Here is a 70,349-nt window from a genome sequence, read left to right on the forward strand (position 1 = left end):
ATCAATACCTATATTGCCCAGTCTCCGTATGTAACATACAGCATGTGCAAAGCAAACTCCAGTCTTGACACATCGGCTGTCAACCCACTTGAGAAAATATTGAAAACCCACTTCACGGGCAACACCACCAGCCCTTCAGATAAGAGGGGAGGAAAAGGCCATTTACGTGGCTTTATCTAGCTCGAGAGCCCTGGCTAAGCTATGGGATGAGGCCTGCTCGGTAGAATTGCTTCCACTGTCTGTGAGTCCTCGCTGGAAGGAACATTAGATGGCGCAAGGCAGCCCTGCCTTTGCCTAAGGTGATCACTTTAATTCTCCAGGGTTTTCTGCTTATGGGCGAGGAGGCTTTCCAGGGAAGCATGTGACCTGAGGCGTCAGCAAGCGGTCTGCAAAAGCCAGCCTAGCGCATGGCGGGCAAGTCTGGCCTCTGCTTTAGGGAGCAGCCTGCTTTGTCTCGCTCCCTCTTTTGGGTTCGTATATTAGGAGCTCTAGATTCCAAGAAATAAAAGTCCTGGGATGTTGCAAGCTTCCAGAAAGAGGGGGAGATTTTTTTTTTTAAATCTAATTTCTCTGTATGCCATGAACACAGCACAATCCCAGCAAGATGGATTGGATGGGACCCTAACAGTTCTTTGTATCTGCAGAACCTATCTACCCAGCTTTATGAACACACTATCCACCCAGCTAGCCTGGAATCCCCCTTCCCCCACTGGCCAATGGGTGGGGTTTGGGCTGGGAGGAGGGGTCAGACTGAGGGTTCGTATTTCAGGATCAGTGACACCAAAACCTCAAATTAGTGACCTGAAATGTTGGCAATGAAGGATTTCTTTTAAATGATGGAAACTCTCCTGTCTCAACTGTTCAGCTGAAGGTTGCAGCCCCATGCGAACCAGAACTGGCACTGCCAGGGGTGGGCCTGGCAGTGGAGATTCAAATCCAACCCTGCCTCCTGCTCCCAAATGAATTTTGATTTTGGGGCGGGGGGAGAGGCGGACCAGTTCTGGAAATATAACCCACACCACACCTGGCCAATTGTGCAAAGCTACAACAGGCTTATGCGGGGGTGGTTTCCTCTTGTCTGCAGCTGAATGGGAGAGGAGAGGAGTAAGCCATGGGTCTGCATGGGGGAGGCTCCCTGACAATCCCTCCCCCCTCCAAAAAACTGTTCTATATTTCTCCCACCCACGCCCCAAAACTATCCAAGTTCACCCCCAGGCTCCTTTCCAGCAGTTACTCCCCGCTCCCTCAGCTTCTCCATTGCTCCTGACTCCCCCAAGCCTTTGCACTACTTCTGAGGGCTGCAGGAAATACAGTTCTGTCTTGTGGTGTAAATGAATTATTACTCAAAGTTCTGTATTAATATACCTGCTAAGGAATCTATTTGTCAAAACACATTCCCTGAATCTTCTCTGTGTCTGTCTTGTTACAGACAGACTTATTGGTGGGTATTTTGAAATAAACTACCAAAATAATTGAGACTGGTGTGAGTATATTGTGTTATTTTGTCAAATAAAATAGGAGGAATTTTTAAATCGGGTAAGCAGAATTTTTTAACTTTTTGGTGCAGAATTCCCCTGGGAGTAGAGACTGTAAAAAACATAAGCAGATCACAAGGGCAGGCAGCATTATCCACATTTATATCAATGGGGAAACTGAGGCAGGGAGCAATTGATAGACTTTAATGTGACATACCCAGGAACACAAGTGTGCCTACAGCAGAGCCGGGATTAGAACCCACTTCTCCTCCTGATTCCCAGTTCCATAGCCTGTCCACTGGATGGTGCTACTTCCCTGTACTATCCACAGGCCATGGATTGGCCCCCTCTATGTCTCCATACAGCACCGAGCACACCATCAGTTCTTATTAAGTGAAACCCTCCTGAAGCCTGGGGCACAATTTGGAATCACACTGGGCTCCCACAGGGGGAACTTGCACTCTTCTTACCCCCATGTTGGAGACCCAGCAACTGTGGTCACCCTACTAGCGTACCAAGAAACAGCCAATGTCACGTTTCAGTGGTACACGTAACAGCAGCAGCTACGGTGCCGTCAGACACCAGTGCGCCCCACTGTCCATTCAATTGAAGAGCACCTGGCAGCTAATCCCCAGCCTGAAGCCATCTGAGAGAGTGTGTGATGGGCTGGGATGGTGCTGAGGAAAGTGATTGAGTGATGCTATTTCCTTACCTGTGTGGACAGATTAGGACTCAGCAGACAGGATGTGCGCTGCTGGGTAGATACTGTGTTAGTTTCCCCTGGGTCTCAAGCCCCTCCTGCATCACTCTGACTACTCCTGCTCTGCAACCTACAGAATCTGCCAAGGCACCGCAGTCAGAACCTGAAGCAGCCCCTATATGCTATCCCTTGCCCCATGGCGTGTTTTGCCATTCTCTCAATTCTAGTTTGCAGAGCCTTCTGGGACCCTGCAGCCCAGCCAACATCCCCTAAGACCAGCTCTTTCAGTCCTGGGCTCTCCACACACACTACCCTGCAGCTGCCCCTCCACCCCAGCCCACAGCCCCCTGCTACTCCAGCCCACTACTGCTTCCCCACAGACATGATCAACTGTGCAGAGCGGAGCACGTGAGTGTTTGCAGGTGAGTTTGTAACGTGCACAGGGAAACAGGCAGAGACACCACCACTGCTCAAGCTAATTTTAGGGAAGGGAGAATTAAATTCAGGAACTCACTAAGGAATAACTTCCCCTTCTAAGAAGCCAGTTCCTCCCCCCCTTGCACACCCAGCCCTCAGGATTTTACTTAAGGGGCTGTGGGTGCTCATGCTCCCCCTTTTAAAGCCTTCCTGGAGCATGCTCAGTGAGAATAAAGGTGGGTGGGGCTGGGTTTAGCAGGGGCAGGGCTGGTTCAGCTGAATGAAGGGGGCAGCTTTGAAGGTGGGGGTTGTTTCCTGTTATTGTCCTGCCTATAAATGCACTGATTGGGAGGGGGACAGGTTAAAGTGGGAAGTTTTGTTTTGTTTTTTGTAAAGGGGAGGTCAGGTGGGTTAGTTGCATTTGCTGGCCTGAGGCTCAAGGCTTTGTGGGAGTAGAAGGACTATAAAATCCCTTATCTACTCCCTAGAGAATGGAGGTCCTGGCAGCTAGGGTTAGGCTGACTGGGGGTGTCCCTGCAATGCTGGAGAAAATTGCTGCAATAAGCAGAAGTGCCCCCCCCCCCCGACTCTCTAGATCTGACTTTTGAAAATCACAGTTGGGGGGTGATCTTGGGATTTGAGTCTCTGCTATTTTGCACTGCAAAGCACATGCCCATCTCAGCTGTGATTACTACACAGGGCTCACTTTACTGAGGGTGTCGGAGACAGACAGGCCCTGAGTTTCTCTCTAGCCCTGGAGAACCTGCCTGTGCTGCTTAGATCCCCTGTGGGGCACTCCCTTGGGCCTCCTGGGCGCTGAAGGCCTGATACATGCTCGTCTCTAGGAGCTGAATGGGGGAATTAGCAAAGGGGCTCATTGCAAACAGATGGTCTAGCAAAGAAACCCCCAGCAACCCAGACCCCACCAGCTCACCTTCCCCAATGCAGGATCCCGGCCCTCGGCATCTCAGGAGACCAACTTAGCTGTTCTTCATTAAAACAGCCCAGCCAAACCCGAAGACCCTCATCTGTTTTGCTGTGACTAATATTGGGAATCTGGCCGGTTTTATTAAACTCCGCTCTTCACCACCTCTTTCTGCTTTAAGTTTAATAATAAATTGCATGTCACATTATGGCTGTGTTTATTAAAACGCCTCTGTGCTGCTCGGCAGCACCGTGCCTGAATTATTTAAAGCAGGTGCCCTGACAGGGGCCTGCTTGCTTCAAAAACAAGAGGGTCTGGGGGGGTTCTCCCCCTCCACCATTTTATTGATATGATGGAATAAGTGCAGGGAGGAGGCAGAGCTGAAGTAAGTTATTTTTGAACTACAGGGGTTATGTCATACCAGTGGAATGATCAGGGGCAGTGACTGTCAGGAAGTATGGTTCAGTGGTTAGAGCACTATGCTAGGACTTGGGAGACCCAGATGCAAGTCCCTACTCCTTACACTCCTCTCTGTGTCATTTATCTCCCTGGAAGATTGAGGGGAGGGAGGGGGGAACATTTTGAGGGATTCCCCCCCCCCCTTCTTAAAATATAGGCAGCACCTCTTGAGACATGATCCCTAGCCAGCAAAGGTGGTCTGGGTCTTAGAGCATGAGTGTTCTGCTTGGGAGATCTGGGATTATGTCCTGGTGAGTCTCTCTGTGCCTCAGTTTCCTATCTCTAACTCAGAGTTCATGGCACTGCCCTATCTCACCAGGGTGTGCGAGGATCAATCTGCTGAAGATTGCGAGGTGCTCAGACAAGTCCCACAGATAGGGCCATGTCATATGAGTGCTAGACACATGGAGGATAAGGGGTTGCAGTTCTTGAGCACCTTCTACCTGAGGACCCCAAATTATTTTACACTCGTGTGTGAATTTAACCACATATACCCCCTGCAAAGCAGAAAAGTGTTATTAGCCCCATTTTGCAGATGGGTACATTGAGGCACAGAGAGACTATCCCCTCAGGCATTCCGCACTTACTCAGGAAAGTAGCCCTATTTAAATCCATGGGGCTACTCGTCTAAGGAAAGGCTGGAGGGCTGGCCCATACATGTCTTGCCCAAGGTTTCACAAGAAGTGGGCAGCAGAGGCAGGAATAGAACTTGTGGCGTATGCAGCTGTAATGATTTTGTTTGCTGGGCAGCACTCCTCTAAGTTCCTCAGGGGCCTGCTGGGCAGCTGCCCTGTTGTGAAGCAGAGGCAATGAAGTATGATCCGGAGGAGCTGCACACATGTGTCTACCTGTCTGTGTGTGTGTGTGTCTCTCTCTCTGATTTTTATTTTTGCTCTATCTTGTCTCATTGCCTGTCCCTTGATCTAAAAAGTTGCTCACGCTGAAAGCACCTGGTTTGTGTGGGGAGGGGTCTCTTCAGCCTTAGCCAAGGGGCCCTCCCTCCTCTGGTGGGGTGCCTGGCTGCCTGAGCCTGCCCTTGTACATTTCACTCCATTGCAATTGATGAGCAACTTGCAGAAGGGTCCACGTTAGCATCAAATCAGCATCGAAAATTTGCTCTGTTCCTCCAAACTCTCTGGGAACTGGAGAGCCAAGGAAAGCCTCAGAGTTTGTGTTTCAGGGCTGGAGAGCTGAGGAACCTTCCTTGGAAGATTTCTTTTTCTCTCTGTTTCCGTTCTGGCTTGGAATAACATGTGCAGGGCCTTTCTTGTGATGTTTGGGGGCTTCTGGCCGGGAATGGGGGTGTGGATCTAGCCAAGGGGCCTATCCACCCCACATAGGGTGACCAGACAGCAAGTATGAAAAATCAGGACAGAGGGTGGGGGGTAATAGGATCCTAAATAAGAAGAAGCCCCCAAAATTGAGACAGTCCCTATAAAATGGGGACATCTGGTCACCCTAACCCCGCACAGGTTATCCCTCATGGGGTAGGGTGCTCCGTCACGCTCCATCTATGGAGTTTCTTCCTCAACCTTCTGTACCATAGAAACCTTCAGCCAGACTGCCCCTGTGCGGCCAAGCATGGCAGGGGCACACACCACGTGGGGGAATGTTCCAGGAATGCATCCAGGTGACTCTCCCCTGCCACATCTGGGTGGAGTGCCGCTGCTGTGCTGCTAAAACAAAGCCCCTCCGCCCCGAGGCCAGGTGCAGCACGCCCACCCAGGTACCAGGTCCCACAAGAGCCATCAACCCAGCTGCGCGCTGCCCCTCGAGTGCAGGCCCAGTGGGAGTTAAGGGTCCCCCAGCCCGTTGAGGATAATCCTGAGTGGCAATTCACCCTCTCCGTGAAATAGGCGCTGCAGCCCCGGGGGGTGCAAGAGCTCCTGATGAGAATGCAAAGGCTGCTGCAGCTGCCCGGGCAGTCACGGCCCTGTCTGTGTCCCATGCATTGCCTTGTAAAGGGCTGGGAGAGACCCGGAGAGCAAGGGGGGTGCTCTCTAGACACCCCCTTGCTATGAAGTTTCACTGTGCTGTGGGGACTTGGCCAGTAGGTGGTGCTATTTAACGGCCAATCACATCCCAGCAGCAGGCGATAACTGAAGGGCGGTTTTAGGCCTGTTGTAATGGCTGCAATAGAAATTCGCCTCCCCTCCTTGACTCCTCATGCAAATACCCTGGGTGGGAGAACACGTGGGGTCTCCTTAGCAGGGGAGCCATCCCCCAGGCGTGTCCGTGTAGGAGACGGGTCGTGCCATGGCCTTCAGACAGCGGCACAAATTCCAAAATGTTGGAAAACTGAAGTTGGAGCAAAATTGGTGGCATTGTGAAGGATCCCTGCTGGGGACCGAAGTCCGTGTGAATCCACAGACAGAGCTTCCCCCACAGGGCTGGAATAGCATCCATCCCGCCCCAGACGCATCTTGCAAAACTCGCAGCCACTGTGTTCTGGGCATCAGGATACCAGTGTCCCCTCCTGCTTCTCCCCCTTCTTCCTGCCTCCAGCCAGGTCAGAACCGAGCTGTGGAGCAGAGAAGATGGTGGGAGAACAGGCCTGTGAGTTCTGCAAGGCAGGATCACCCTTCTACAGTATCATGCCCAGTGCTGTTCGATTTCACATGACTCCGGTAACGCTCGCCGGCCTGGCACTTTCCTGGGGAGAACGAATGCCCCCTACGCTCGTAGCTCTCAGAGTTCAGGAGATTATCCTGATGTACGGCCTGCATTGCTCTTTGCTTCATTTCATGCCCTCTCTCCAATGTACCACAGACAACAATCCTCTCCATCCCTCGGGCGTCACGCCCTCCACGCAGGGCAGTCCTTCACATTGAGGTGGAGGTAAGCGAGGTCTTGAGAATCCATCCTCCTAGGGGAGCTGCTTTACACACGGCCTTTGGTCAATCCAACATGGGAAGCGACTGCTTCCACAGCAGGGATACCTGCTCGGTCAGTTACAGATATTTCTTACATCATAGGATTTGTTCCAGAATTGTAATAGGTAGCGATGGAAAAGGCCGGGTAGGTGAGATCTCTCCTCCTTTAGATACCACCTCAAGAACCATCCATCTATGACCTACCATCCTCCCAGTACCTACATTCCATGGCAACTGTAGCATCCCGGGTGGAACAGTAGGACTCATGACTAGGGGATGTTTTGATGAGGCTGCTGGACACAGAGAAACCAGGGAGCTCTCACAGATTTCTTGCTCCCAGAGGGACTAACCTGTGCATCCCAGCGTCCCCACGCATCTCTCCAAGTCACGGCCTTGTCTCTGCAGCCGAGGATGGAACTGCTGACTGCTCCAGTGTCAGCTGCCCGGCCGCTTGTGCTGTGTTGCAAGGCAGCATGCCTCACGTGGGCCATGGCTACAGATCACCCCAGGTAGTGCTGCGAGCTGAGCGAATGTCGAGCTGTTAGGGGTCACTCCAGGGGTCGCTTTGTTCAAGCCCTTGAACAGAAGCCAGGAATTTGCAGAAGCGTCCAGCACCATTCTCACGGGCCTTTCTGTGCCCAAAAAGACCTTAGCAGGGTGAGAAGTGCTGCTCTCACCCAGAGGTGGCTGCATTTCAGTGGCGGGGTAAGTGATCCTAACATATTTCAGTTCCAGGCCTAATTCTACGGTCACCCTGGTTTTACATGGTTTAACTCAGTTAATTTCAGCAGAGTCATTCCTGATGGACACCAGTGTGTGAGAGAGGAAAACTGGGTCCATGGGCTATAAAGTGCTTTGGGATCCTTGAGGTTGGAATGTCTGATGTAAATTAGAGAACATGGATTTCCTTGCCTGATGCTTTTGGTGTGTTCAACCAGGGGGAGTAAATCCTCTTTCCCCACCTCCCTGGGGGCACTCATACAGGTCCAAGGTAACATAAAGAAAGAGCCTAACAAACCTTCATGCTTCAGGGCATAAACCAACTTCTCATCATGGGGTCAGGAAGGAACTATTCAGGAGGGTAGATTATCCCCCGTCTAGCCTATTGCGAGGTTTCTGGCATTTCCTTCAAATCCAACTGGGCAATGCATTCGTTCCTCAGCAGCCCAGGTGGCCCCAAGCCCTACAATCCCTCCTAGCTGTTGAAGTTGTAGCCTGAAGGAAACCAGAAACAGTTCTTGGGTTGCTGGGCTGGAGTGTTCTCTGTGACTCTCACAGTGCCCTTTGGTTAGGGGTATCATTTGGCAGGTGCTGGCATTTCAATCACAGCAATGACCCCCTGCCCCAATCGATAGCCTTTCCATCCTCAGGAGAAGACAGGCAGCAGCAGCCAGAAAGGCGGCTCTTGACTCCCAGCCCCAGAGCCCATCCGTATGTCTGGCCAGTGGCTTGCCCATCAATGACACTGTCCTGTTAGAGCGAGTGGCTGACGAAGCCCAGATCAGGCACAGCCATTACACAGTGCACTCCCCTTCCCACTGAGGCTGCAAGGTCAGGCTCTAACCCCTGGTGGGTTTGCAACCCCTGCCTATCACAGGCTAAGTGATGCCTCGGAAGTGGTTGTCCTGCTCTGCGTCTCATCAGACGCTTCTTGACTAGGATTGTTCATCTGTCTTTCCTGCTGTTGCTCGCCTCCTGGTTAATTACTAGATGTCTGCAAATATGGGGTGCCTTGGATCTGAGTCCCGTATTATCTGAGGATGGGTGAGAGGAGGTTACTTGAGTTTCTGGATTTGGCTCATTGCTACGTGTTTATTCAGCATACGACTTCCCCTCCTGCTGTCTCTGATACACTCTGATGGTTGGTTCCCCGCATGCTGCTGTTGAAGTCACACCTCGGGAGGCTTGTTAGTGGCTTAACCTCCTCCCTCCCCCTGATTTTTCCTGTCTCCTGGGTGAATTCTCCAGCACCACGAGGTTCAGTTGGCCCAGACGAGCCTCCATCCAGAGACCCACTCGGGAAGTTACTTTTGTTCCTGTGAACATTTTTGATGGAAGTGACAATGTTTTTCTTTTGCTTTTTATCAAAAATTGTCTTCCAAAGCTTTTGGGTTTCCCTTGAAAATTCGCAAACCAAAAAGCCTTTGGGGGGTGGGCCCTAAAAGTTGGGATATTTGGTCACTTTGGGGTTTTCAGTGAAAGCCGCCGAAATGTCATAGAAAACCAACATCTCCAGTGGAAATTTTCATTGTGACCAAAAAGCCACTTTTCGGGGCGAAAACATTTTGAATGCAAAACTTGGGCCCGCTCTGACAGCTTTGGTTCCCTCTCACCCCACGAGGCTTAAACCCATGTCTTGCGGGAACCTTGTCACTGGGGTAGTCACGCTCTTCAGGCAAAGAGAGATGCAACCTAGAAATGGGTCTTCCCAAAACCCTGGCATGATCTAGATCCACATAGGCCTATCTCAGACCCCGTTAATCAGCCCCAGGAAGACAGAGGACTTCGCTCTCTGCCATCTGTCTATGATCAAGGCAAATATGATTGAATCCGACTGGGGAAATTTTCCTGCTCTGAAGAACTGGCTGGCAGAGTGCTAATGGGGAGTTAGATTGATTTTCCCCCCAGGCTGCTCCCAGCCTGACCCTTGTCCATTGCATCATCACAACATCTGGATATAGCTGTTGCTTTGGCTGCAGGCTGCTGGGCTGGCAAGCTGGGTGCTTGGCTTTCACTTGCCGTCATGGATGACCCCCCAGCCAGCCTGGATCTGTTCAGGGCTTTTAGGCCCCAGGGAAGGAAGTTTTGAAGAGGTGACTGTTCTACCTAGAGAGGTGCTGGGCCAGAGCCAGAGAATTCCGGGCACCTTTGGAAATTGTCACTCAGTTGAGACGTGACGGGAAGGTCCAGTGGCAGGAAACACATCTAGGCCTCCCAGAGGTGCAGAATGAGAAGTGTCCGCCCCTGGCTCCCTGTGTAACTTACATTGGCCACTTGGTGACAGATGAGTGTTCTAGATCTGCCCAGGTGGCGTGCCCCTGCTGCACTGGCCAGGGACCCAGGTGTGCAACGGCATCTCAGCGGGCAGTAGCAGTACCACAGGCATGGGGAGGGCCAGCAGCAGGAGAGTTAACAGGAACGTCTGGACAGGATCCCAGGCGAGTGCTGAACAACCATTTTTTAAAGTTACAACAAATAACTTTAATTAAGTCCCGTGGCAGTGACTGATTCTGGGCACCGGCCCCTGGATCTGGGGCATGGTGTCACGGAGTCACCGGGCGATGCTCTGGAACTGCTCCCCACCAAGCCAGTCAGGACTTTGGGGAGCCTCCTCTCCCTTGGAGCTGACTTGTTCAGGGCAAGAAGCTCACACAGCTTCACCTCCTGGGTCTCTCCTTGGAGCATTCAGCATCCTCTGCCCCTCCGTGCGCTTCCCACAGCAAGTCCACCCCAGCGGGGTCCTGGGGAAGCCACCGGGTTCTGCACCCCCACTTTGCAGTCAGACGTGACTCTCAGCCAGCCAGTAAAACAGAAGTTTATTCGATGACAGGAACAGGGTCTAAAACAGAGCTTGTAGATACAGCGAACCGGACCCCTCGGCTGGGTCCATTCTGGGGGGGCAGTGAACCAGACCCCCAGGTCTGCCCTCCACCCTTGACCCCAGCCAGCTCCAGACTAACAACCCCTCTCAGCCCCTCCTCTCTCCTCAGCCCCTTTCCTGGGCCAGGAGGTCACCTGATCCCTTTGTCTCCAACACCTTCAGCTGGCACCTTTGCAGAGGAGGGGCCCAGGCCATCAGTTGCTAGGAGACAGAGGGTCAGGCATTTAGGTGCACTGGCCCTTTGCTCTGCCAGATACTTAAGAACTGCCATGGGGACACTGAGGCACCAACACAGTATTCAGAGAAAACATTAAGAACTTTCCCAGTTCGTCACATCTCTCCCCCCTTCCAGACCGAACTGAGCGAGGTCACTTCAGCCAGTGACCTGGGGAAGTTCGAACCCACCAAGGTTCCCATGGATGCCCCAGCATCTCTCCCATCCCTTGGTGTGAGTTACACCAGGACAGTCCAGTCTTACGCCCTCCCTTAGGTCGGGTGTGCTTGATGGCACTTGCAGACCGCATGTGGGAAGGTTTATGCAGCCCACACCCTTTGCCACCCCAGTACCCCTGGGCTTCAAGCTGGGATTGGGTCTTTTCCCAGCACTCTGGTCTGTGATTCAGGCTCCCTTGGTTAAGAGCCCCCATCTTGGCCTTTGCCAGCTCTGAGCTTGGGCAGCCGCTTCCCACTTTGTGGCCCAGACACAACACCTCTGCCGTCCCCCCTTGCACTTTCCAGCTTTTACCATCAGTCCCACCTCCTTGAGGCAGGCCAGCCCTCTCTTCACCTGGGACACCTGTTCCTCCCAGGTCTGGCTAAAGATGCACATGTTATCAGTGTCTGCCAGGGCCAAGTTCTCCATCCCTCTCAGCTTGTCTAGAATCTCCCCAGGCCTAGGCATGGGGTCGGCATCGGACACTGTGATGGCTTTAAGCTTCTGATAGCCCCCATAAAACCAGATCATCCTGTCTCGCTTGGGGATCAGCCCCACGGGTGAGGCCCATGGGCTGTAAAATGGCCGGATCCCATCTAAAGCCAGCATGTCCCTGACCTCTCTCTCCAGGTTCTGGGCTGCTTTCCCAGTGACTCTGAATGGGGAACACCTGATGGGGAGATTGTCTCCCACCTCAGGGAAGAGATTCCCCCGGGGGTCTTCCCCCTTCTTCATCCAATCCTCCCTCTTCAGGTTCAGGGGTCCCCTCACTCTCCTCCCATCCAGCAGCTCGAAAGGGAAGAACCCTGTGGATTCCTGGGGCACCACCAGCTGCCTCCCGATTCCCCCCAGTTCTACTTCCCCTTGGGGAGCCCATTTCTGGTACAGGAATCCCTTCTCCTGCAGGACTCTGTCCCTGCAGCCTTCCCCAAGGGGGTTTGCAGCGCTGTGGCCAGCAAGTTCCTTCAGCTTCTCCAAGGAGGGATCCCTCTGCAGCTCAGTCTGGGATTCAGCGGCTGGGGCAGGGAGTGGGACCTGCTCCCTCTCACTGGCTGGACCTGGGGTCACAGCCCCCCTGAGCCCTGTCCCTGGTAGCTCCCTTCCTGCTGTGGAATCACTTCCCAGCAGCACGTCTGGACCAGGCAAACCTGTTTGGCAGCTGACCTGCCCTGCCCGGGTGTCCCCCCACTCAGCTGGGATCTCAGCTCCCCCCGTGCTCAGCGCTGCCCTTGCTGTCCCAGTGGGGCCAGGCAGCGAGCTCTCTGCTCTGGTCCCAGCATCAGAGCCAGTGTGAGCCCCCTCTCCGGTGTGCAGGGGGGCAGGGAGCATCTCTCCCTCCCACTCATCCCCGGGGTGCTGGTTACAGGTAGGCAGGTATCCTGAGCCCAGCAGCCCCTCCCCCCTGCCAGCCAGGTCATTTGCATTTTCACTGACCATTTCCATCCTAGCCAATTGGTTCCCTGGATTTGAATTCAAACCCTCGGCCGTTACAGGAGCGGGGCCTGGATCCTGTCCCAAGGGGAGACAGTCACCCCCCAACAGGGCCTCCCAGCCGATATCCTGGAGAACCCCAACTACCAACCAGCCCAACCACTCCTGAGTCTGCACAGGGATCCGGGCCATAGGCAGGGTGAGGGGCTTCACCCCGGGGAACTTCACCCAGGTCCCACAGCCCCTCAGCATCTGCGACTGCACCACCACAGTTCCCTCTGTCCCAGGATCTCGCCACCCCAGGTGTGTTTCCCCACTGACCCCTGGGCAGCCCCCTATGTCTCTCCGCTCCACTATCGCCAGTCCATGCTGCTGCTGCTTCTCCTGCAGCTTTTCCTCAGGCTCTTGCTCTCTCTCACGGTCCTGCTCCCATCCCATCCGTCTCCGATCCCCTGATGGGGAACCCAATCGCGAAGACTCTCGTCTGATTGGGGACCAGACTCCCGGGGATGCTTGGCTGATGCTCCAGCTGCTCTCAGATCCTCTTTTAGCCCCATCAGGGCCAGGAATCTGCTCCTCAGAGCGGTGCTTCTCCTCCAACTGCATGATTAACTGTGCCTTGGTGAATTTCCCCATGTGTAACCCTCTCTTTGTGCACAAGATCACAATATCCTTCTCAAGGAGATGGTGATAGGCCATCACTTCACCGTTCCCAAGTGGCTCTGGACTCACAGGCCTGCGTGCTCTTGGCTCCCCCATGGTTTCCAGGAAGAACCCCTGGTGTGCCAGACCTTCTCGTGATCACCACCTCTTTGCCAGGGTCGGGCTGCAGACTCCTCCGCCCCTGGGACTGCTCCTGCAATCCCCAGGGGAACCCTGTTACTGCAAAAATCCTTCTCTCTCCCAGGGTCGAGCGGCAAGCTCCTCCGCCCCTGAGACTGCTCGCTGCAGTCCTCAGGGGGACCCCGTTACTCCAACAGTGCTTCTCGCTGGTCACACACTCCCAGAGGTTAACCACCCCCTGAAACCGTCCCACTCTGAGCCTTCAGCACGCCTGGTCCTCATTATCCCTCCTCTGTTTTACTGCTCCCCAGTCACTTACTGCAAGCAGCGCCATTCTTGGGGTGCAGTACATCCCACCGCTGCCACCAGTTGTTATGGAGTCACCGGGCGATGCTCTGGAACTGCTCCCCACCAAGCCAGTCAGGACTTTGGGGAGCCTCCTCTCCCTTGGAGCTGACTTGTTCAGGGCAAGAAGCTCACACAGCTTCACCTCCTGGGTCTCTCCTTGGAGCATTCAGCATCCTCTGCCCCTCCGTGCGCTTCCCACAGCGAGTCCACCCCAGCGGGGTCCTGGGGAAGCCACCGGGTTCTGCACCCCCACTTTGCAGTCAGACGTGACTCTCAGCCAGCCAGTAAAACAGAGGTTTATTCGATGACAGGAACAGAGCTTGTAGATACAGCGAACCAGACCCCTCGGCTGGGTCCATTCTGGGGGGCAGTGAGCCAGACCCCCAGGTCTGCCCTCCACCCTTGACCCCAGCCAGCTCCAGACTAACAATCCCTCTCAGCCCCTCCTCTCTCCTCAGCCCCTTTCCCGGGCCAGGAGGTCACCTGATCCCTTTGTCTCCAACACCTTCAGCTGGCACCTTTGCAGGGGAGGGGCCCAGGCCATCAGTTGCTAGGAGACAGAGTGCCAGGCATTTAGGTGCACTGGCCCTTTGCTCTGCCAGATACTTAAGAACTGCCATGGGGACACTGAGGCACCAACACAGTATTCAGAGAAAACATTAAGAACTTTCCCAGTTCGTCACACACGGGGCAGGTTATTGGCTCTTTTAATGTTGAAGTGAATTTCGTGCTGGTGAAAGGGGCTGGCGTTGGCGCCTAAGGACAGGGACTGCGACCTGCTCTGTGCACTGCATGCCACCATCCCCCTGCACAAATCATGCACCTGAGTTCTCTTCCCACCAGGGATCGCTTCTGGGCATGACGGAGGAATTCACCTCACCTCACCCTCCGAACCTCCAGCTCCTGGCTAACACCGGGCCAGTCCGGCTGTAGTTACACGGACATTACACTGGATCAGGATCCATCCACTCGCCAGCCTTTCCTGAGACCCAGCTGCCCCGTTTGTGACGGCAGGGCCAACCCTTGGTCATTAGCGATCTGAGCTGGATTTGAGTGAAAAATTGTGAGTGGAAAAAATTCCACCTCCCCTCCCCTGCCCTCTTAAGTGCACAGCTGGCCGGCAGCGCCTGTGACTCACAGGGCATATGTCAGTTGTTTCCTCAGCACCTAACAAGCAATAAATAAATAATTGCAGGAGGAATGTTTATCTCCTAGACTCAGCTGGCGTGTTCCTCCTGCACGTTTCCTCTGCTTGGTACGTTGTGTCTGGTGTCTCAGGCCTGTTTAGAAACCGATCGCTTCCCGAGAACTGGTGACTTGAGAACAATCCTTCCAGGAGGATCAAAGACACCCGGCAGCTCCTTTCAGGAGACAATGACAATTCTCCCTTGTTTTGATTGACCCTCGTTCGGTAACGGATTATGTTTCTACTGCCTTTGACTCACAACCCCAGTTAGGGACCCACCAATGCCACAGTTTTGGCTGACGGGCCTGTCTGCAAAGGATACAAAGTGCTCGGGTTCCTTCATTGCTTTTTAATGCCCTCTGCAAAGGACCTGGGCCGGAGACGGCAATGGAGCAATAAGGAAGATTAAAGAGCCATGTTTTCTCCACTGCTCCCCAGGAACAGGCTGGCGCGGCGAACGGTAACTGCTGCACACCGTGTGTTTGGGGACGGCGGAAGGAGAAGAGCTAGTGTGACGGGAAGGGTTGTAATCACAAACCGTTATAATACAGGCCTCCCAATGCCTTTCCATTTAGCGGCTCTTCGCCTCGGTAGTATCTGAGCCCCACGCACTCACTAATAGATTTATCCTCACAGCTAGGATGTATTATCGCCACCTTACAGACAGGAAGCTGAGCCACAAGGACGACTCGGGGGATGTCTACCCTGCTCCCCAAGCCCACACTCTGACTCGGGTCTGAGCCCAGGCCCCCGTTCCGTCCACACACACGTCAGTCTGACTCGGGTCACTCGGAGCCTGGGCCCTTGGGCCCTTCTGGGGGGGTGGGTCAGAGCCTGAGTCCCGCTGTGACGTGAGTCCAAACCCTGTCAGTTTGCAGTGTGGATGCAGCTCAGGCCTCAGCCCCAGGTCAGGTCTTTGTATGCAGCATGGCTGTGTTCGCCCAGGTGTGGGACCCAGGTCCAGCAATTGTAAACCAGGGTTAACAATGCAGTGTGGACACTCGAACACGGGCTTGGAAACACTGAATCCCCCAGACCCAGGCGTGGTGTGCACTGCAGACCTAGCCTGCGTGACTTACCCAAGGTCACCCTGGACATCCACAGCACAGGCAAAAACTGAACCTAGCTCTCTCAGATCCTGCTCCAGTGCCCCCCCGCCAGCCCATCCCACAGGAGCTGGGACATTGCTCAGCCCGACACTGGTTCCCAATGAAGACTTGGCCAAGGCACGGCAAGCCTCTTCTCCTGTGCGAGAGAGACCAGCCGTGTGTGACAGGGCTGGCGGAGGAAGATACACGTGTCCCAGGAAGTTGGATAGCTACAGAGGCTGATGGTTCCTGTCACATGAGTGGGACCTGGGTGGTCAGACCTAGTGGCTGGAGCAGGCGTCAGCTCCTGGGGGTCAGAGCCGGAATCCGAGGACAAAGAGTGAGGCAAGTCAGGAGCGAGACTGGAAACAAGCAGGAGCACCAAAAAAACAAAACAAAACAAATCAGAGATATACCAATCTCCTAGGACTGGAAAGGACCTTGAAAGGTCTGTGAGTCCAGCCCCCTGCCTTCACTAGCAGGGCCAATTTTTGCCCTAGATCCTTAAGTGGCCCCCTCAAGGATTGAGTTCACAACCCTGGGTTTAACAGGCCAATGCTCAAACCACTGAGCTATCCCTAACTGCAGCCAGGCAGGTGGGGTAGTCAGTCTGGCTGCCTGTTGCAGGCCAGCTGCACTTATTAGATTGCCCACTGTCCAGAGCCTGGCTCTGCTGCAGGCCTTGGTCCCCTGACGGCTCCAAGGCTCTCCCTCCTCCCTAGCAGCTGGGAAGGGCTGGGGGTGCCCCAATATACTCTGAGTGTCTGGCAGTTCCTAGTCAATATGGCAACCTCCTGGTCGTGGTAGAATGTGATGGTCCATCGGATCCAGCCTCCAGGCCCTCGTTCCTCCTTTGTAAGTAATGAGCAGAGCTGGGTGGGAAATGATCCTTTCCCCCATGGGAGGCAGTGAGGGGACAGCTCTGACAAGGTGGTCTGGGGTTTGCAAAAATCCCCAGCTCTGAAATTTTTACCTCAAATCTGCCAACGCCTGGTAGGGTTCATTGACCATTTGGGATGAAAATGGAATATTGTTCTTTAAGCACCATTTTCCATCCAAAAAAACCAACCCATCCCTTCCGGCGGGAAATGTTCAGCCAGCTTGAATAATCGAGTGTGAGCCTTAGAGCAGCTGTACAGAATGTCAGTGGAGACACAGGAACCTGCATCACAATCCACGGTGCATCTAGCACCACCTCTGGAAATAGTAACACACCCACGCACCCACCCTGCTCTTATATTAGTGCTTGGCATCCATAGCTCTCAGAGCTGGTCAGTGTCACTACCCCCATTTTATGGTGGGGGAAACTGAGGCACAGAGCAGTGAAATGCTGCACAGGAATCCTATGCCAGAACAGGGAATTAAACCCAGATGTCCCAAGTCAGAGCCCTAACCACTGAACCATCCTCCCACTCCTCTCTCCCTGCTCCTTCAGCCCTGCCTCCCCTTCACCACAAGGCCCGGCCTTGAGCTGTTGCCATCAGCCATGGATCAAACTGTTTTAATCTGGGTTTCTGTTCCAGTTCCGGCCCACCGTGCTGGCTCCCTCCTCCCCTTCCTCCCCCACCCGTCAATTAATCATACCCGTTATTCCTGACGGCTTGGAGAGAGGCCTGGGAATCGGGGGGAGGGAGGGAGGCTTTTGGAGCCATCCCTCTAATGAAAGGCGCCTCCGCACGGCCCATTCCGCAATGTAATGCTGGGGGAGAGGCCCAGCCCGCTCCAGCTGGCTCCTTCTCGGGGAGTCACAGGCTCGGCAGACGGCTTCACGAGCCAGTCACTTCCCCTCGTCCCAGCCGCTTCACTTCAGAGTAGGTCAGCCCGCTCCGGCACCTGCTCAAGTCCAGGGAAAGTCTCCCCAGGGTTTCAGGGAATGTCCGATCAGGCGCTGGGTTTCCTTCGACCTCCAGCAGGTCGAGTCGCAGAGGGAAGGTGGTGCTGGGCCTCTCAGCCAAAGTAGAGCTGATGGCCACCTTCTCGGCCAACTCACCAGGGACCAAACCCGAGCTAAAAGCATGAGCTAAAGAGCCAAGGCTCGTCAGCTGGGGTTGGAACAGCCTGCGGATCAGGCACGGGGGGGGCGGGGGGGCCTGTAACACACACCCCCCAGTGGGAACATTGCATGGCCCACCAGCAGGAATGTCTCCTCCCTAGGTCATCACACGGCGCCTGCCTGGGACCGTAACATCCGAGCTGGGGTCAGGATACAGGGTGTGTTTCCAGGGCATGAGACTGGCATAGCTGGGGCGGGCTGTGGCAGCACAGAGGGGTGAGGCAAAGTTCTGGGGGGAGCCCAGGGCTGGAATAGCTGGGGGGCTGCGGGCTGGGATGGAGGAGCCGGGGGGCTGTAGGTTGGGATCGAGGGGCATTGGCAAACTCTGGTGTGCGGGAGTCCAGAGCTGGCGTAGCGGGCGGGGGGGTTGGGATGGGGGGCCCGGCAGGGCTAGATGTGCAAAGACAATCTTGCAGAGCACCTGTGCACACCGACCCTTGCTTCCAGCCCTCGCCTTCCCTCAGATTGAATCACATGAGGTTGCTAGGCAGGGGCCAGAGGGGGAGTGGGGGATTAACTCACAGGGGCTGTGGCGTTGTTCAGCGTCCAGCCGTCATGCAGAACTGCAGCCACTGTTGACTTTGGCCCCCCCCAGCCAGGATGAGGAGAGAGGCCCAGGGCTGGCCCAGCCGCTCTGACTGCAGGAATTTTGTTCCCCTGCCAGCTGCACACAAAACCCTTTTATTTGCCTGGGCGGGTTTGACTCCGGAATTGTCATCTGCTTCGGCTTGAAAAACCTCCCAAGGTGCTAGAGAAAAGCAAAGCTCCAACCAGCACCAACAGCCGAGTCGCTTTCCCGGGGGAGACTGTGGAGCCAGCCCCTGCGGCGGACCAGGACTGTGGGCCCAGTCCTGACTAGCGTCAATTCGGAGTAACTCCACGGAGCTCTGGAGTGGCTCCAGGTTTACACCACTGTGGCTGGACTCCGGATCTGGCCCAGAGCTTTCACTCTGGTCGTCCTCAGGCAAGTGCCCTGTCCCTGAGAGCTTGGCTGGAGGACACTGGGACAGAATTTGGCCGGGCAAAAGATTCTGCTGTTTGGAAACTTGAGGCCTCACACCCCTGCTGCTTGTCTTCTGCCGTGACAGCCGCAGCCCAGCTCCCCACACCTTGCCCGACGGCGCTAGTCAGAGGGAGGGGCAAATTTTCATAAGTGCAAGGGGCTGGGGCATTACTAAGTCTCGCGGTTTGATGGTAAGTCTCATGATGTGGGGAGGGGGGTTTTGCTTAAAGCCCAGCTCCCGGAATCATGTGATCTTGTGAGAATCTCTATTTTGATTTAACCCCCAAAAACCACAGGTTTCTAACCTTGCTGGTAGCAGAAAAAAGGTGGAAGATGTGACCCGGGTATGACCCTGAGTGCTCGGAAGGCAAAGGAAAGGACCCCTAACTGTTAGGAAAATCTCCTGATTTGGGGGCTGATCTCCTGATTTTTGTGTGTGTGGCCTGACTCGTGATTTGTGAACGCTTGGGGCTGGCCATGCACAGAGCGGCTCCTCACTGCCATTGCAAGTCAGTGGGTGCTGGGTGGACAGCTGGCCATCGTGTCCCCTTTGCCCGCTCAGTCCTTGCTCAGGCAGCATGTCCATTCACAATTTATTGGGAGCGATGTGTCAGCGCAGGAGCTCAGGACTGGGGTGAACAGAAATAGGCGGGTTTGGATGTCGATGGACATTGAACTCCTGAAGTGACCAGCCCAGCATAGACCAGTTTGTCTCTAGCCCTCAGACACCCCTGGCCAGTGACCTCTCTGGGGAGGGGAGAAGATCCTCCAGAGAGCAGCCCCACCCCATCCTGTCCCGGACCCTGAGCCCTACCTTATGTGGAACGAGCCGAAGCACCCACGTTCCCTTAGGCGTGTAAATGCAATAAACACATGCTGGGTTGTGCTCCTGTGTCACACTGGTACCATGTGCAGCCAGCAGGCTGCCGTGCAGGACTCTCTCGTACTACGGGAATTGTATCCCTCTGCTCCAGCAGTGTTGCCCAGTGGGCATGTTGCATTGTGGTCCAGTGGCCACGCAGTGTCGCGATTGGCTATAGTATCTCTACCAGGACGAGAAGGGGGGCCCAGTTCTATAAAGGACGGGGTGGAGGGCTGCACTGGCCATTCTACACGGGAACCTCTGACCACTGAGGCTAGGGACGGCCCTGGTGCAGTGGATTGGCCCTCCCTGCCCCACCATCCCGAAGCCACAGTGTGGCTGGAAGAGAGGAAAATCCATCCATGCACAAGAGGAGCCGAGAAAAGGTTTAATAAACTGGAGTGAGAGTCTCACCCGGAGTCAGGAGAGAGGAACCTTTCTGCGGTTGGGTGCTAACCCCGGAGGCTGATCAAAGTGCTCCGAGAGGCCGTTCCAGCTGCAGGCACCAGCATGGCCCCAGGCCTGGCTGTCACCGTGCTGCAGCGGGGGGCTACAGAGCTGGTAACATGCAGGCTGCTGGGAATGGGGCATGGTCGTCCTCACATGTTAGTGACAAGCCCTCTGTGTCGCTCTGCAGGGGCTGGATTCTGAATCCCATTTCCAACCCCCTAGCCTGTCTGTCCGTACTATGGCAGCACTCTAACCTGGGAAGCAAGTCCTTCCGCTCCTCAAGGATGGCTCCCCATCTTAGGAAGGTGGCTCCAAATCTCCCCAAGACCAAGGGACCAGTTGCACCCGAGGATTTCCAAAGAGCACTTCCCGGCTAGGCCCGTCAGGGCTTGATTCGGTTACCACCTGGTAGCCGGACATCGGAGTGGACAGTTAGCGGCCAGGCTCGCTTGGTGGGTGGGTGGGTGGGTGTGTCTGACCCGGATCTCCAAGGTCTCTTGGTAGCAGGGGAGTCAGAAAGGAGTTTAGCCGAGCCCGTTTGCTGGGCCCCATAGCCACTTGTGCTGAGCTGCTCTGAATCGGGAGATGCTCTTTGCACGGTTCCAGGTGCCGTTCGCATTCACCTATCCTGGGAGCCACTAGACACCTAATAATCCCTCCCTCCCCCCAGCCTGCTGCTGCCCCCTTCACCCTGCAAAGGGATATATTGAAAGATGGACCCCCCCAAAAAAGATCTCAACCCAAAACTGTTTATAGCAGAAGGAGTTTCCATGTAGGGGAAGGGGTCTGCTCAGGGGATCTCCCCAAACTCCACCCACAGAGGTTCCTGAGGAAGGGGGCCAGGTGTCCACGCCTCACACTGCTGTAGAGGAGGATGGATGGCGGATGACATCTCCCTCCGGGATCCCAAGTTTGGTCCCATCTCCCCGCTGCAGCTGTTAGTAATAATCATCCAACTCCTCACTCTCCACGTCGTCCTCGGGCCCCGGGCGTGGCCTGGGCAGGGACAACCCCGTCATGTTCAGCTGATCTGGAAAGACAGCACAGAAGCCAAGGGGTACAGTTCTACCTAATCTCCACCATACGCGCCCCAGGCCCCTCTGCCTCTCCCTGCCCCTGGGGATGATTAACCCAACCACTCAGTGGCATCAACACCCTGAATCCTAATGGGCCAAATCCATCCCTGGCCTAATCCTGCTGCCATCAGTGACGTTGGCCCGGGGTCAATTAGTGCCCAAAGCCAAGCACAATATGAAGCAGCTTCTGCTAACTCACAGCAATAGGTCCAAGCAGCCCAGTGGCTGGAAGAAGGTGCAAGAAACCCGCACAATGGACAACAATGGAATAACTTGCCCCAGAGGGTGGCTCCTTCCTGACCCCTGTCAGCGAGTGGTTGGGGGATGCCCTGAAGCAGGCGGGTTTCAGCCCTTCTTAACAACGATATAATGTATTCACTCTGATCTTGTCTAATGGAACCAACAGCTGTGAGTGTGCACATTTCCTGCACACACGCATGCACCCCCTCCTCCTGAGCTCTCCTGAGCCCCACCTGTCTCCATCCTTCTGTAGTTTGGCCTCAGAGCCCCCACTTGTCTCTAGGGATCAAGAATGGGTAAGACACTGGGCAAGGGGTTTGTGGCGTCCCCCTCAAGTGGCTGAGCTGCTAGAGGATAACAGCCTACTGCTGCCTCAGAGAATGGAGTTCCTCCTTTAGCCCAGGCGGTAGAGTGCTGCTGCGGTGTGGAAAGTCCCTGCTGACCACACAAAGGATGGACCCACAACCAACTCCCCCACCAGCAACCCTAACCAAGCTGCATGGAGCTGAGCAGCGAGCACCCAGCATAGCTCTGTTGGTGATTGGGGAAGGCCAAGTGTCCAGAGGAAAGCAGAACCCGGCTCCCTGAGGCGCAGGTACTGGCCGGGGGGCGTCTCACTTACCCGGCGTCAGCACCATCAAGCTGGCGAGAGCAGCCACCTCCCCGACCCTGTTCCTGGCGAAGCAGCGATAGGTGCCCTCGTCCGTCACCCGGATGCCCTGGATCTGTAGCCAGCCGGTCACTTCGTATTTCTGGGGGCCACCCCTGAACTGGGGTCAAAGACGTTCAGCTAGCATCAGCTGGGCGTACGGCAGAGTGAGAAGCCGGCGGCTGCCGGGGTCCAGCTGTGGGAATCTGCCAGGCCATCCCCAGGACATCGCCGAGGGAAAGGGGTCTCTCTTGGCCAGCCTCCTGGGGCCAGCCTCCTCCCCAGTGTAATTCGGAGGCAGCCAGGAATGTGACCCCCAGGGTGAAGGCAGCCCGAGGATACCGACTCCCTCTAGTGGCCTGGTAAAGGTGGTGGCTCTACGCAACTGGACTAACACAACACAGGGCCCTTGGCTGGCAGCCGCCAGCAGCAGCAGCTGTGTGGGGCTTTCTGGAGGACGTAGGCAAAGGAAGGGCTCTTTAACGGTAACTGAGGCCAGGCAGGGAGCCATCTTTCCAGGAATAGCTCCCTTGCAACACCCCTATCCAGAAACCCCCATCACAGCCTGCTGGGAAACGCGACTCTCCGGATCCAAACAGGAATATGCTCATTTCTATTCAGATGTGAAAATCTGAGGCTTTCTTTTAAAAAAAACCCAAACCCTGCAAACACTTAAAAGGGCCTAGGCAAACCCCACCCAGCTGTCTGGTTTTCTGCTGGGGTTTACCCTCTTCCCTTCCATAAACAGGATAGACAAAGCCAGAAGAAACTGACCGATTGCCGAACGTTTGTGTCATCCCTGCTCTGCCCTGCCTGTAAACCCAGGGCCTCTGAGCTGCCTCCAGGACTCTGCGCTGGGGATAAGAGATGGAAGGCTGGAATTGCTTTTGATTACCAGTTCCATGACAGTCCAGAGGTACCTATTTCCAGCCAGCATTTTTATCTGATCGGGGAACCACCCTGCACTCCCCTCACCCACTTCCCATTGTTGTACCATAGCATCCCTTCCTGCATCCCCTGGTGACCCTTCCCCCAACTTCATCTGACACAGCACCTCCACCCGCGTCGTGCTGTCCTATCCCAGCGAGACACGGGAACTGCAGCAATTTCAATGAGGCTGTAGCTGACCAGTGAAGCAGACGACTGTTAGCCTGTAGTTAGTGGTGTAAGGTAACCAGCATTCCGGTTCCTATCAGATTCTAGCTAGTCCGTCACCAGCCAGGGATGATTGGACATGCCACATGGGCTCCAGTGCCTTGTACAAAGAAAGACTCAAGTGACAAGGATCCATCACTTATCTCTGGAGACCCTCCCATGGTCTAACATCTCAATGAGAGCAAATAATTCCTCACAGGACTTGATTTTCCTTTGCTTAATTTCATCCCATGACTCCTACTTCTGCCTCCACAGCCCACCCTAAAACAAGTCTTCTCTCCTCTATTGTTCATGATGCAGAAAGGTCACTGCGTTCCACCCCAGAAGTGGCTGCATCTCACTGGTGATGCACAGTTTATTATCGTCTGGCACATATATACCAGCTTCTTGAGGTCGTGGACATAGCAGGTTCCCTGCCCATGGCAGAGGTGGAAATTCAGGAGTGTGTGTGCATGGCTGATACAAATAAAGTCAGTGGAACGCAAGGAGGACTTCCTGAAGTCCAGGCGTTATTAAAAACTGAGGACAGGTGGTCTAAGGCTCTGCATTGGGTTTCATGAGGTTCAATTCCCACCTCTGTCACATACCTTGGCTAAGTCACTGAATCTTTCTGTGCCTCAGTTTCCCATCTGTAACATTACTTCATTTCTCTCACCCTTTGCCTGCTTAGACTGTCAGCTGCTTGGGCAGGGCCTGTCACTGCCCAGAGCCCAGCACAAAGCTGAGCCGGATCTCCATTACGGCCTCACATCAGAAAGATGGGCCAGTGCTTGCAGTGCTAACCCGGGAGTGGGTTCGACTCCCTGATCTGCCCCAGGCTCCCTGCAGGACTTTGGGCAGTTTCAACAGGCGTTAGGAGCCTACGTGCCTTTGGGGATCTGGCCCTGCCTGGTAAAGTCTCCCAGGGTAGCTGGCCCTTCAAAGGGAGCTGGGCCCAGCCTCACCTGTGACGGCTCAGCTGGCTCTCAGCTGAGACGCAAGTGATTACAGAAGCCAACGGGGAGCGTATTTGGGGAGAGCTCCAGGAGACAGGCTGGCAGGCCCTGGCGCAACGTGACCAGCAGCCGTGTTGTCTGGAGGGAACCCTGCCAAAGATCCCAGGTGAGGGGAAGGTGACATCGGTGTCGCCAGCTTCATGTGGCTGAAATAAAGCTGAAGCCCTGAGGAAACGGGTCTGGGCCAGACATGGCGTGGCGCTGTCTTTCCTTGGCTGGCTGCCTACCCACTGCAACCCGTCAGAGAGGGCCTTACCCGCTCATCATTAACACAACTGAGCTATTAAACTGAACAAGCAAGGAGAGGAAACCCCAGCGAGCCCAGAATCTGGCCTGCCCCTGTCTCCGTGGCCTTCCAGTGATCTGACGTTTCTCTGGCCAACACGCGTCTCCTTTAAAGAAAGCAACTAGCCCCTCAAGGCACTGTCCTCCTCTCTACGGCCAGGCAACTTGTGAGACAGGCTCGTGCGGAATTCAAAGCTGATGAGGGCAAATCAGAACTTCATTTCCCCTGCGATCCCCAAAGCTGGGCCCTATTTCCTCTCCCTCTAAGGCCCCGCTTTGCGGCTCCCACCTCAACTCCAGGAAAAGACTCGATTTCACCTGCCTGCGACATACGTTTGTGGCCCGGTTGTGGGTTTGGGGTTTTTTCCCTTGCATGAGGTGGAAGAAAAGAACATGCTCCAGCCACGTTCCAGAGATGGGCTAGGTTCAACCACAGCTCGCTGGCTCGGTGCAGGAGCCACTGCCTGAGGGGTTCTGGTCTTTGCTTTGCTGGAAGATCATGACAGTCCCTTCAGACCTGAACATCTGACAATGAAAGTCAGGTAAATCCAAAGGAGAAACGCGGCCCCGTTTTTAACGGCGAGGGTGAAGAACCATTGCAACAACCTACCAAGGGGAGTTATGGATTCACCGTCTCAGATCAAGACTGGCTGCCCGCTGGAAGATGCTTTAATCAAACACAAGAGATTGGGCAGCCAATGGGGTTAGCTGGGTGAAATGCAATTGGTCTGTCAGGAGAGAGTCTGTTCTGCCTTAATCTATGAAAACCATCCTTTAGACCTGGCAGATGCCCCGGGGATGAGATTGCTCATGATCTCGCTTAGAGCATGTTGTTTTCTCTCCTTCTCAGGCAAGAAGCAGCTGTCTAGTTATGACCCGATCAGGCCACAGCCACTGCTAAACATGGCAATTTGTGGCAGACAGCCAGGGTCCCTCCCTCCGGCAGGGAGGGAAACGAAGCTTCCTGTGGGATTGGCCAGCGCCCTATGTGTTCGTCAAATGGGAGTTGCTTCAGTTGAAGGCAAAACTTCAGCGGAGGAACCATGTACCAGGCCAACAATCTAGCTGGACATGCCCCTTAACTCAGCTGTGCCCAGAAACGGGATCGTTTTCAATCTCTCCCCATAACGACCAAACATCCTGCTGGAGCCGTGCTGCATTCCCCCTCTCTGGCACTCTCAGTCCATCCCCCTGTGACTCCGGTACCTGGCCTTGGGTTTGACCAGCCTGCGGCCCTTTTAATAACTGGGTTCAACAAAGCTGAGCACCCCCTGCTCTGCTACTGCTGTGCCAGGGGGAACAGCCGGCTGCTCACCCTCCCCGGGCCCCAGAAGACATGTCACTGGCGCGGTAAGCGCTGGGCCACCAGTGGAGCCGTGGGGACAGAAAGCATCACGGCCAGGTGATTACATGGCAGTTTGCCCACAGAGGGCACAAAAACATGGGGGCCCTGAAAGGGGCAGCACCGCTGCGAGAGAAGGCAAAGAGCCAACCAGCAGCGAGCGATGCGGACCCGGGTTCCTGGGGAAATCCGACAGCTGTGAGGGGCCTGGTGGGAGCAATGGAAGGGATTGCCTAGTTCAGGAACCGGGGATGTGGCAGGACAGAGGGTACAACAGCCCATCTGCAGGCAGGAGGTACAGAGACGAGACGCCAAGAGGAGAGGTAGAAAACACCACCCTGCAGCTCAGGGGAGGTTTGCCGTCCCTCCAGCGAGCTGGGGTTTCCTCTGATGACTGGGCGTCCCACCCCAGCCACTGCCTGGAGCTCTGATCCAGCAGCTCACCTGTACAGAGATGTGGGGGTCATCTCCCGGTAGCAGGATCTCCGTTCCGTCCTTCCGCCACTCGATGGACGCCATGGGGTAGGCAAAGACCTCGCAGCCGAAGATCACGTCCTGCCCGGTGACGTTCCACACATCGTAGGGAGGAGACAAGATCTGGGGCTCTGGGGAAGGAGGTGGGGGAGAGAGAGATGAGATGAGGGACCTGTTGGTTCAGAGAATTGGCCAGCCCCACAGCAGATCGTCTGGGTGGGAGATGCATGGTCTGATCGCTGGCTGACAAAGACACTTCCGTAGCACTCCTCAGGGCAGATGGACGTGCCCCAGCCCAGCATCCCACTCAGATGGCAGCCATACCAGGACGGGCAAGTGCCAAGAGCTAGCTGCTCCTGGACCCATTCCGGTCTCACACCACAAGAGCCATTCCTGATTTGCACTGGAGGTGAATCAGGCCCAGGCCTGATCGCTGCCTCCAACCCACCCCACGGCCGCGCGGAGCCTTCCCCCCTTCATTAGCTCAGCTCACCTCGAGGATCAAACACCAGCACCTGTCACCTTGGCTGGCTGGCCCGCTTCTATCCCCACCTCGGCACTCTGCCCATTCTGCATTTCCCCTCGAGTCCTGCCCGTGTTCCCTCCATCGGCCTGGAAGGGGAACGGAGCCCTGAAGCGCCTTCGTGGACATCCCTCTTCCAGAGACGGCCGCAGCCCATGGCTTCCATCCCAGGCCAATGCACCGCTCCTGGCTTCAGGAGCATTTCATTTGGATCCTGAGGCCGTAATAACCCCACTCATCTCCTGAGACTAGGCATCAGGGTCTACTCATGATTGTTCTCACTACAGGCAAGGGAATCTTTCCTAGCTGCTAGACCAACGGACTGGGAGTCTGGACTCCTGGGTTCCACTCCCAGTTCTCCCAGCCTGGCCTTAGGCAAGTCCCAACCTTTCTAGGTGGGGGGATGGGTGCTAATTCACTAGTGAACGCCTGTGAAGTGCTTTGAGATCCTCAGCAGAAACGTGCCAAGGGAGCAGGCAATAGTCCAGGGTGGAACACAAGCGGAGCGATTTGAGGAACGGCCATTCGTTAGGATGGCAGCTCAGTGGGTGCCACTTTCTCATTAAAAACCTTGTCGGTCTTCCCAGTCTAAGCCCCCGTAACAAGGCTTTCAGCAAAGTCACTGCACACTCAAAGTCACGCCCTTCACATGCCGACCGCAGGGCCAGACTCAATTACCCACCCAACCGTGCTACCTCATTGCAAGCCGTTTAACCCCTGCAATCATCCAGTGCTGGCCCCTCGAGACCGACACTTACCTTAGCCTTCCCGAGTTACGCTTCCCCCCGACTCCCCGCCACATGCTGGCTGGCTTCCTGCTGCACCAACAAACCCAAAGGTTAACGAACCCTAAGTGACCTCTCCCAAAATCAGGAGATTGGCTTCACACGCTCATGAGATTTTGAACCAGGAATCAAGGCTGGGTGTTTTTCATTTGCCTTCTGCATTTCGAGCCTTTAAGCTTCATGATTTCAGGCTTTTGTCTGCAACCAGGAGGGCTAGAAACTTGTTTTCAAAAAAAAAAAAAAGAAAGCTCAGATTCTCCCAAAATCCTCTGACTCCAGGAGCTGAGGCTTTAGGTAAGATATCAAACAGCATGAGAGCTGGCAATGCTGGAACTTCTCTGACTCTCCTGGCTGTAGTAGACGAGCGCTTATAATAATCCCTAGCACTTTTCAGCCTTAGATCTTAGAAAGTGCTTCCCCAAAGCGGACAAGGAGCTGCAGATAGGGGAGTTTGAGAGGGAGTTTGACAGAGGGAGCTTACAATGGTTAGGAAGACCCACAACGCCTGTGCCAGCACTGCTTCTGTCTCCTCCACCTGCGCCTGTAGCCAGACAGAGCACCTGAGCATGGATGCTTCTACCCAGATCCTGGTGTGATTTTGCAGGGACTGTAACTTGCAATTTCCACTTACTGATACCCAGGCTGGGGAGGGCATCCAATGTGAAAGGTGCCTACTGGTGGAATCTCTCAGGCAGCAGGTGGGAGAGCTACAGGAGGAGGTGGCTAGGTTGAGGAGCATCCGAATCCACGAGCGATTCCTGGACAGTGTCCATGTGGAGACAGCTGAGGTAGCTGTCCCAGTACACAGGACTGCTGACTCACCACTGGCAGAGGAAGAGATGGCTCAGGGTGGACACTGGCAGCTGGTTACTTCTGGCAGCAGGCAGTGCTCCATCCCTGCTCCGAACCGTCCCGCCGTGGTAATAGGTAACCGTTATGCTCTTCTTGATACAGGAGAGAAGGAATCACCCCCTACAGTAAAGGGGGTGAAGCCTCATACCCCTAAGGCTGGGATGTCTGCTACCACCACTGAGAATAGGAAACATAGGGTAGTGGTGGTCGGAGACTCCCTGCTGAGGAGGACGGAGGCGCCCATCTGTCGCCCTGACCGTTCATCCCGGGAGGTATGCTGCCTGCCAGGGGCCCATATCCGAGATGTTACAGAGGCATTGTCGAGGATTATCCAGCCCTCTGACTACTATCCCCATGCTACTCATCCATGTGGGCACAAATGATACTGCGAGGTGTGACGCTGAGTGGATCAAGAGTGACTACAGGGCTCTGGGAGTACGGGTTAAGGAGTTTGGAGCGCAGGTGGTATTCTCTTCAATTCTTCCTGTTGAAGGTAGGGGTCCGGGCAGAAACAGATGCATCGTGGAGGTGAATGCCTGGCTGCGAAGACGGTGTCACCAGGAGGGCTTTGGCTTCCTTGACCACGGGATGCTATTCGAGGAAGGACTGCTAGGCAGAGATGGTGGTCACCTTTCGAGGAGGGGAAAGACCCTATTTGCACACAGACTGGCTAACCTAGTGAGGAGGGCTTTAAACTAGGTTCGATGGGGACAGGTAAGTGGGGAACATGGAGACCTGGGAGATAGGTTGGAAACAGGAGGGAGCACGGGCTATAATGGCACTGAGAAAAGAGAGTCAGGGCGAAACTGGGAGGCAAGATAAAACCAGTATCTTAGATGCCTATATACAATGCAAGAAGTATGGATAATAAGCAGGAAGAACTGGAAGTGCTAATAAATAAATACAACTATGACATTGTTGGCATCACTGAAACTTGGTGGAATAATACACGATTGGAATGTTGGTGTGGATGGGTACAGCTTGCTCAGGAAGGATAGACGGGAAAAAGGGAGGAGGTGTTGCCTTATATATGAAAAATGTACACACTTGGACTGAGGTGGAGATGGACATAGGAGACAGAAGTGTTGAGAGTCTCTGGGTTAGGCTAAAACGGGTAAAAAACAAGGGTGATGTTGTGCTAGGAGTCTACTACAGGCCATCTAAGTGGAAGTGGTGGATGAGGCTTTTTTTAAACAACTAACAAAATCATCCAAAGCCCAAGATTTGGTGGTGATGGGGGACTTCAACTATCCAGATATATGTTGGGAAAATACCACCGAGGGCCACAGACTATCCAATAATTTCTTGGACTGCATTGCAGACAACTTTTTATTTCAGAAGGTTGAAAAAGCTACTGGGGGGAAGCTGTTCTAGACTTGATTTTAACAAATAGGGAGGAACTCGTTGAGAATTTGAAAGTAGAAGGAAGCTTGGGTGAAAGTGATCATGAAATCATGGAGTTTGCAATTCTAAGGAAGGGTAGAAGGCAGTCCAGCAAAGTAGAGACAATGGATTTCAGGAAGGTGGATTTTGGTAAGCTGAGAGAGCTGATAGGTAAGGTCCCATGGGAATCAAGACTGAGAGGAAAAACAACTGAGGAGAATTGGCAGTTTTTCAAAGGGATACTATTAAGGGCCCAAAAGCAAGCTATTCCGCTGGGCAGGAAAGATAGAAAATATGGCAAAAGACCAGCTTGGCTTAACCTCGAGATCTTGCATGATCTAAAAAATAAAAAGGAGTCGTATAAAAAATGGAAACTAGGTCAGATTACAAAGGCTGAATATAGGCAAACCACATGGGAATGCAAGGGCAAGATTAGAAAGGCAAAGGCACAAAATGAGCTCAAACTAGCTATGGGAATAAAGGGAAACAAGAAGACTTTTTATCAATACGTTAGAAGCAAGAGGAAGACCAAGGACAGGGTAGGCCCACTGCTCAGTGAGGAGGGAGAAACAGTAACAGGAAACTTGGAAATGGCAGAGATGCTTAATGACTTCTTTGTTTCGGTCTTCACCATGAAGCCTGAAGGAATGCCTAACATAGTGAATGCTTATGGGAAGGGGGTAGGTTTAGAAGATAAAATTAAAAAAAAAACAAGTTAAAAATCACTTAGAAAAGTTCGAGGCCTGCAAGTCACCAGGGCCTGATGAAATGTATCCTAGAATACTCAAGGAGCTAATAGAGGAGGTATCTGAGCCTCTAGCTATTATCTTTGGAAAATCATGGGAGACGGGAGAGATTCCAGAAGACTGGAAAAGGGCAATTATAGTGCCCATCTACAAAAAGGGAAATAAAAACAACCCAGGAAACTACAGACCAGTTAAACTTCTGTGCCAGGGACGATAATGGACCCATTAATTAAGGAAATCATCTGCAAACACATGGAAGGTGGTAAGGTGATAGGGAATGGATGTGTAAAGAACAAATCATGTCAAACCAATCTGATAGCTTTCTTTGATAGGATAAGGAGTCTTGTAGATAAGGGAGAAGCGGTGGATGTGGTATACCTCGACTTTAATAAGGCATTTGATAGGGTCTCGCATGAAATTCTTATCAATAAACTAGGCAAATACAATTTAGATGGGGCTACCATAAGGTGGATGCATAACTGGCTGGATAACCATACTCAGAGAGTAGTTATAAATGGTTCCCAATCCTGCTGGAAAGGTATAACAAGTGGAGTTCCACAGGGGTCTGTTTTGGGACCGGCTCTGTTTAAGATCTTCATCAACGACTTAGATGTTGGCATAGAAAGTACGCTTATTAAGTTTGCAGATGATACCAAACTGGGAGGGATTGCAACTGCTTTGGAGGACAGGGTCATAATTCAAAATGATCTGGACAAATTGGAGAAATGGTCTGAGGTAAACAGGATGAAGTTTAATAAAGATAAATGTAAAGTGCTCCACTTAGGAAGGAACAATCAGTTTCACACATACAGAATGGGAAGAGACTGTCTAGGAAGGAGTATGGCAGAAAGAGATCTAGGGGTCATAGTGGACCACAAGCTAAATATGAGTCAACAGTGTGATGCTGTTGCAAAAAAAGCAAACGTGATTCTGGGATGCATTAACAGATGTGTTGTGAGCAAGACACGAGAAGTCATTCTTCCGCTCTAGTCCAGTTCTGGGCACCGCAATTCAAGAAAGATGTGGAGAAACTGGAGCGGGTCCAGAGAAGAGCAACAAGAATGATTAAAGGTCTTGAGAACATGACCTATGAAGGAAGGCTGAAAGAATTGGGTTTGTTTAGTTTGGAAAAAAGAAGACTGAGAGGGGACATGACAGCATATTTCAGTATCTAAAAGGGTGTCATCAGGAAGAGGGAGAAAACTTGTTCACCGTAGCCTCCAATGATAGAACAAGAAGCAATGGGCTTAAACTGCAGCAAGGAAGATTTAGGTTGGACATTAGGAAAAAGTTCCTAACTGTCAGGGTAGTTAAACACCAGAATAAACTGCCTAGGGAGGTTGTGCAATCTCCATCTGTGGAGATATTTAAGAGTAGCTTAGATAAATGACGATCAGGGATGGTCTAGACAGTATTTGGTCCTGCCATGAGGGCAGGGGACTAGACTCGATAACCTCTCAAGGTCCCTTCCAGTCCTAGAGTCTATGAATCTATGAATTATCCCTATTGTACAGCTGGGTAAACTGAGGCATTGAGAGGGCACCTGGTAAACCAATGGAAGAAGCAAGAGATGACCCCAGGTCTCCTAAGTCCCAGTCCCCTGTCCACTAGGCCACACTCCCACCCAGTCACAGGGAGGTAAATCAGGGATGTTCTAGGGTTACTTAGTCCCATGTCAGTGCAGAGCCTGGACTAGACGACCTCTCAAAGTCGCTTCTAGTCCGACGTTTCTGTGATTCTGTGTGCACGGACCTTTCCAAGCATATCTGAAAGCTGCTCCCACCCTACATATAACAAAGGATAACAGTCGCAGTAGCCTGTGGGCGGCCTTTCTGGCTACAGCATCGATGGGGGGGAAATGTGGCGAAAAACGTCACCAAAAAGAACTGCTCTTGCCCTGTGTTTTCCACCCTAACCAGAAGCTCAACTGATCACCAGACCTGAGGGGTTGAGGCCCCGGGGGAGAAGTGTCCTGCCTCCCAACAGCTCGTCTGAGATCGTGGCAGGGGGTCTCTCTGAGACCGCAAAGCCTTTGTTCAATGTGGGCAGCACCTTTCCAGTCCTGGGGGCTCTGCCCGCTCACGGAGACAGCCGCCATTTCGGGCTCGGCCTCGCTGCAAGAGATGGTGCTTTGGTTCTTTCTCGCTGTTGGTTTGCTGAATCTCCAGCACTAGTCAGACTGAGACTGAAAATGCAGAGTCTGAGCAGAAAATACAGCTGCAAAATTCAGCGTTGGCTTATGACTCCTTCCAATATGTCAGGGTTGGGAAGGGGGGGTTTCAAGGTTATCCCCGACTGAACCATGACACCAACACACTTGCTACCATCCTCACCTGGCCTGGTAGTGTGAGTTCTCCAGGGAAATGAGATCATCAAACCACCAACAGCTCCTGCCAGGAAATGGGGAAGAGATGCCCACGGATGCTTTTTTGGTGTGTTTGTTTTTAAAATTGTCTGGCCAATTTGGAGGCAGAATAACATCCCAGCAGCAGCCCCGGCAGCCTAGGGCTTCTCAGTCACTTCTCCCTCCAGCAAAGGGCACCATTCTTCCAAAGCCACAAGGTTTGGAAAGCGAGCTCATTAAACGCCAGCCTGGCCCCCTAGCCCCCTGCGGGATCCTGCTGACCACAGAGGAAAGGGCCCAGCAGGCTGCCCAGCCCAGAAATCTCTCAGTGCAGCTATCTCAGGGGAAGTGAGGGGGGCCTGGCCCCTCTGCCATAACCTCATGCCGCTTCCATCTGCCAGTGGGGCGAATTGTGTCTTGGTGGCACCTCCCAGCCCTCAGGGGACAATTCAAGTTCCTTCTCCGGGGGGTGAGAGAGGTCAATAACGTGCAGGCTCTCGGATATGCCATGTGACTTTGGCTGCTTAAAGGAGGGGCGAATCCCCCAGCCCCTGCACAAGGGGCCTCCCCAGCCCACATGGTGCTTGCACCCGGGCATAGAGAGCAGGTTGGGGGCATGACTGGAGCATGCTCGACTGCAGCTTTTCTCTGCTCCATCAGGCCCTGGGAAGGAGATGTAAATTAGAGCAGCCCTGAGGCTCCTCTAACTTACTTCCAGGACCGAGCAGGCTCTAGAATGCAGGAAGCACAAAGGTGGCCCCTACTCCTGTCCCTGCTCCAAGCACAGGAAAGGGGGAACTGAGACTCTCAGGGTTACGTGTTTAGCCACAGCCCAGTTTTCATACCAGGCCCCTGGAACCCACTAGTGTGTGCTCTTGCTATTAGCTCTCCAGGCGACCTTGCAAAGGGGGGGTGGGGCTGCTGCATCTCTCCAGGACTGGGGGCTTGTCTCTGCCCAGGGCTGCCCAGAGGATTCAGGGGACCTGGGGCAAAGTGGGGGAGCTGCGGCGCTTGTACTCACCCGGCGGCAGTCTGGGTGTTCGATGGCATTTCGACGGCAGGGGGCCCTTCAGTCGCTCCACATCTTTGGCAGCACTGAAGGGCACCCTGCTGCCAAAATGCTGCCGAAGACCCGGACTGCCACCAGGCCAGGGCTCGCGGGGCCCAGGGCAAATTGCCCCACTTGCCCCCCCCACCCCCCGGGCAGCCCTGTCTCTGCCACATAGAATCATAGAATCTCAGGGTTGGAAAGGACCTCAGGAGGTATCTAGTCCAACCCCCTGCTCAAAGCAGGACCAACCCCACATACGATGGGAGGGGTCTGGGAAGGGCCGAGGCGTGGGCAGGGCAGGGCAGGGCAGTTTTCAGAAGCGCCTGCCAGTGGTGGGGGGGTTAGCTGCTGGTATTGATTTATTTAGCCTGTGTCAGGGGCTCCCACAATTTCAGATCGGCACCTTTATTAGTATTATTATAACTCAAACTACCTCCCTAAACATGCTGAGGACTGACACAGCTGCAAGCAGCTGGAAGAGGAGTCAGTTATTTGCCTCGTTTGGCTCATGCAGCCACATTCCTGCGGAGAATCCTTGCCAAGAAATCAGATCTCACAAGATAAAGCACGTTCGAGGGAGGTTACTGTGATGGGAATAAGCTGTGAAGCAATTAGCATAGCTGGAGGTGTAAGCTGCTGACATTAGGTTTCAGAATGAACACCCCACTACACCAAACGAGGGCAGACCCATCTCTCTCTTAGCAGGATTGTTTCAGGGTCTGTCTGCAGGCTCAGGCAGGCCATAGTTCAATGGAGCTTTTCTTCACAATAAAAAAAGATAGAAATGTTGATTTTTTTAGTGAAAGCAAATTCGACAGAAAATACTGGAAATATTATTTTAAAAAAAAACAGTGCTAACCTCAAGCTATAGTGTGGAATTGTAGATATTTCTCCTAGTCTCCTTCCAGAGCCTACCTGACAAACTAGAGGTGGCTTTTAAAAAGTAAATTCAAATAAGCCAGAAAACCAGATTAAAGCAGCCCAAATTCCCATTTCCAGGAGCAATGGGAAGATCCCAGGAAGACTGAGGGGTTCGGCAGCTATTTCTGTTTGCAATGACAAGTGAGGGTGAAATAAGTCAGCTTGAGTTAAAACTAGTCAGTAATGAAACCAAGAATTCACTAACAACTCCCTGGAATTTTCACATGTGTTTTGAGTGTATTAGCTTCTGAAACCCCCCCGAGATCTTCCCAGAAATTCTGGGAAGAACCAGGCAAAGGTCCCTGCAGATTTCCACTGGGGACTATTTGCTGTGCTACTCTGGAAAAGCAGGATGGTTAAATCACTACTCTGCTACAGGCTTCCAGCGTGACCTTGAGTGTGTCACTTCATCTCTCTGTGCCTCAGTTTCCCATCTGACAGCGACCTACAGCTCCCATTGTTTTTGGGACTTCTGGTCTGGGGCATGGAATGTACCCCTGGATCTTTGGCTGGCATGCAGGGGAAGGCTGAAAGAAAGGCATTGGAGGGGAAGGGGGTTTGACCCCAGGTACTACCTGATTCACAGGGTCCCTCATGGGCCACGGTGAGATTTGCCTCGGGATGGGCATGAAACACCTCCTGGAACTTGCAGATCTGAGCATAGGTCTTCCCATCAGAGCCACACAGGGTCTGGCTGGAGAGGCAAGCGCACTGAGGCTCAGGCACCTCGCCCTTCCGGAGGTCCCCCGTGTCCAGCTTGCACTCCAGGTGGTCCCCACACTTCCCGTAGAAGTGATTAGTGTTGTCCAGGTCGCAGATCTGCCCCTCCAGGTTGGCACACTCCCAGCAGCACTCGCACGGGTCCCGCACCAGGCCTGCCAGGCATCCTCGGGGCATGGGGCATTCCTCCGGGCTACAGTCCGAGCAGCTCTCTCCTTCTTCCAGCAGCCTTTGCCAGCCACGCTGCAGGTAGTCCGGGGCATTGGGCAGCGCCCCGCAGGGCCATGGCAGGGCCCAGCTCAAACACAACAAGAGAGAGAAGAGTTGAGAGGGGGCTGGGTTGGCAGGTTCGGACATTCTCACGGGCTCTCTGGGTCTCGGAGCCTGGTCGCCACCATCACTTAGACACTGGACCCCGGGCAGCCTCTCCCTCTTCAAAGCCAAGAAGCCATTAACGCCTGCAAGGAAAGCGAGCTAGGTTACTGGGTTACTAGAGCACAGGGAGATGCTCCCGCCTGGGATGGCACAAAGCACGGAGCAGATCTCTGACCATTCAGACATTTGGGTCTGATCAGCATCCCGCCAGGGGTGGCTCTAGCTTTTTTGCCACCCCAAGCACGGCAGGCAGGCTGCCTTTGGCGGTGTTCCTGCAGGAGGTCCCCAGTCCCGCGGCTTTGGCGTACCCACCACTGAATTGCCACCGAATCCGCAGAACTGGCAGACCTCCCACAGGAGCGCCACTGGCAGCAGCCTGACTGCCGCCCTTGCAGGGACCGGCAGGAAACCCCCCCATGCTTGCCACACCAGACACATACTTGGAGCGCTGGCACCTGGAGCTGCCCCTGCATCCCATGGTGTCCCGTGGGTCTTCTCCAGAAGGATAGAGGGAAGGAGGAAGGGCCCCGACAGGAGGACAAATGAAAGTGTGGTGGGTGGGAAGACAGAAATGATAGGAAATGGGTCTTATTCCCAATCTTGTAGCAGGAGCACAGTTCCAGTGGTTCTCAGGAAACCATCAATAGTGTATTTCCTTTCTGGGCGGGTGATGGGCTTTCAAATTCTTTGAAATGGTTTGGGCAGCCAGCGTTAGCAATGCGGCCACCCCCGGGCTTCAGTCCTAGATTTATTTTGATTCAGGACAGAAGGGCCCGTTACAATCACTTGACCTGACATCCTGCCTCGCACAGGCCAGCTTCAGCCAGTGGTTCCTATCTCCAGCCCAGAAACAGCTGCCTGAGCTCCAGCTTGTCCTTTAGAAAAACAGCCAACCTCAAATGAAAGACTCCAGGCCACAGAGAATCTACCATGTTCCTGTTCCAATAGTTAATCCCCCTGCCTGTTAGAAATGTGCATCTCGTGCACATTGGATCATCTCCACTAGATGAAAGCATCTTCTGACACCATCCATCTTCCCTCCGCCCCTGCCCACAGCAGGTGGCTGCATCGTCGCCTCCTAATCTTCCCTTCAGTAGGCTAAATAGATGGAGATTTGTGGCGCTGGGGGAGTGTTGTCTAATGGTTAGTGCAAGTGACTGGCAACCTGGGCCTGTCCCTGCTGAGCCTCAGATTGCCCATGTGTGACACGGAGATAATGCGACCTATGGGTAGGATGACCAGACAGCAAACATGAAAAATCGGGATGGGGGTGGGGTGTAATAGGAGCCTATATAAGAAAAAGACCCAAAAACTGGGACTGTCCCTATAAAATCAGGACATCTGGTCACCCTACCTATGGGTACTTCACCTCCCTCCTGTCCAGGATGCATTGCTGCTCAAAGCCTGCTTTGAGATCACTCAGGAACTGCAATGTTCTCTTAGGCGCAATGGACCCAGCTACTCAGGTGGAGGCAGTTGCCAGCCTGGGACATGGCAAATTGGAGAAGCAATTCCTTCTCCCCCAGGATCACAGAGACACGGGAGGGTGCCCAGCCACCCCAGTGATGAGTGCCTTAAATTTGTCTCTTCTGTTGTGGTTTTTGGAGTGGAGCAGAGAGGTGTTCCCCAGAGCCACGCACCTGTTTCCATTGACTTCAGTGGGAGTTTTTTGGGGGCTCAGCGCCGCTCAGAAGGCAGGTCCTTAGCTGGGTTTAGCTACACGTGGGGCTGCCCAGCCCCTTGTGTGGGCTTGACCATAGAGCAGATCTCTCCACCTCGCTCTCTGCGACACTCACCCCACCCCAGTGAGATCTTTAACCCAGATCTCTGCATTTGCTGGGCAGCAGCTGAGAGCCCCAAAGGGGAGATGCACCCCTCAGAGCCAGACTGAGCTTTTGTCCACCACAAGCAGCTGATCTTGCAAGAATCGATGACCATTTCCTCTGTCCCCATCCAAACATACCCAGAGGAGCCGGCTGGTCCTGCAGGGATGGAGCTGGTTCATCTCTGGACAAAACCAGCTACTAGGAGCAAAGCCAGAACATTGCTCCCAGCTGAGCAAGGCTTTTCATTCTCTGAGGTCCCCTGTGCTCTGACTTCACTGTGCCCCAGTTTCCCTTGGTGCTTCCCCCTCGACAGCTGACCAGATGACCACGCTGAAACGCTCCCTTCGCCTCTGAGGCACTCAGACATTTGCCACGGTGCTGAGGCTGAGCATGTGGAAACAGAACAAGCCCTGAGGCACCCAAAGTCAGGCCAGCTGCAGAGCCCCCCAGAATGCCTTTCCTGGGGTCGCCAGAACGCCGCCAGCAGCACCCCAGCCACATGCTCCCCCCGTGCCATCCTCACAGCTGATCCCTGGGCCTGCTCTAGCACGAGTGATCCTGCAGACGCTTTACCCTGTGCTTTGCTTGGCACTTTTGCCGCTGGTGGCTTTGTCCTGCCTGGCGACTTGCCCCAGCCCAGTGCTTCAGAGGGAAAAAACTCTCAGTGCAAATCACTCTCTCTCGCTAGACTCTAGATGGTCCCCTCTTGCCCAGGCTGGACAGCAACTTCCTCCTGTTCCCCAGCGAGTACCTGTTCTTTCCCTTCCTCTAGCACCTCCTCCGGGAGGATCTCAAAGCCTTTCCAAGCGTTCATGGATTAACCCACCTCCAACGGGGAAGTGCTATTGTCCCCCCTTGAGGGGCAAACTGCAATGAGCTGGAGGTATGCCAGGCCCTACAGCAAGATGACATCAAGGACAGAGTCCAAGAATCCTGGCTCCCAGGCCCCTGCTCTGACCTCACTTACCTACTGGGGCTGAGAACAGAGCCCCGGCCCCTGGCTCTCAGTCTCCTGCTGGGACTAGGTCACGCTCCCCTCCAGGAGCCAGGCACAGAGCTCACAACTCCTGAGTCCCCCCCCCCCCCAAGTAACACCACCTGCGGGCAGGGCAGTGAAAAGCCGCAGGTGGCAGGCCTGGGGTTGGGGAGGGGCCCTGTTCTATCAACACTCCCCCATCCCCCCGGCCCTAAACAACACCCTGGGTCTCCAAAGCCTCCTCACAGCTGTGCGCCCCCCACCCCCTGGACACGGCCCCTTCCAGCGGCCCGACCAGAGCCCCGCTGGGAGCCGAGCCGTCGGGGGCGAACTCCCTGCTGCTCCCCCGGGCGCTGCCCCGTTACCCCGCCCGGGGATGCTGGGGACGCAGAGCGCCGAGCCGCGTTCGCCCCGGAGCGGAGAGGCAGCCAGGCACGGGGCTGAGCCTGCTGCGGAGCGGGTCCCGGCTGTGTCCCGGCTCGGCCGGGCGGTGAGATCGGCCCCTCTCCAGGGCTAGGAAGGGGGTGGGTATCTCCGTGGTGGGGCGGGGAGCTGCGCGCCCCGGACTCCCCGCTCCCGCGTGGGGCGCAGCAGCCCGCGTCCTTACCTGGGGGGGCGCTGGGGGGGCGCCGCCGGCCGAGTGGCTTCTCCAGCGGGCTCGCTCGCCCCGCTGATGTCAGAGTGAAACGTGACTCCCCGGCCGGAGCCCGAGCGCTCAGCAGCTCGCCTGGAGCCCCGCCAGCTGTAACCGGACACCCCGCTAGCCAAGCGGCCCCTGGCTGGGGAGACCTGCCCGGCCCCTGGGGCTGGGAGACTCTGGCCGGGGGGGAGCTGCCAGGAGAGGTTATGAGAGCTAAAGAGGGGCTGGGGCTCTGGCCCCGTTGGCATAGGGCTCAGGCCAGAAGGGACGGTGATCTTCCAGTCTGCCCCCCAGCCCATGGCAGGCCACAGCTGCTCGCCCCCCCCCCCCCCCCGCCCCAGACAAGCTGTGGGCCCCGGGCTTGGGCACTGCAGCCTAAGCCTGGGTGTGCAGCTGCTGGCCCCCGGGCTGGGCTGTGCTAACGCTGGCCTGCACCACGCAGACCGTCTGACTCGGAGCTGCCGCTTGAGATGCGTCCACACGGCAAACTGACGGGGCTCAGACCTGAGTCGCAGCGGGACTTGGGCTCTGGACCCTCCTCTCCCCCCCACCCCAAGCAGGGTCCTAGGACCAGGCCCTGAGTGCTTGCTGACCTGAGTCAGACTGGTTTGTGTGTGGACAGAAAGAGGGTTTGGGCTCAAACCTGAGCCAGAGTCCAGGCCTGCCTCGCGGGGGTGGGGTGGATAAATCTGGATTATGAGGTGCTCAGGCGCTACAGTAATGAGGGCCAGGAAAGTAGCATAAGGCCACTTTGCAGGTGGGATTTTAAACCAGTTTGGTTAGACTAGTGTACCCCTGTGCGCGGACGCTCTTTTGCCAGTTTCAGATCAGCTTGCATCACTTTAGGTCAATCGGGAATTGGCTCAAGCTAAATGGAAACAAGCAGCTCTTGAATGAAACCAGAGCATCCAGCCCGCAGGATCTGTTTGAATGAAGCTGATTTTAAAACCATTTCAAAGGACCGGTGCAACTTTCCCATGTAGACAAGGCCTGAGAAGTCCGGAGGTGGGGACAAGGGCAGTCACGGGGGGGATGGGTGTTAGCTGCAAGAGGCAGAGTTGATTCCCCCAGTGTCTGGGGCAGTTCAGATCCAGGTTTTCAAGGACGGACAGGCCTTGCTTCAGGGGACACCTGGCAGTCTATCCAGAACTTAGGGGTGACATTGGGAAAGGGGCCATGTAGGCTAGTGATGGGGGAAGGGTCCTGCTCTGAAGATCTGTGGAACAGTCTGCCAAGGGAGAGGGACATTTCAAACAGGACCATTAGGAGCAATACTGCAATGGGACATTAGGCAGGGTCTGAAGAGACCTAGGGTCTTCTCCCAGATCTGCCACTGATCTGCCACGTGACTGCCGACAAGTCCTGTTATGGCTCCATCCCTCGGTTTTCCCATCTGTAAAATGGGGCTGATGAATCCCACCTTCTTTGTCAAGTGTTTTGGGATCGAGGGATAAACAGTTCTAAGTTGTGATATTATTTGTCCAGCTCCTCTGATTCTTTGGCTGCTCACTCGGGCATTAACTGGGCACTACGGCTGCTCTGAGGGTACATATCACAGGCCGGCTGCCACCCGCCATGGTACCAAGAGGAGAGAGTTCAAGGGTTCACCTCACAAGATAATTTCAGCTAGAGTGGAATGGGTTTCTGGAAAATGAGTCGCATAGTTTCTTTTATTGCACTGGTCTGATTCTCCAACTCCCGCTTCACATTTCCCCGTTCCCGTGGGTTTGCTCGGTCAGGCTGAGAATTCAGACGTGGTTTCTTATGGAAAATATAAGGGTTTTAGCCTTCCGATCCCAGCGTTTCTGGCCAAAATTCCCACAAAAGCCACCAGCCACAAAGGTGTTTTTCCACCCGCTTTGCATTCCGCCTCCAAGCTCTAGTTACTGCACTGGGCTCAGGGCCCCCTGGCTAAACACAGCCCAGTCCCTTGGGCACTCAGCACAACTCTTCCTTGAGTGCATGGGTAGCGAATGCTCGACTCAGACCTGTCCCCGCATGCTGTGCGCTTTGGAGCAGCTCCACCCGGTGCTGTAATGTCAGATGGGACAGGAGGCCCCCAGTTTGGCAACACAGATGGCTGCAATGGCTAATGGGGGGCTTGAAGACAGCACCCCTAAAATGTAACACCAGGCAGCAGGGCAGCAGCATGGTTTAGTGGGTAGAGCAGGGTACTAGGTGTCATGAGTCCTGGATTCAAGTCCTGGCTCTAGTCAAATCCCTTTCCGTGCCTCAGCTTCCCCATCTGTACAATGGGGCCATCTGGTGCTCTGTATACACATGGCAGTGCTGCGCTCTCATCCTAGAAGCAACTCATGCCAGGAGTGCCTGCAGGATTTTAGACGTTCCCGCAGAGGCCGTGCAGGAAAAGTCTGGTAGCAGATGAAAGCGCATGTGGGAGGACAGGAACGTCTGGCTTTCCTCTTCAGCCAGAGCCAGTCCAGAGAAGTCTCTGAAGCAAATGGCATCTCAGATAATTCCCCCAGGTGACAACCTCAGCAGCTGATTTTCCGGGCCTCACTGATAAATGCATAAAAGGGGAATGATCTCCGTGAGCTCCGGCACCCAGGCAGCCTGCCCAGCCAGTGCCTTTCGTCCATCACACGCTGTTTTCTTGCCACAGCTCAGAGAAATCACTAACCCTTCCAGTGTCTTTAATCCCGATGCACCATGCACCCCCCTGCCCAGGATCCCGCTCCCAAGCTATTGGGGGTGGAGAGAGAGCAGGGTTTATATAATCTACATCCACGGGCGAGGCAGACAGGAACACGTCCCCAGGCGGGATCCGACACCTGCCAGGACCAGAGGCCTGAATCATGAAGGCTCCTGGTGGGGGAAGCAAGATGGGGCCCCGAGGGGGTCAATATTCCTGCAGCAGAGAGAGACAGGAGGTGGAGCCTATGAGGGAGCCAGACATGAGAGCCTCTCAGAACAGCTGGACAGGAGCAGGGGGGGGGGGGGGGGCACACACAGAAATAGCCCCCCTCGCCCCCACCTTGGAGCCGCAGCCACAGCCTGCACTTAAACCCAGACGACAAAGCTCTAATTACACGGCTGGGGAGACACCCTGGGCTGCCTGTTTGTTTGCTTTTCTTTCTGGGCCTGGCCCAAATAAGCCCCCCAGCAAGCAGGAGTGGGGCGCCTAGGGCTGATCTCTCCCGATGGGCACCCCAGGGAGTTGCTCATTCATGTCACTCAAACGACTAGCACCCTCCAAGAGTCCTTCAATTCGGGATCTGTTTTTTTGGCAGAGGAGCTGATGGCCGGGCATTTCCCTCCTCCCTGCAGGGCGTTGCCAGGGCCAGCGGCTGGTTATTATGGGACCGTGCGTGGCTGCATCCCAGAGGTTAGCAACATCGCAAGCGCCACAGTGGCATCAACACAGAGAGGTGGCAGTACCAATTCCCTCAGCTCTCCCAGGGATCTAAGCAGGGATTTGGGAGATAACCCCCCCCACATAACACCCCCAAGGTGATGCAAGAAGCAGGTGGATGAATCGGTATGGGGCAAGCCTGTCTCTGAGCCTGGTGTATCTGGCATGGTGCTAGGGGGCGCTGTTCTGCTGGAGGTGATGTCATTTGGAGGAGGGGTTAGACTGCTGGGATCTTGACCACTTGGGTTTCGAATCTCTCCCACGCCATGTCCCCCCGGAGCAGGAATGGGGAGCCCGGGGTCTTGAGCACATTCCCTCTGAGGTGGTTCTTAAGGCTCAGTGAGACTCTTGCAGCGAAACCCACAGAGTTTGGTTCCCAGGCTGTTGAGTTTGGGATGTAACTAGCCCCCACCTGCAGCAGAGACAGGCCAGCAGCAGATCCCTTGGCCGAGCTGTTCGTCCTCAAGGTGCACAGACCAAAGCCAGCTGCTGCTGTCACACAGATCCAGACAGATGGCTGCAAGAGAAAGCAGGCAAAGCTCATGGGGCCGAGTTTTGCTTTGGGTTCTGGGGGTTCACTTGAAACCCAGGATGTTTTTCATGACACCCCGGCAGACCGAGCTCAAACAGCCCTGACAACTGCATCTCCTTCCTAAAATCCCCTGTGCATTTTCTACTGGACGCTGGAGACTGGCCCAATTCAGGCACCCCGTGCCTGGGGAGTTTGGATCTAGATCTGAACTTTGCAGCGCAGGCCCTTAGCCTTGCTGGATATAGTAGTCTTTTTCCAGACCCACATCATTGTGTAGTGTTGCTGGATGCTGTTAAAGAGCTGCCATCTTCCACTCCAGAGTCAGCATGCTCCCATTCTGCTCTACAGGCCAGTCAACCGCGTCAGACTACATATCCCATGATGCACCACGGAAACCCATCCCCTGCTGACAAGGAGACAGCCTGGGGGCTGCCAGGCTGCCAAGAAAATCCAATTCAATGTTTTCATCCCTCTTAGAATTTCTTCAACTGAGGAAGCTGCGGGGATTGGATGGCGCTGGAGACTGGAGGGCATCCAGATAGCCTGGTAATGGCGTCCATAAATGAACATGGATGGCTGGATAGATGGAGAGAGAGATATGTAAGGACGGATGATACATGTCAGCATATATGGGGATTAGGCCAGCCGTTCGTCCGATTTATAAGCCGGATAGTCCTGGTTTTCAAGCCTTGTCCCTTGTCTGGTATGGACATAAAACCAGACGTGGTTTGGTCCAGTATCCCGCACAGGACAGAGGTTGCAGCCATTCTGAACAGCGCCCTACCCCACCCCCACTGGCGTGGCCTCACACACCCCGTGCACGTGAGGTCCGTCTGGCAGGGGCTGGTGCACACAGGCGGAGGCGGGGCCATGAATGGCCAGTATCTGGGGATGCATCAGTGGCCACCATAATGGGGATGGATGGATGGATAATAGGAGACTGAGCCTTCCTCTCTATGGGGTTAGTTCAAATCTAGCCCCTACACTAGCTACTACAGTGATGGGTGCATTAGCAATCCCTGGGAGGATGGACAGATGTCAGATGGCACTACCATCTGTTGGATATTAGATAGTAGAGGTGAAAAGGGTTTGGTGAATCTCCTTGTGCCAGTTTCCAGTGGACTATTATCCATGTCTGGAAACCTCCTGGCCTACCGGTCCTAGCTGGCCCTTCTCATTGTCAGTCTCGGGAGAGAGGCCGTGAAATCTTTCCTGTTGAGATGATCTCTCGGGGGTTGTGCTGAGGCACCTGGAGAGCATGAAGGAAAGTTGCCCTGGTGATGGTTTCATTGTATCTCTTACATGGACAGGAACCTGCCTGTAGCTCCGTGAGTCCATGGCAGAATTCAGCCCCTCACAGCAGGACTGTGTTCTAGAACCTGACCTGACATTTAAAAAAAATTGTTTCCTGCCCTCATAGCTGCACAGAACCATTCACTTCCTGTTTTTGAGATTAACCCGATGCAGTGCCATCTACCTGTGTCTGCAGAGAGCCTGACACAGGAGCCCAGAGAGGTGTGACATGCCCCATTTAGCTCAGTCAGGGCTCCGTAGATGCTGAAATTCCATGGCTACATAACGTGATGATGGAATCCCCCATTTTGCTGCATTGAGGTGCCCAGCATTCTCTGTTCTGCCTGTCTCCAAGAGCCTGGAATTGATACAGTTTTTCACTCTCCCGGCAGCTTTACTGAGCACATCCACTTTGGCTGGCCATCTACACAGAGCATCTGTCCTAGCATGTGCTGGGTCTTGTGCAAAACAGGGGATGGATTCTCAGAGCCAGAAGAGTACCCAGAAGTCACCTACTCCAGGACAGGCCCAACAAAGAAAGTACCAGAACGCCACTAACCATCACCTTCATCCCCCAACTAAAACCTCTCCAGCACATCATCAAGGATCTGCAACCTATCCTGAAGGACGACCCATCACTCTCACAGGTCTTAGGAGACAGGCGGTCCTTGCTTACAGGCAGCCCCGCAACCTGAAGCAAATACTCACCAACAACCACACACCACACAACAAAAACACTAACCCAGGAATCTATCTATTCAAGGGACACCATCATAGGACCTAATCACATTAGCCACACCATCAGGGGCTTGTTCACCTGCACATCTACCAATGTGATAGATGCCATCATGTGCCAGCAAGGCCCCTCTGCCATGTACATTGGCCAAACCGGACAGTCTCTACACAAAAGAATAAATGGACACAAATCAGACGTCAAGAATTATAACATTCAAAAATCAGTTGCAGAACACTTCAACCTCCCTGGTCACTCAATTACAGACCTAAAAGTCGCAATTCTCCAACAAAAAAAAACTTCAAAAACAGACTCCAATGAGAAACTGCCAAATTGGAATTAATTTACAAACTGGACACCATTAAATTAGGCTTGAATATAAAGGCAAGGAAAGGCAGTGGATGGTCATTACACAAAGTAAAATCTATTTCCCCATGTTAATTTTCCCCCTACTGTTACTCACACCTTCTTGTCATCTGTTTGAAATGGGCCATCCTGATGTTCACGACACAAGTTTTTTTTCTCCTGCTGATAATTGCCCACCTTAATTGATTAGTCTCGTTAGAGTTGGTATGGCAACACCCATTTTTTCATGTTCTCTGTGTATATAGTTCTTCCTACTGTATTTTCCACTCTATGCATCCGATGAAGTGAGTTTTAGCCCACGAAAGCTTATGCTCAAATAAATATGTTAGTCTCTAAGGTGTCACAAGGATTCCTCCTCTCTCCTTTTTGCTTCTTCCGACATCCTGGGAGGAACATAGAGGGGATCTTTCCAGGTTTTGTGAAATTCTGGTGGTGGTTCGGCTGTCCAGGCTCAGCTGCGGAGGAGAAGATGTAGCGTCCAAGCCCGCAGCTGGGGTCTGGCTTGCAGGCAGTGATGACTCTGCCTCACAGCTGGACTGGCTGCGTTCTAAGCTGAGGTGAGACGTTAAAGCCCCACCTCTCTTGTCCTGTCTCCGGTGAACTATCTGGGTCAGAAGTAAAGACCCCCTGGTGCATTTTGAACACTGCAGTGGGAAACGCCCAGCCAACCTTCCTCCGCTCACTGCATTCCATAGTCACTGCAGCACCAGAATCGAACTCGTGAGGGGCCTAATCCTGAGCCCATCGATGCCTCCGGTGAAGCTGTTATTGGCTTCAGAGATGCAGGGTTAGGCCCCAGATCCTTCTCTGAGAAATGTGTTAGCGGGGTAACAGAGCACAGAGACACTGTCACCTGGACCAGGGTGAATCATTCAGAGCCCAGGGCCAGGCAGACCTCAGAGTCTCGTTAGATCCTAAAGCGTTTTAGGGATCCCAGAGGGACCGTCCCCATGTACAGCTTTGTGTGGTGTCACCTGCTCTGTACACAGGCCTGGGAGGACTTGGTTTTTATTTGTGGCTCATTTTGACGGATACTATCGCTATTTAATGTGAAGCATTTTTTTATTTTAATCGATTTGAAATTTCCCCCCTTGCGTGGAATTATGAGAGGAGGGGGTGTCAGACAATCGGACGCAGAGAGGCGCAGGCTGCATCCGTGCACTGGCAAAGGGCTGGCGGGCGTGGGCCGCTCCTTTCTCTGCGGCTCTGCCGGGAACGCCCGCTCTCTCTAATGAGAGGGTGTGCCGTCAGGATGTCTATTTGGGGCTGCGGCTTGACTCCAGCTTTTATCTTGGAACTAGAAAGGGCTTTTTTAAAGCACCAGGCCCAGGCAATAACGAACGTATTGCCCTAAGCCTGATCCGCAGGTCACACAGCACAATGCCCCCGCCCCACTCAAGCCTTGAATTTCATCCCCAGTGTGGCTATTACATCTTGGGGATCCTTTCCGCCAGGATCACTGGCTCTACTCGGCCCAGGGCCGGGTGGGATGGGATGCTGGAATTAGGGTCAATGAGGATCAGTCCGTGGGAGCTGGATCGGACCCATAGCCACTCCCAGGTGCAGTGACGGAGTAACGCACAGCCCGTGCCCAGGGGCCCCAGCCAATTTGAGGGCCCCACGAGCACTGGAACCTGTAGAGAAGTTGTGGGGGGGCCACCAGTGCTGGAACTGTGGCCCTGCCCCCTGCTCCTTTTTCTCCCCCACCTGAGAGCAGCCCCCAGCCCATGTCCCTGCTCCCCCCCGCCGGGTGCACTGCTCAGGGCAGGTGGAGGGTCTGGGGCTCCCCACAGCAGCTGCCTGGGCTCCCTGGGAAGCTCTACCACAGCCCAGCTCCTGCATCCAGCTTCCAGCCTGACCAAGGGGCAGGGCGCGTGGCCCCATGGCATGGGAGGGGCTGAGACCCACCTCAGCCCCCCACCTGAAGGAGGCTGGCACTGGTAGCAGGGGCTGCACTGCATGGTGGGGGAGATGATTCCCTTATACCCGCTGCTCTGCGCCTGCCCCACGCTACTATGCCCATGTTAAAAAACGAGGGGGGCCCTGCCCCCCCAAGCACCCCGGGTCCCGCGATCCTGGGCCTAGGGTGACCAGACAGCAAATGTGAAAAATCAGGATGGGGGTGGGGGTTAATAGGAGCCTATATAAGAAAAAGACCCCAAAATCAGGATTGTCCCTACAGAATCAGGACATCTAGCCACCCTACCTGGGCCCCCAATCCGCCTCTGCCCCCATGGATGCCCCTGTAGGGCAGACGTGGTCAGTATAGCTCAGTGCCACATGCCTCCATGTGAAGAGTCAGGGCCGGGCTGCAGCAAAGCCCCCGCTATTAAACCAGATCTGTCCGTCTTCAGGGACCAGACAGCAAGTGTGACAAAGCAGGACACTTTTCCTTTCCAGGGGAGACAAGGCGTAGTTGCTTATATAAGACACAGCCCCGAATAGCAGGGCATCTGGTCAGCCTAGTCCAGGGGTTCTCAACCTGGGGGTCAGGATCCCTCAGGGGGTTGCGAGGTTATTACATGGGAGGTCTCGAGCTGCCAGCTCCACCCCAAACCCCGCTTTGCATCCTGCATTTATAATGGTATTAAATATATAAACAAGTGTTTTTCGTGTATAAGTGGGGGTCGCACTCAGAGGCTCGCTGTGTGAAAGGGGTCACCAGTACAAAAGTCTCAGAGCCCCTGGCCTAGACGGCTTTCTCACTAATGCACTTTCACTTCCATGGCTGCATTTCTCTTTTCTCCATTGCTGTCAAGCCCAAGCCCGGGTGTGTGCGGGAAATGATTTACCAGCAGGGTAGAAAGAGAAGCCTCCCGCCCAGTGAGAGAGAGAGCCCCAGGAGACAGAGCAAAGCTCCAGGTGACAGCTCTGATCCAAAGAGATCCCTTTCTTCCTTCCACCCTCCTGATCTCCCTGTCTGGGGCCGCACGGCCTCCCAAGCAACATCCCAAACGGTCAAGAACCAGGAGACATCACTGCCCAGGACAAGGGGCACTTGGGTCTGTGGAAGAATGTCTTGTACCCCGAGGCACCAGCACCTTGTTTTCTCTTTTATCCCGATGCCCCCTCTGTAGTCAGCCCTTATGCTGTCCAGGATCTCATCTGGCCCTTATTAATTAACTGTATTAGAGGAACACCCAGCCGAGAGCAGGGCCCCGCTGCACAAGGTGCTGTATGTCCCCATGGTGAGAGAGAGCCCCTGCCCCAATGCACTTAGAAGATCAATAGACACGGGGGAGAGGAGAGGGGAAACTGAGGCATCGAGAGATGCAGGGATTTGCCCAAGGTAGGAGCTGCACCAGAGTTTTTGGCGCCCTAGGTGCAGGGCCAGCTCACCGGTCCCGCGGCTCCAGTGGACCTGCCGCAGGCATGCCTGCAGATGCTCCACCGGAGCCGTGGGACCAGCAGACCGTCCACAGGCACGCCTGCAGGAGGTCCACTAGAGCAGTCTGCCGCCCTCCCAAATCCTGGCGCCCTAGGCAACTACCTAGGTCGCCTAAATGGGAGCGCCGGCCCTGGCCCAAGGCCATACCATAGGCCAGCGCTGGGACTTGAAGTCAGGTTTCCTGAATCTTACTCAGCTGTGCTAGCCACTAGACCACACTGCCTTTCCTTCTGCACCCCAAGGCTTCCTCTGCTAGTGCTTCTGGTCACAGCCCTTCCCCCAGAAGCTCCCCTCACCAGCCTTGCAGCCCTTCCTAGCCCCTCCTATTGCAAGGAGAGACCCAGTGGTGACAACACTAACCTGGGGGCCGCAGAAGCCCTGGATACAACCCCCAGCTCTGCCACAGACTCCCTGGATGACCTTGGTTGAGTCCCTTAGTCTCTCTGTGCCTCAGTTTCCCACCTGCAAAATAGGGAGAGCAGCACTGCTGGGAGCTGGCAGGGTAAAGACATTGAAGATGATAGGAGCTCAGATCCTGCAGGCACAGAACTATCCCCTCTTACAGGTGTGTAAGGGGGTGGGTCAAGCCAGCAGGGAAGCAGCCTGTAGAGGAAGTTTACCCGGCGGGAGCCCCTGCTGCAGCTTCCCGACTGGCTGCCACGAGGATGCCCCTCTCCAGGGCTGTCGCTCCCTAGCTGCCCGTCGTGAGCAAGGCCCGCAGGCACCAATGATGCCGACAGCCTCACGCAAGGAGCAAGCGGTGCCGCGAAGGAAGCAGGAATGTTCATGGCAAACCTGTTGGCAACCGCTGTGCACTTGCTTCGCTCCTGCCCAGGGGAGCCTCGAGGATGTTTTGTCTAGCAGCGGTTGCAGGGAAGGGCCTTTCCCCCCGCAGCAGCGCGCGGGGTGAGCCGGCTAAGCCCACATCAGCTCCTCTGTGCGAGCATTATTTCATGCTTCAATAGGTTTCTGTTGGCCATGAATGGTTAGCTGGATTAATGCCTTCTCCAGGGGATTCCCCCACGCCCCCCTCTGCACACCCCTCTCTGTTAAAATGCTACACAGCAGGCTCTTTGCCAGCTGAAAACAAAGTCCCATTCAACAATCTGAGCACAATCAGCTGCCAGACCAGGTTGGGCCATTTCCCCAGAAGCAGGGACTGGACAGCCCCTCCCCAGTGCATCCCCGCCGCCGCTCAGACTCTGGCTGGGCTTAAGTGCTTCAGGAAAGCGACTGTAAAACAAAGGTGGGATCCCAGCTCCTCAGCCGCTGCCAATCAACGTGCAGGGGCCGCACCCTCAAGCTGGGATCTGCAGAGCCAGCTTCTAATTCCTGCCTGCCGCATGGTCACTAGGGAGCCAGCTGCCGCCGCATGGGGAACATCGCTGATCATTCCTTCGGGGATGCACAATGCGGAGTAATATCCAGCTCACGCTCCCAGCGCTGTGGTCTGCTTTTAGCGTGTAGCCTGCAGGATGGGCTGTTCCTGTCACGGCACCTTGAGGCTGCGACTGCACACCAGCCTGCCAGGAGGAAATTCAGGACGATGGAAATGCAACCAGTGCCCTGAGCAAGCAGGCCCCAGGGTGGCCCCAAAATGCCTGTGTCTCCAGGCAGACTTCAGGACTTGCGGGAAGCCAGGTTACTGAGCTCAGAAGGTCGCTTCTCTAACTGGCCACACGAAGCCAGGAACTCCGGCTGCTTGACAAACCAGTTCAAACTTTCACCAACGCGCAGGATGTTGAAGACAATCAAGGCTCCAGGGCTCTGGCCAGCCACTCAAACAATGGGGCTTTTCACTGTTTCCACGGATGCATTATTGCCTAGGCTGCCAGCTCTCACTGTTAGGACGTTTTCCCTGCGATACCCTGTTGGCCAAGCTTAGCCCGTTAATGGAGTCATGACGCCCTTGAACTGAGCCTCAGCAGCTCCTTGCCCCGTTCCCTGTGAGCCCAGCTACGGCCGTGACCCTGAGGATCTGGGCGAAACTGTTCTTCCCTCTTGCACTCTGTTTCCATGAAGGAATCACTCCAGTTTCAGCACTTAGCTACCGTCCGGAGCCTGGGTTTTTCCAGAGGCTCAGTTCAAAACCAAGTCAAATAAAACTGGTCCAGGAACAAAATCAACAGTGGAGGCTGGCAGGGGGCCGCCGTGGGAGGTACATTCCTGTGACTGCTAACTGGGGATCAAACACCCCACCCCCCATCTGCCCAAGGCCCCGCCGGTTAACGACCCCCTGCCAACTTTAACAAGTCGGGGGCTGGAGGAGCACAGTTCGCACCAATGTGCAACATGCCACACAGGCCAGGCTTGCAAATAATCACAATCCCCGGCCTCGTCTGGGGACTAGAGTGACCAGACAGCAAGTGTGAAAAATCGGGATGGGAGTTGGGGGGTAATAGGAGCCTATATAAGAAAAAGACCCAAAAATCAAGACTGTCCCTATAAAATCAGGACATCTGGTCACCCTACTAGGGACACACAGAGGCATGCTGAACCAACAGAAGCTTTTCTTGGGTATAGTGTGGCAGCCCCTGACTCTCCAAATGCACCCACATGGCAGGGTCATGCCTAGCATGAGAAATCCACAGCCTGGATTTAAACAGAGATGCTGGTCCCCAGAGCTGTGGAGCAGTGCATGCTGGGACACATAGTCTCCAGGGTCTGCACCTGGGTGTTAAAGGGAAGATGGGCCTGCTCCGGGTCCCGGGCGAACCACCAAGGTGGCCTCAAAGCTGGGTAATGTTAGGGAAATACGATGAACTCCAGGCCTTCATGGCCCCTCCCACCCAGGGACCTCGAGCCTCTTATTTGAATCCATCCAGAACCACAGGGACCCAAGTGTTTCCTGGCGAAATGTACCCCCTGCACCCCCCCCAGCTCACCTACACCTGCCCGCTGATGGGCTTCCAGCCTGGGCACTTGGCTATTTCGCCCACCAGGAGCCTTTCTCAGCCGCGATGACAGCTGAGAAGAGGAAGAACAACGTCTCCATTTACGGGAGAACCACTATTCCAGATGAGAAGGGAGCAGAAAAAGCCTAAAAGGGGGGAGGGGGTTCAGGATCCTACCAGAGGGTATAGCTAAAGCGGGGCGTTATTTAGGTGTGACGCCCAGAGTGGCTGATGCTGTGATAAACACCCTGGCACAGTGACGGCCTTTGGATCCCACGCACGGCTTTATCCCAGATCATCTGTGCTCGTTAAAGATCCCACCGCGTTCCTCACAAGTTAGCAATGTTATCCTGGCTGGATTCCAGCTCAGGCTAATTGTATTCTGCCTCCATCAATTGCCCCTGCAATTTCAGCTGGATACAGGCTCCTTCCTACCCGGAACAGTCTTGTGGAGTGCAGTGTTAAGCAGCTGTTTCATTGCACTCCAGAGGTGGCTGCATTCCACTGATCACAAAGTAATCCCAGTACTGTCAGCACAGCTTGCAAAGTGTCTTCAGAGCCTTCGAGATGACAGGCCCCACGTGAGATCAGACGTGGTTAGTTTGTGAGCCAAACAATAGGAAAAGACTTACCCAAAATACCCGGAAAGACAAGCGGGGGGAGGTAATGTCTGTTCCCTCCCCCACCTTGTGGCTTTGATATCCTGGGACCAACGCAGCTTCAATAAGACTGTGTGAACCGGAAGCACCTATAAAATAATACATCCTGTAAATGGGGAGGGGTGTGAGCTGTATAAACAGCCACGTGGAGGGTATGAAAAGGCTGAAATTTATAGAGGGGCCAAATAAAAGGGTCCAGGATAGAGGCAGATTAAAATCAATTAAAGGGACAGAGAAGGTAAATCAGGTGCCCTTTTCATCTCGCTCCTATTACAAGAGCCAGGGGCATTCCATGAAGATGAGAGGCAACTCGTTTAAAACTAACGATAAGCTTAATTCCAAGTTCTTATATAGACCTTGTGCCTCTGTAGAGCTCCAAACACTTCATAAAGGTAGACAGTATCACTATTCCCATTTTACAGATGGGGAAACTGAGGCAAAAGCCAGCATCACCCAGCAGAGCCAGGACTAGAACTGAGATCTCCTGAGTCCCATGCTCAAGCTCCAAGGCTACACTGTGGAACTGCTTGAGGACACAGTGTATATGTGACCTGCTGCAGTCCCTGCCGCGCCCCAGCACTGAAGCCAAGAGCTCCAGAAAGGATTTGACATTTTCAGGGGTAAGAAGACCCTCCACTGTTACGTAAGGCAGGGCGCAAATATGCGAGGGCTACAACTCCCATGCCTCAGGGCAGCCACTAGCTCGGGTGAGGAAGAAACCTCCTCTCCAGGCAGGTTATTCCAGCATTGCCCACTGGGGAGGGTTTCTTGCACCTTTTCCAGAAGCAGCTGGTGCTGGTCACTGTCGGAGACGGGATACCGGGCCAGATGGGCTCCTGGTCTGATCTGGTCTGGCCATTCCTGGGTGTCAGGATGCTAATAATAATGGCACGTTGGACATGGCAGCCCCAAATGAGGAGCTCCTTGTGACGAACTGGGAATGTTCTTAATGTTTCCTCTGACTACTGTGTGGGTGCCTCAGTTTCCCCTATGCATTTCTTAGGTATCTAGCTGGGGGGATCAGGGTGTATAATTGTTGCAGAGCCCAAGAAGGCCCCTGTGATACTGTCTGCACAGAAAATGCCTGACACTCTGTCTATTGGCAACTAGTGGCCTGGGCCCCTCCTCTGCAAAGGTGCCAGCTGAAGGTGTTGGAGAACAAAGAGATCAGGTGACCTCCTGGCCCGGGAAAGAGACAAAGCCCAGGGAAGGAGGGGCTGGAGAGAGAGTCAGTTTGGAGCAGGCTGGGGATGGGAAGTGAGTGCAGATGTGGGGGTCTGGCTCACTGCCCCCCAGAATGGAGCCAGCTGAGGGGTCCTGTTCTCTGGACCTACAAGCTCTATTTTAGACCATGTTTCTGTCATCGAATAAACCTCTGTGTTACTGGCTGGCTAAGAGTCACGTCTGACTGCAGAGTTGGGGTGCAGGACCCTCTGGCTTCCCCAGGACCCCGCCTGGGTGGGCTCGCTGTGGGAAGTGCACAGAGGGGCAGAGGATGCTGAATGCTCCAAGGTCAGGCCCAGGAAGGTGAAACCATGTGAGCTTCTTGCCCTGGAGCCAGTCTGCTCAGAGAGAGGAGACTTCCCCAGAGTCCTGCCCGGCTTCGTAGGGAGCAGTACCAGAGCATCGCCCGGGGACTCCATGACACTCCTGCCTTCTGCTAGGCAGGCGGCAAGGAAGGGGTTAAGCAGGGCCCCTGCATGTGTTGGGGCGCTGCTGCCAAATCCCAGCGTGTTCCCTGGACAGGACAGCAGCAAGGTGGGAGTTGCTCCCTGCCCCCTCAGACTGCAATAGACCAAGCACTGCCCCACACGCCAGCCCGAGGCCCCGGCCTGGGGGTGGTTTCTGTTCCATGCCAAATGACGCTTTCCAAAGCAGCATCCCATGAGGCGAGCAGAGCCAGCAGCTGCAGTGGTCCCCCCCCTCCCCCGCAAACCCACAATGTCTGCAAAATCCCTCCCCCCGGAAACCCTTTCGGCCCAGCCCAACTTCTGCTGGGGAGAGCGGCCCCAGGTGTCAACAGGCACAGGATCGGGCCCTTTCCCTGCAAATCTTTTCTCCTTTCTTTCGTTCTGACCATCCTCCCCTCCCCACGCTGCTCCTCTGCCTGTTCTCTCTCTCTCAGGTCCTCCTGCTAGGCTTCTTCCCAGGCCCTTTCTTGCCGTCACCAGGCCCTTCTTCATTCCCTCTGTCCTGGCCCCCTTCCCCCTGGACCTACCATTTCCGAGGATTTCAAAGCACTTTCCAGAGGCTGCTTCATTAGCAACCCCCTAGGAGGCAAATTAGAAGGATTGTCCTCATCTGCCCCCCAAGGAAGCTGTGGCATGGCCACGCCAAGGGGACTTGTTCTGCGTCACACAGCAAGTCAATAACATAGCAAGGAATAGAACCCAGGAGTCCTGACTCTAGGGCTCTAACCACTAGGCTCTGATCTCTCTTCAGGAACCCTCCCATGCTACTGGGATGTGTGGATTAGACATGCTCAAAGAGATAGATGGGTTCCCAGCGTGAGCTCCTGGCCCCTGCACCAGCCCCTTTTCGCCGCACTAGAGCATCATCCAGGATCCAGCCAGGGTTCACCCAGTGGAACACAGCAACCCCCTGGTCACGCTAGCCCAGACACTGCCCCACAGGGAGCGTCATGACCTGCTGCTGATTGATGCAGGCCAGGGTGGCGCTGCCAAGGACCCGACGGCCGGAGTCCTCGCTCACCTGTCGCGCCCCCAGGAAGCCAGAGCAGCCAGACTTCCTAAGGGCATTGCAAGAGATCAGGCCCCATGGCTGTGCTGGAGATTCGGGTAAGCCGGGGCCTCAGCCAGGGTGGAAAGACCAGCTAGGAAAGGGAAGAGGCCATTCCCAGCCACCTCGCCAGGGGCTCCCAGGCCATGGAGCCCACAGGGAAGGGACCAGCAGCAAGAGCTCGGGCGACATGAGAAGCAGCTCAGAGGAGGACCAGGTCCAGCCTGTGCTGGAGTCACCCCTCCCTTGCAGAGGGAAAGTCGGATATTTCAACCCCTGGAAGGTTTTGGGGTGGCAGCAGCTTTCCCCCTCTGGGGTTCAACGACTGCCCAGCGCTACATGCCATGAGCGTCTTAAGGGGCAGTCTCCCTCCCCGCCCCTGATACAGTGAGACACACTGCGGTTCTTCCAAACTGCCTTGCTTCTCTGGTCTGACCCAGGGCGAGGGGCCAGCTGGCCCAGGGTTCAAATGTCATCGCTCCGGGGTTGGTGCTCCAGGCGTTGGAGCCTCAACGGGACCTCCCGGCCCGGGCCCGTGCGACTCAGAGCAGTGACACGCGGTGCCCAGCACTGTGGGGAGTCCCGGGATAAAATTCAGCCATCACTTTAAATCTCTTCCCAGGGGAGATAGATCCCCTCACCCCATTCGGGTCTGTGCCCACCCAGCTACCCATAAACCAGTCGCTGGGCGACGCAGCACCGTGGGAACCTGGCTGGCCACGGGAGGGTCCTGCCTCCCTGCCGGGCTAGGAGAGTGTGCTTTGGGCTTGCACTGGGGAAGGGAATGCGTAGGGTCTCTGGGAGGGATTGGAGTGTGAAGAGTGGTGCCTGATGGGCTCTTAGCACCCACCTGAGGCAGCCTCCGGTCCAACCTGGGATGATGGGCCTGCAGCTCCATGCATGGACGGATTGTCCCACTACGGATCTGAACGCTCAGACCTGTAGTTCTTCTCTTGCCAAGCCTGTTGCACTGCGGCCTGCGATGGGCCGGGCTGGGGAGCAGGAAGAGGGGGTTAATTATAGGCTGCAGGATGCATCCCCCAGGGCTGTCCTGCAGCCAGAGCAGCGGGAGTTCCTGGAAAGCCGTCCGGTTCCCGGCCAAGCCTGCCTGGCCCCCTCCGAAGTCCCTGAGCCCGATGTCTGGACGTGGCCAGGCCAAGGTCTGAAATGAGAGCTGAAATCAGTGACAGCTGCAAAGGGCCCTAAGCTGTGGGAGGCCATCTCTGAGCGAGTCACCGGAGAGCCAGCTGCCCTGTTCCCTTCACCGAGCCGAGCTACGCAGGGGTACCTCTGCCTGGGCAAACTCCCCCACCCCGCACTGATCCACCAGCTCCTAATTCTTCCCCCATCCCCCTTTCCAGATCCCCCGGCCACTCTCCTTCCCTCCCCATCCACCCCCGCTCCATGAGGAGTTAATGCCAGAGCCCATTAGGTCACCCCCATTGCCCATCAGCTGAGATGACCCACCGCCCCCCTACCAAATCCAAAGGTGGGGATATGAGGCCAGCTGATGGTGACTCTGCAAGGGCAGAGCTGGGAAGCCTTCCAAGTCCTAGGGTCTGGCAGAGTCATCTTCCCAAGGTCTGGCTCCTGCAGAGCCAGGGAGAAACAGCTGAGTGAGCGGGAGATCTCGGAGAATCACACACGTCTGGCCTCCAAAGGAGAGGCTGGGAGCTGCTCGGCAGGAACAGACACAGGAAGTGTCTCCCCAGGGTTCTAACGAGTAATTAACCACCCTGCTCACATCCTCAGCAGCCCTCATCCTAAGGTCTCAAGGTGCTCTAGAAACCGGCAGTTACAGGCGACAGGTGCATTTTACAGATGGGGAAACTGAGGCAGATGTCTGGGCAGTGACTTGTCCTAGGTCACAGAGTGGCAATGCTGAGGAGTAAGCAGTCACAAAGCTTACTATACTGGCTCAAATGAGAGCTACCCGTGGTTATGCAAGGGCTGAATTTAGTCCGGCCAGGTCAGATCCCTCATGAAAAGTGGCCAGGATGGGCCAGGAAGAATCATCCTTTCTTTTCCTCGTGCTCCCCACACATACTTTAGAGCTGCTACCACAGCTGTATTAAAGCAGATGCCCCACAGGCCTGTGTCTAAAGCCCCTGCTCCTGGAGTCACATGGTGCGATCAGAAATCTCAGCTGTCATTAAAAAAATATTATGTATCCAGCTCTCTTGGCTGCAAAGAAAAGCTTGGAAACGTGATCTGTGTGTAAGCAAAGCATTGACAGCTGCCTGCGTCTGCAGAGAGACTGAGCCAATCTGTCTGAGAGGGGGGCCTGCCCTGATACTACCTGAGTCTGCAGAAAGCCTCAGACAATCACTCTGAGAGCAAGGAGGAGCTGCGCTGAGTGTAAGCGATATAGCCACATCTGCCTGAATCTGCAGAGAGCCTGAACCCCTCGCTGTGAGAGGGAGTAACTGCCCTGAGTGTAACTGACACAATGACGCTGCCCGAGTCTACAGAGAGCCTGAGCCCATTACTCCGAGAAGAGGAAGTGCCCCCGGGCATTTCAATGGGGAGTGCACCCCAAGAACTACTGCTCTGCATGGCCCTACCAAACCCCATCCCTGCAGAGAGACACCGGCTGCTGGGCTTAGTACTGGGAATCCCCCAGTCCCTTATTCTGGAGGGGCAAGGAGGATCCTTGTTACCACCCCTGTTGCTCCTGGAGGGAAAGGGGTCCCCACTGCAGCTGCTTCTGCCTCTTTGAGAGGGGACCCCCCCAGCCACTCAAAGTGGGGTTGGGGCCACAAGCAGCATGGGGATGCTAAGGGGACACATGAGCAGCCATGGCAGGGGGCAGCACAGGTCCCATCCGCTCAACACACCAGCTGCTGGGAGATATTAGCCCAGAGTGTGTCTCCTCTTCTCACGGGACGGGAATCCTTGCAAACCTCCCAGCTCAGAGCTGGGTGGCCAACAGCCGCTGCTCTCTGGCCAGCCAGCTCTCACGGCAGCGCAGAAGGAAGGGTGGCAATACCACGATCTCTCCTAAAATAACCTTGCGGCGCCCCTGCAACTCCCTTTTGGGTCAGGACCCCTGATTTGAACAATGCTGGTCTCCCCCACGAAATCTGTATAGTATAAGCCCACAAAAGACCAGATTTCACAGGGGGAGACCAGATTTTATGGTCCAGGATGAGTTTTTCAAGGCTGTGAATTTGGTAGGAATAGGGCCTTACCTATGAGGTGTGAGAACAGACAAGGCGCTGGCCCCGCTGGAGAGGTCAGAGCAGGGCCTTGGCTGGGACAGACACCTTGTCCTCCGGCAGGTTGGGAAGGTGAAGGCTCAGCCCCCCACACAACCGGGGGAGACAATGGGCCTTGCCTCGGGCACACAGACTTGCTCCCACTCCACAGGGCAAAGGCCGAGCTGAAACAGCCAAAGGGACAGGGGAGAGTCTGGGTAACAGGGCTGAAAATTGCTTCTTGCCCCATTTCTTTCCCACCGCGCTAGAGATGGGACCGAATCGGCTCCCACCTGTGTAATATGGAGGTGACAGGAGGGGCCAAAACTGACCCCACCCCTGTGTATTCATGGCTGGGTCAGGTCCCACGCTGGAAACGGGGCTATTTTCCAGGCCCGGTCTGGATGCAGCTGCCCCTGCGAGACTGTGGCCCCAGGTGGTGGAATTGTCAAGAGCTCAGCTGTTTTGGGGACATTTCTCCACCCCAGTGGATGGTTAGTTGGACGCATGCCATGGGATTTCCTCCGTTCTGTGGCCTTGAAAAAGAACTCAGGGAGTCGAGCGGGTCGGGGATTTCCCATCAGAACGGTTTTCCACCTGGAAATTTTGCCAGAAGATTCCCATTGTCCGTTGGGGAAGATCGAAAGGACGGCTCCCTGGCTTGCAGGCAGAATGAGAAACCACCAAGAGCCTTCCGGGGGCTGCCAGAGGCTGAATTCCTGGGAAGTGGAGGGGGGGTTCAGCCTCCAGCAGCCCGTCTGGTAGCCTCTTGTCAATTTCAGTGACAGTAACAGGAAAATTCTGTGTTGGTTCTCCCAAAATGGAATGTTTCTTAGGATCCTTTTCTGTGAAAAATTTGGTGGTTTGGGGGTTTTGTCCCAATCTGGGACTGTCTTCTCCCCCACCCCCTCCAATGTGAACATTTTCCCAGGAAGGGAATTCCATGCTTTAGACAGCTCCATTCAGGAGCTTCCAGCAATGCGCGGCCCAAACACCAGATCCAAACTAGAACACTGAACCTAGGGAGACCCTGCTCTGACTCCAGTCTCAGCCCATCCCACTGTGACGAACTGGGAATGTTCTTGGTGTTTTCTCTGAATACTGTGTTGGTGCCTCAGTGTCCCCATGGCAGTTCTTAAGTATCTGGCAGAGCAAAGGGCCAGTGCACCTAAATGCCTGGCACTCTGTCTCCTAGCAACTGATGGCCTGGGCCCCTCCCCTGCAAAGGTGCCAGCTGAAGGTGTTGGAGATAAAGGGATCAGGTGACCTCCTGGCCCGGGAAAGGAGCTGAGCAGAGAGGAGGAGAAGGAAGGGGTGGTTAGTCTGAAGCTGGCTGAAGGCAGACGTGGGGGTCTGGCTCACTGCCCCCCAGAATGGACCCGGCCGAGGGGTCCGGTTCGCTGTATCTACAAGCTCTGTTTTAGATCCTGTTCCTGTCATCGAATAAAGCTCTGTGTTACTGGCTGGCTGAGAGTCACGTCTGACTGCAAAGTGGGGGTGCAGGACCCTGTGGCTTCCCCAGGACCCCACTGGGGCGGGCTCGCTGTGGGAAGCGCACGGAGGAGCAGAGGATGCTGAATGCACCAAGGAGAGACCCAGGAGGTGAAGACGTGTGAGCTTCTTGCCCTGAACAAGTCTGCTCCAAGGGAGAGGAGGCTCCCCAAAGTCCTGCCTGGCTTTGTGGGGAGCTGTTCCAGAGCATCGCCCGGGGACTCCGTGACACCTACCATTAAAGATGATCATTGTTTATGCTTAAAAGACACTGGGTTTTTTTATTAATCATTTGGTGCTCTGAGGTTTATAAGCAACTTCTTGGCCCCTAGGAAGTCAAATCAGTTTCCTTGCTGAACAGTGCACAGGTGCACCTTAGTGGGTTGTTTTTGTAGGGTCCTCCAGGAGGACTGGTGTATTACAGCACTGTGCATGAGTTCTGTGCTGCACACACTGAATTGTTATTGTAGGGATGCTCGTAAATCACGGCCCGGTGCATGTTTGCTTGTTATCAGCATGGTTGTGTCAGACTGTGTAGCTGGGTTGTTATTGTAGGGTTGCTCAGAATAGTAGGGTGGGCACATTGCAAGAGGGCTTGTGTTATCAGGGTAGCTCTTCAGTGCTGGAATTTGAGCTGGGGGAACAATTTGTGACCTAATAATTTATCCAACTAACGTAGCAACCCTGTTTGCGAATGAGCCTTGGACCAAACAGGACCGGACTGGGACTCAGGAGACCTGGTTCTATTTCTGGCTCTACTATTAGCCTGCTGGATGACTTTGGGCAAGTCACACCTGCTCTCTGTGCCTCAGTTTCCCCATCTGTAAAATGGGGATAATGATACTGACTTCCTTTTTAAAGGGCTTGGGGATCTACAGAGGAACAAGGTCTACATAAGAACTAGCTATTACTCTTATTACGAGGCTGCTCTCCTTTGCCAAGGGCTGTGAGATCCACTGCTAACGAGGGATCTGAAGAGCTAGCCAGGTGCTGTTTTCCCAGAGTCTCTCTGTTCAGAACTGTTGGGCCAATATTTTCTGTGCTGCAGTCCCAGGCTCTCGGGGACCCAGGAGTATTCAATCTCTGAGCTGCATGGCCAAGCCCAGACATTCAAAAGTTGTAAGACGGGCTGAAAAATCATGAGACTTTTTTTTAAATGTTGAGTTCTTTTCCTTTGCATTCTCGTTTTCAGCCCTTTACGGTGCCTTTGCTTCAAATTTCAGGCTTTTCTCTGCCACCGCGAGAGCTAGAAACTGGCTTTAATGGAAGCTGAAGCTTTTCTGCGATCTCCTGATTCCAGCAGCTGGAGCTTAAGAAAAACACCAGCTATTCTGGGAGCCGTGAGACAATTGTGAGTGAGAGATGGCAATGTGGGATTGGTCAGCTGAGTCCCATGGTCTTGGTTCTGCTCCCTGATTGGAGGACCTCACCCTTCTGAACGCCTAGTGCCCAAAACAAGGTTCAGCTCCGCACAGAAGAGATTTCGTTTCCGAAGCTTCAGTGCGAGGCCCGGGATTCCCGCCACACCGACACGTGCAAGCAGAACTTTGCTCATACAGATGCTTGTGACGAAGGGGGTGTAAGGGAGGGTGACCAGTGGTCCTGATTTTATAGGGCCAGTCTCGATATTTGGGGCTTTTTCTTATATGGGCTCCTATTACCCCCCACCCCCGTCCCGATTTTTCACACTGCTGTCTGGTCACCCAGCTTGTGCAGTGGTCTCTTGTGCTTCCCCCAGTTCCAGTCAGGCTGCGACGTGCTCCCGTATTAGTGTTGCACATGCTAGTTGGTTATTGTAGGGTTGCACAGAAGAACTAGGCTGCACGCTTTGATTTATTTCAGGGCTCTCTTTTGGGGGCTAGGCAGCTGTTTCCAAAGGCAACTCCCAGCCTCATCTCCCCACTGCTGCCCAGGGCAGTCAGGCGAGTTCCTCCATCAGCCCCGGGCAGAGCCGGGCTCAGCAGGAGGCTGCTTCTTGCCGTACTTACCCCATGGCCTTCCCCAAGACAGGGGCTAATGCCCTGCTGTGGATCAGCTGGCGACGGGCACCCCCACTGCAGCTCCTGCTGCCCTTGTCCCCCAGCTGGGGGACTGATGAGCCCCCCCCCCCCCACCTGCTCAATCAGCAGTGGGTCCAGCCCGCCCCCCAAACTGCCTTCCTGATCTCCGACCTCCCCCTGCGGCACCTTGGAGGACAGAGTCCGTGTGCACGATGGAGGCCAGAGTGTAGGGGCCTGGAGCCCTCCTCCCCAGGCATAGTGTCCCGGAGGGCCAGCTGATGTGTTGTGGGGCCACATTGTACAATGGGGTTTAGCAATCCAAGGGTTTAACCCTCTGAGCACCGCAGGCAACACCTCTTGTCCTCAGTTAGTTGCACTCACCTGCAGCTCCTGAGTTCTCCTCCTCCCCTCCCCACCCCCCACTCCTGAAGACCCCTGTTCCCCAGGGAAATGACCCAGCCCATGCCTAGCTCTGCTGCCGCCCCAAAAGCACCGTGCCCTGCCCAGCCCAGCTGTCCAGGCCGGCCTACTAGTCCTACCCTGCCTCCCAGTCCCAGGTCCAGTTCCGGCTCCTTGTACCCGCTCCCCAAATCCATCCCCCACCACCCCCACCCTCTGATCTGCCAGGAATCCAGCATCCCCCCAACAGCCATCCCCAGGACGCTTGCTCGGCAAGTGTCATTCCCCTGGACCAGGGCATGCCAGAAACCAGACTGCAGCCCCCACCGCGCCCATTGGAGGCCAGCAAAGGATTCCCTGCTCTGTTCACTCCCTCTGGGGCACCTGGCATTGGCCACTGTCGTAGACAGGATACTGGGCTGGATGGACCTTTGGCCTGAACCAGTCTGGCTGCTCTTATGTTCTTAGCAACAAAGAGTCCTGAGGCACCTTATAGACTAACAGACGCATTGGAGCATGAGCTTTCGTGGGTGAATACATGCATGTGTCTGATGAAGTGGGTATTCACCCACGAAAGCTCATGCTCCAACACGTCTGCTAGTCTATAAGGTGCCACAGGACCCTTTGTCACTTTTTAGAGATCCAGGCTAACCCGGCTCCCTCTCTGATGTTTTTATGACCCAGGAGTAGGGTTGCCAACCCTCCAGGATTGTCCTGGTGTCTCAAGGAATTAAAGATTAATTAGAGATGATGTCCTGTGCTGGAACCTTCAGGAACAGTCCCACCCAAACTGGCCACCTGGGGGCTGTTACAGCCCTGGAGTGGCTGGTTAGGCTGCCATCTAGTGGTGACTTTCTGTATAGCCAGTTTGGGATTGTGTGCTTGTGTGTGTGTGGCTCTGTGCACAATCCATTGTGTGGTCGGGGGAGCTCTGCCAGCTGTGCAGGTGTGCAATCTATTGAGGGGGGGCTCTGCCAACCGTGCAGGTGTACAATCCATTGTTGGGGGGGGCTCTGCCAGCTGTGCAGGTGTACAATCCATTGTGTGTTGGGGGGACTCTGCCAGCTGTGCAGGTGTACAATCCATTGTGGGCGGGAGCTCTACCAGCTGTGCAGGTGTACAATCCATTGTGTGTGCGGGGGGCTCTGCCAGCTGTGCAGGTGTACAATCCATTGGGGGGAGGGGCTCTGCCAGGTGTGCAGGTGTACAATCCATTGTGGGGGGGGTTCTGCCAGCTGTGCAGGTGTACAATCCATTGTGGGGGAGGGGCTCTGCCAGCTGTCCAGGTGTACAATCCACTGTGGGGGGGGGGGCTCTGCCAGCTGTGCAGGTGTACAATCCATTTTATTTTCAGACCATGCAAGGTCTCAGGGCGGGAAGATGAGAGGCAACAGAGCAACAGGGAAACTGCTGTGATCCCGCTGATCCTCCTCAGCATTGTGCTCAGAGCCCCAGGCAGGGCTGTTTTGCCAGCTGGGTGGGGTGACAGGACCACGAGTGGGATGGGGCAGGCAGGCGGGTCTTTGATTTGGGCAGGAGGCTTCCTCTGAAAGCCTGGGGCCAGTTTACAAGGTGCATCCTGGGTTCTCCTGCAACGTACCAGCTATGCGGGAGCCTTCAAGCAGCACTTGGGGGCCAGAGCCCTCTGCTCGGCCCATGAGCCATCGGAGCTGGTCACAGCGTGACTGGGGTCTTTGCTGTCACCCCAAGGGATAAATCTTTCGTTCCCACACACAGAGCAACAAGGCTGAGGCCTGACCCCTCCCCCCCGCCCAGTTGCTGCCCCTAGCCCAGCTGAGTTAGAGAAACACAAACACACACACACCCCAGCATGAAGGGAGACTGGGGTAAAGGTGGCAGGGTTCCTGCCTGGACAGGGCTGGAAGCTGGACCAGTACAAAACACCTTTCTCCAGAGGTATAACACAAAGGGCAGAACCAGGCTATCGGTAACGTGTCACCCACAGTCCCGCAAACGCTCTGCGTCCTTCCCCAGCCCTGCTGACAGGCTCCGCCACGCTCAGAGGCCAATAGAAGCGGGTCCAATAACCTCTCGTCACCCCCATGATTGACACAGTACAGACACCGTGTGCAGACTGCAGCCGAGCGCCAAGCAGCACACCGCCCGTCACTCCGAGCCTGGCAAACAAGATCCCTGCTGGACGGACTTTTTAAAATGGATGGGTGAGACTAGCAAGTGGGGCTGCGGATCGGGAGTGAGGGGCACCGGCAGAGCCGTGTGGAGCCCAGGGATGGGCTAGTGGGGGGCTGCACGTCAGGGATGAGGTGCATTGGCAGAGCTAGGGTGGGGGAGCCCGGCACCGGAGCAGCCGGGAACACACTGGAAGAGTCCAGGAGAGACGCTGATCTCTGCCGTGTCCAGCTCTCCAGTTGTGGGACATTTAAAAAGTCTCATGCCAAAGGAAGCCAAGGAAGACTTCAATAACTCAGACATAGGTTAGGGGGTTGTTATAGAAGTGGATGGGTAGGGTTCCGTGGCCTGCTTTATGCAGGAGGTCAGACTAGATGATCACATTGGTCCCTTCTGACCCTAGAATCTATGAGTCTATAAGGAACCTGGTGCGCTGGCAAATCGATGTTGATCGATGGCTGCCAGGCTGAAGAAAGCCCAGCCGACGCGCTGACCCTGGCAGGCCAGCCCTAGGCTGCTGGGACTGATAAAGGGCAGTTGGGCACAGGGTGAGAGGGGCATCGCTGGGACGTGCTCCCAAGGACAAGCCACGGGGCTAATCCCACCCATTCCTGACCCACCGCATCAAAATCCCTGCCCCACAACAGGCACTAACTGCTCCCCACTGGCAGCCTCGGGGTCCCACGGGCCTCAGAGAGAGAGATCCCTTCACACCCATCCAGGAGATGGGCAGGGGCATAGGACAGGAAGGGAGCTGCTGGGTCATGGAGAGCTGCCCCCTTCTATCGCAGGCCGGGGGCTTGCCCAGCACCCCCTGCCTGCCCCTTCCTGTGCTGGGCGCACACTGGGCATCAGCACATTGGGCTTTTGGGCTCCCAGCAGGGCACCTTCTTTTGGCCTGGCTGGAAGAAAAGAACAAGGATTTCAAAGGTTCACGGGAAAGGGAAAGGCTGTGGAGGGGTCCCGATCAGGCTGCCGTGGCAGATTAATGAGCCTCGTTTAGGATAACGCATTAAGCCGCTGATCTGCCCGACGGATGGGCCCATCTGTGCCGAGCACTTAGGGGGCGTGACTCTTGTCAGCACTGGGGGGGTTGCACCGTGCCAGCGGGTGCCAGGTATCCAGGTAAAGTCAGACCCCACTCCCATCTCCAGCCTCTGCCTCCTCCAACAGTAAAACTGCCCACTCCCCCATATGATCTCAGGTGGGCAGGGGTGTGATATGGAGGAGGGCCAGGACTGTGCCACCCCCCGTGATGCCCCCCCTCACCACCACACAGGGGGCTGCCCATTATCTGGCGTCGTTAAAGAGCAATTAGATGGAAATTAAGCTGAGAACAAGTATTGATTAGCTCATTAAGGCTGAGGGAGCCGGCTCTGTCAATAGGCATTACCCACCACTCAGCCCATTATCTGCAAGGTTAAAGTCTGTGGTTGCGGCAGCTCATTAAAAATCCCAGGGCTGTATTGATCCCTCCCCACAAAAGGGGGCTCTTCTTTGGTATTCGAAAGGATCAGAGCTTGGCTGCCCCCTCTCAGCCCCGAAGCAGAGCAGAGATCCAGGAAGGGAGGGGAAGAACCAGTCCCTGAGCACTCAGCATTCCCTCTAGGGACATGTCTGTCCTTCTACCTGCTTTACAGATGGCAAAACTGAGGCCAGGGCATTCCCCCGAGGTGAACAGAGCCCAGGTCTTGTGACTCCGCTCCCTGCGCTAACCACCAAGCCACCATCCCACCTTTGCAACGGCGACCCAGCTGGAGGTGGGAGGAGGATGGGCCCGGTTCGGTTCTGATTCTGGAGTGGCTTTCACCCAGATTTTTGCCCCGGGCATGTGCCCAAAGTCCTGCCCTGCTCCCGCTCAAGTTGCCATGCTCCTAGAGACTTTGATGGCACCAGGATCAGGGCTGGCAATCTGGAGTACCTGGGACTTCTGGCCGCAGCAAGCCACGGCACCGCGGTCTCCAGGCACCTGAGCCAGGCTAGCACCACCAAATTTTGTCCACCGGCCCGGGATGTGCATGTCCAGCTAGTGAATCTATTCAAAGCCTCCCCAGGCTATGGGAACAGCAGGGAACAATTAATAATGTAAGTGGCTCTAATGCGTCGGGGCCAGCTAGGGACCAGAGAAATCGCAGCTCAGACTCTAATCTCCAGCTCCGGAGAGCTTTCACCGCTGGGTCTGCCCTCTATATGAGGTTCTCTCTCCATCTGTGGTCTCTATGCTTCTCTTTAAGCATCACACCCAACCCACCTCTGCCTCCTGGCTCCTGGGAAGGCTCATCTGCTTGTGGGACACCACACGGCCCCAGCGTAAATGCACTTAGAGAAAAAAACAGATTCCTGTCACCAAACTGGCCAATAAGGGTCTGTCTACACTGCCCATTAAACCCAGGCCTAGCTCAGGATTGAGCCCAAGCCCTGCTTCTGTCCACACACAAATCTGTCTGACTCGGGTCAGCAAGTCTACAGGGCCCGGTCCTAGGCCCCTGCTCGGGAGGAGGGGGTCAGAACCCGAGTCCTGTTGCGACTTAGGTCCAAGCCCCGTCAGTTTGCAGTGTGGACGCAGCTGGGGCCGCAGCCTCGAGCCAGAAGATCTGCGTGGTGCAGCGTGGTGCAGCATGCAGGCCTTGGCACGGTCGTGGGACCTGGGGCCAGTGGCTGTAAATGCAGCGTGGACGCCCAAGCGCAGGCTGGGGAATCCTGAGTGCACCAGCCCGGGGCCCGCCGAGCCGGTTTACACGCAGTGTAGAGATCCCCTGAGAGGCTGCTCCTTGGCGCAGCCAGCTGCTGCCTCCAGCCCACAAGGGAGCCAGACGCCCACTCCCAAGGCCTGTCTGCAGTGGAGGGAGCCAGGCATGGCGGACTCCAATTACAATCGCTCTCAGCAGTGACCGGGCAGATGCACGGTTCACCACGGGGAGGAAGCAGGGCCCAATGGTTAGGGCATGCGCCTCTGACTTGGGGAAACAGCAGGTCAGTTCCCAGCACTACCCCAGCCTTCTGGGGTGACCGTGAGCCTCTCCGGGGCTCAGTACTGGGGGGTGCCTGATGAGAGACAAGGTTCACAACGTGTAACGGTTACAGGGGCTATGCAGGAGCCACCAAAAGACGCCCGGTGGCGGGGTATTTACCTGAACAAATGCCCATAGAGAAGGTGTTTGCCATGTTATTCCGCAGCCCCACCTGCTGCAGGAAATTTCACTTTCCCGTCAAAGCCTCTAGACATCCCCAGCTGAAGCCCTGCTGTATGGGGGGGGGGGAAGGGAAGGGAGGGCTAGGTCAGTGATTTGAGCATTGGCCGGCTAAACCCAGGGTTGTGAGCTCAGTCATTGAGGGGGCCATTTGGGGATTGGTCCTGCTCTGAGCAGGGGGTTGGACTAGATGATCTCTTGACGTCCCTTCCAACCCTGATCATCTGATTCTATGTGTCAGGCTAAGAGCCAGCTCTTTCTGAGCTCAGTTCCTGGACTCTGATCTCAGCACAGGGAGCCACTTGCTTGACGCCCAAGCTGCTCCAGGGCGCAAGACACACACTGGGGGACCTGGGATCAGAATCCGACCCAGCGCAGTTAGGAGAAGCTGATGGAGTGACCAGCATGATACAGCCTGAGGCATTACCATTTATAAGGGATGGCGGCATGGTGTGGGCTGCACTAGCAGGAGGGCAGGCCCCTGCTGGCCTTAAATCCACAAATGAAACCAGGGAAAGCTTTCCATTGAATTTGTTGGCTTGTGCATCTGGGCTTCAGCAAACAAGGTGCCCATAAAAGGCAAAATCCCACATGCCAAAGATCTTACAGTCTGGTCCATCAGCTTTGATTCATATCACACAGGAGTTCAATTCAAACTCGTGAGCAAGAGGTGACAAGCCCACGACATTCCCCTCCCCAGTCATCTTTTACATTAATGTAACGAACCACACCATGGGTCGTCAGCAAAGACGGAGCTCAGCAGAGCTGAAGGAATATTTGGCTGGCAGCAGTAGTAGGCTGTTACCCTCCACACGAAAGGGCCACGAGCAGGGGTACTTCCCAGGCCCATTCTGAAGGGGTCCCGGATGTAGCTCCCGCACTGTGTGTTTGAGCTGGAGGGGGACTGCATGTTGCACCGCGGCTAGATCTGCCGTCTAACTCCGGACGGCGGGAGCCAGCGGGAAGAGAACAGGATCCTTCTTGGTTTTTTCCCCACCATGGTTTTTCCATCACAAGGAAGCAGCGACCGGGGTCAGCAGCAGCCACCAGCTCCCTGCCAGCGCAGGAGCAGGCATTGGCAAACCTGAAGGCCCCGCCCAGCTTGGCTGGGAACTTCCACTTCCAGCCTGCCTTCCACAGCGCTCGTTTACCCTGCCCCAGAGCAGTGCAACTATTAATCTTGGCTGACGGTTTCCAAAGTGCTAATTGAGAGGAAAGGTAGAAGCGGCTCCAGCCCTAAAGGTAAAAGCACTTTCCACTTAATGGTCTGCTTAATCATAGCCAAGCATCAGGGGCCCTGGGACCAGGAGGAAAGGGGATTACATAGATTGCTGCAGGTGAGCCGGAGCCGGGCACTAATGAAACTAGGAAGAGAAAAACACATTCCAGTGCAGGGCCGTCCACAGCATGGGGGAGAGCGGGAAAGGGTGGCTTGACCTGTCGACCCTTTGGTATACCTGTCAGGAGGCAGGAGAGGGAATTCTGGGAAATTCCCAGAGGCTCATGGGAGCTTGACGTCTCTTCCCAAAGTTTCCCTGGGCTTGGTGAAGTTGCCACGGAAGCTGTGCTAGGAAACCGGGCCCAGCTACCCAGCAGGCATTGGGTGGGCAGAGCACCCGTGGGGGCCCGAAAGGCCCAGGGTCCTGAGCAGGATTCTTCCCGGCCGGCAGTCAATGCTGGGCCCTCGTGCTTCAGCTTTGCGAAGGGGGCAGTTTCCTAGCCCAGACAAGGCCGCAGTGGGTCTGAGGCCATCTGCTTCCCCACAACACTGCAGCACCACTGGGCTGGCAAAAGGCAAAAGCCAGTCGGCCAGGGGGAGGTGACCTGGGTCTGTCAGACCTGGAAATCCAGTGTCTCCTCTGCCTCAGTTTCTTTCACTGGGATTCGTTGGACGGGTTTGGTTTCTTTTCTCTCTACAATAAATGCTTTGATGCTCTTTTGATGTAGAAGACATCAATATCTAGAGCATGGACAACAGTACAATAACAAAGCCCCCGTGCTGAGCCCAACACCCACTAACAACCCTACAGAAACAAACCCAGCACTCCTGGGCAACCCTACAATAACAAACCCAGCACTCCTGGGCAACCCTACAGTAACAAAGCCCCATGCTGAGCCCAACACCCACTAACAACCCTACAATAACAAACCCAGCACTCCTGGGCAACCGTACAATAACACACTAGCGTGTCCAGTCCAGACTCCTGGGCAACCCTACAATAACAAACCCAGCACTCCTGGGCAACCCTACAATAACACACTAGCATGTGCAGTCTGGACTCCCGGTCAACCCTACAATAACAAACCCAGCACTCCTGAGCAACCCTACAATAACAAACCCAGCACTCCTGGGCAACCCTACAATAACAAAGCCACGTGCTGAGCCCAACACCCACAAACAACCCTACAGAAACAAACCCAGCACTCCTGGGCAACCCTGCAATAACACACTAGCATGTCCAGTTCAACTCTCTTGAGCAACCCCACAATAACAACAC

General features: G+C 54.9%; 1 protein-coding gene across 1 annotated transcript; it reads right to left on the reverse strand.

Annotated features, from left to right (window-relative positions):
• Window positions 1-20,834: 20,834 nt before the first annotated feature.
• KAZALD1 (Kazal type serine peptidase inhibitor domain 1) lies at window positions 20,835-39,467 on the reverse strand. Its single transcript, XM_030570200.1, has 5 exons — window positions 39,413-39,467; window positions 35,484-36,086; window positions 26,274-26,434; window positions 22,026-22,173; window positions 20,835-21,117 (listed from the first exon to the last, which is right to left on the reverse strand). The coding sequence occupies exons 2-5, from the start codon at window positions 35,983-35,985 to the stop codon at window positions 21,026-21,028; spliced, it is 903 nt and encodes a 300-aa protein (XP_030426060.1). The 5' UTR covers window positions 35,986-36,086; window positions 39,413-39,467; the 3' UTR covers window positions 20,835-21,025.
• Window positions 39,468-70,349: the final 30,882 nt, after the last annotated feature.

This window comes from Gopherus evgoodei, chromosome 7, assembly GCF_007399415.2.
Source record: "Gopherus evgoodei ecotype Sinaloan lineage chromosome 7, rGopEvg1_v1.p, whole genome shotgun sequence".
In the NCBI taxonomy this organism is placed as follows: domain Eukaryota; kingdom Metazoa; phylum Chordata; order Testudines; family Testudinidae; genus Gopherus; species Gopherus evgoodei.

Excerpts from the sequence above, each read along its gene's own strand:
- KAZALD1 (XM_030570200.1), bottom strand. The coding sequence starts at position 35,985 with ATGTCCGAACCTGCCAACCCAGCCCCCTCTCAACTCTTCTCTCTCTTG. Across the intron at positions 26,435-35,483 it reads TGAGGGACCCTGTGAATCAG|AGCCCCAGATCTTGTCTCCT; the intron begins GTAGTACCTGGG and ends CTCCTTCCCCAG. Across the intron at positions 21,118-22,025 it reads CTTGATGGTGCTGACGCCGG|ATCAGCTGAACATGACGGGG; the intron begins GTAAGTGAGACG and ends CTGTCTTTCCAG.